The sequence below is a fragment of the Camelina sativa genome, chromosome 15 (assembly GCF_030686135.1).
Source record: "Camelina sativa cultivar CO46 ecotype springtype chromosome 15, ASM3068613v1".
Lineage (NCBI taxonomy): Eukaryota > Viridiplantae > Streptophyta > Magnoliopsida > Brassicales > Brassicaceae > Camelina > Camelina sativa.
In genome coordinates, this window is record NC_141894.1 from 15,927,987 (window position 1) to 15,988,576 (window position 60,590).

General features: G+C 35.4%; 9 protein-coding genes and 1 pseudogene across 18 annotated transcripts; 3 read left to right on the forward strand and 7 right to left on the reverse strand.

The window, feature by feature from the left end:
* Positions 1-5,341: 5,341 nt before the first annotated feature.
* LOC104746975 (uncharacterized) lies at positions 5,342-7,310 on the reverse strand. Of its 4 annotated transcripts, none has more exons than XM_087486647.1 (6): positions 6,946-7,310; positions 6,660-6,848; positions 6,368-6,573; positions 6,180-6,232; positions 5,788-5,898; positions 5,342-5,692 (listed from the first exon to the last, which is right to left on the reverse strand). In XM_087486647.1, exons 2-5 carry the CDS (start codon positions 6,734-6,736, stop codon positions 5,878-5,880), a joined length of 357 nt encoding a protein of 118 aa, XP_087342773.1. In that variant the 5' UTR covers positions 6,737-6,848; positions 6,946-7,310; the 3' UTR covers positions 5,342-5,692; positions 5,788-5,877. The 4 variants fall into 4 exon arrangements, with proteins under 4 accessions (XP_087342773.1, XP_087342772.1, XP_087342771.1 ...); XM_087486646.1 differs by having other exon boundaries at positions 6,093-6,232; positions 6,946-7,268; XM_087486645.1 differs by having other exon boundaries at positions 6,368-6,848.
* Positions 7,311-8,108: 798 nt separating this feature from the next.
* LOC104746977 (syntaxin-32) lies at positions 8,109-10,244 on the forward strand. Its single transcript, XM_010468539.3, has 5 exons — positions 8,109-8,604; positions 8,873-9,129; positions 9,233-9,405; positions 9,587-9,793; positions 9,903-10,244. The coding sequence occupies exons 1-5, from the start codon at positions 8,364-8,366 to the stop codon at positions 10,060-10,062; spliced, it is 1,038 nt and encodes a 345-aa protein (XP_010466841.1). The 5' UTR covers positions 8,109-8,363; the 3' UTR covers positions 10,063-10,244.
* A 219-nt stretch (positions 10,245-10,463) lies between these two features.
* Positions 10,464-13,274, reverse strand: LOC104746976 (3-hydroxyisobutyryl-CoA hydrolase-like protein 4, mitochondrial). Its single transcript, XM_010468538.3, has 10 exons — positions 12,986-13,274; positions 12,802-12,903; positions 12,534-12,586; positions 12,296-12,430; positions 12,116-12,212; positions 11,818-11,947; positions 11,537-11,715; positions 11,106-11,233; positions 10,927-11,028; positions 10,464-10,731 (listed from the first exon to the last, which is right to left on the reverse strand). The coding sequence occupies exons 1-10, from the start codon at positions 13,206-13,208 to the stop codon at positions 10,630-10,632; spliced, it is 1,251 nt and encodes a 416-aa protein (XP_010466840.1). The 5' UTR covers positions 13,209-13,274; the 3' UTR covers positions 10,464-10,629.
* Positions 13,275-14,632: 1,358 nt separating this feature from the next.
* On the forward strand, positions 14,633-15,904 carry LOC104748531 (uncharacterized). The gene has a single exon (XM_087489523.1). It carries the CDS (start codon positions 14,690-14,692, stop codon positions 15,698-15,700), a length of 1,011 nt encoding a protein of 336 aa, XP_087345649.1. The 5' UTR covers positions 14,633-14,689; the 3' UTR covers positions 15,701-15,904.
* A 482-nt stretch (positions 15,905-16,386) lies between these two features.
* LOC104746978 (putative glycylpeptide N-tetradecanoyltransferase 2) lies at positions 16,387-18,350 on the forward strand. The gene is made up of 2 exons (XM_010468540.3): positions 16,387-16,579; positions 16,915-18,350. The coding sequence occupies exon 2, from the start codon at positions 16,931-16,933 to the stop codon at positions 18,212-18,214; it is 1,284 nt and encodes a 427-aa protein (XP_010466842.1). The 5' UTR covers positions 16,387-16,579; positions 16,915-16,930; the 3' UTR covers positions 18,215-18,350.
* Positions 18,351-19,814: 1,464 nt separating this feature from the next.
* Positions 19,815-23,422, reverse strand: LOC104746979 (proline-rich receptor-like protein kinase PERK2; annotated as a pseudogene). The gene is made up of 8 exons (XR_015582381.1): positions 22,597-23,422; positions 21,845-22,333; positions 21,645-21,731; positions 21,478-21,548; positions 21,273-21,349; positions 21,034-21,181; positions 20,800-20,954; positions 19,815-20,325 (listed from the first exon to the last, which is right to left on the reverse strand). The product of XR_015582381.1 is annotated as a proline-rich receptor-like protein kinase PERK2 (transcript).
* A 1,393-nt stretch (positions 23,423-24,815) lies between these two features.
* LOC104746980 (karrikin insensitive 2 receptor CA) lies at positions 24,816-27,023 on the reverse strand. Its single transcript, XM_019236562.2, has 2 exons — positions 26,368-27,023; positions 24,816-25,460 (listed from the first exon to the last, which is right to left on the reverse strand). Exons 1-2 carry the CDS (start codon positions 26,754-26,756, stop codon positions 25,028-25,030), a joined length of 822 nt encoding a protein of 273 aa, XP_019092107.1. The 5' UTR covers positions 26,757-27,023; the 3' UTR covers positions 24,816-25,027.
* A 2,523-nt stretch (positions 27,024-29,546) lies between these two features.
* LOC104746981 (fe-S cluster assembly factor HCF101, chloroplastic) lies at positions 29,547-33,358 on the reverse strand. 6 transcript variants are annotated; one of them, XM_010468544.3, is made up of 14 exons: positions 32,979-33,358; positions 32,656-32,807; positions 32,478-32,528; positions 32,159-32,314; positions 31,741-31,884; positions 31,514-31,656; positions 31,360-31,429; positions 31,013-31,108; positions 30,816-30,905; positions 30,650-30,703; positions 30,351-30,474; positions 30,090-30,214; positions 29,850-29,972; positions 29,547-29,752 (listed from the first exon to the last, which is right to left on the reverse strand). In XM_010468544.3, exons 1-14 carry the CDS (start codon positions 33,202-33,204, stop codon positions 29,678-29,680), a joined length of 1,629 nt encoding a protein of 542 aa, XP_010466846.2. In that variant the 5' UTR covers positions 33,205-33,358; the 3' UTR covers positions 29,547-29,677. The 6 variants fall into 6 exon arrangements, with proteins under 6 accessions (XP_010466846.2, XP_010466847.2, XP_010466845.2 ...); XM_010468545.3 differs by having other exon boundaries at positions 32,656-32,711; positions 32,979-33,330; XM_010468543.3 differs by having other exon boundaries at positions 32,656-32,810; positions 32,979-33,297.
* A 2,963-nt stretch (positions 33,359-36,321) lies between these two features.
* Positions 36,322-38,933, reverse strand: LOC104746983 (VIN3-like protein 1). Its single transcript, XM_010468546.3, has 3 exons — positions 38,196-38,933; positions 37,813-38,105; positions 36,322-37,737 (listed from the first exon to the last, which is right to left on the reverse strand). Exons 1-3 carry the CDS (start codon positions 38,642-38,644, stop codon positions 36,656-36,658), a joined length of 1,824 nt encoding a protein of 607 aa, XP_010466848.2. The 5' UTR covers positions 38,645-38,933; the 3' UTR covers positions 36,322-36,655.
* Positions 38,934-40,159: 1,226 nt separating this feature from the next.
* On the reverse strand, positions 40,160-42,089 carry LOC104746984 (heavy metal-associated isoprenylated plant protein 27). The gene is made up of 3 exons (XM_010468547.2): positions 41,476-42,089; positions 41,012-41,087; positions 40,160-40,501 (listed from the first exon to the last, which is right to left on the reverse strand). Exons 1-3 carry the CDS (start codon positions 41,698-41,700, stop codon positions 40,377-40,379), a joined length of 426 nt encoding a protein of 141 aa, XP_010466849.1. The 5' UTR covers positions 41,701-42,089; the 3' UTR covers positions 40,160-40,376.
* Positions 42,090-60,590: the final 18,501 nt, after the last annotated feature.

Sequence of the window (60,590 nt, forward strand, 5' to 3'; positions counted from 1 at the left end):
CCCTCTTTTGGATGGAGAAGTATTTTTTCAACAAAAAGTTTAGTGGAAAAAGGTGCCCGATGGGCGGTGGGGTCAGGCCCTAACATTTCGGTCTGGCGGGATCCCTGGATTCCGGATCAGCATCCTCGACCTGCAAACGGTAGGGGACAACAACTACACCCAAATCTAATGGTAAATCATTTGATCAACCCAAGGACTAAGGAGTGGCATTTACCTATCCTTCAGGAATTTATGGATCCGGAGGATATCCACATTATTAAAAGTTTGCCTATTAGCAAATCCTTTAAGCAAGATCGATTGGTGTGGCATTATACACATTCTGGTCGATATTCGGTTAAGTCGGGTTATGAGATAGCTCAAGCTATGAAAGCTGAAGTTGAAATCGGCCCTAACTTTAATGTCCTGAAGGCTCAGGCTTGGGATCTTCCGGTACCACCTAAAATCAAACATTTCTTCTGGCAGATTGCATCTGGCTCCCTCCTGGTGACGGAGCGATTAGCTACCCGGGGAGTTAATTGTGATACGGTATGCAAGAGATGTGAACTAGCAGTAGAGTCTATTAATCAATCATACTTTGTTTGAGTGTCCTCGTTCTCGTCAGGTGTGGGAGAGGGTTTTTGATGGATTACACACGGAAAAGTTCCTTGTTGGCTCGGTCTACTCCAATCTAGATTTTATATATGGCAAAGGGTTAACCCCTATGGCTTTAGGAGTTACTCACAGTTCGATACCGTGGCTGGTCTGGTTCTTATGGAAGGATAGGAATAACAAAGTTTTCCAAGGGATACAATCAGAGCCACTAGATATTATTAATCAGGCTTTACGCAAACAGTTGTGGTGGCAGGAAGCCCAAATGGCGGTCAGGACCAGGCCCGCGTCGTTGGAACCTTTGCATATTCCGGAATTGTTAATTCGTTGTCAAGTTGATGGCTCGTGGAAATCTACGGAACCACATTCAGGTTTAGGTTGGTGGTGTGGAGATGGTGAGAGTAAGACTTTAGTCTTGGGTGCAAGATGTCAACGTCGCAGTGCGTCCCCACTTCATTCGGAGATGGAAGCATTACTTTGGGCGATGGAGTGTATTCTTTCCAGAGGAATTGATTGTTAGAGGTTCGAGATGGATTCTGCAGAGTTAGTATCAATGGTGCAAGCTCCGGAGGAGTGGCCGGCTTTCTCTACGCTTCTAGATGAGTTTTAGGTGCTTAGTGCCTCCTTGCCGCTTTTCACCCTTTCCAAAATCCCAAGGACGTCCAATGTGAAGGCTGATTGTTCAGCTCGTTCTTCTAGATTGTTATCGTCGGAAACGACTTTTGTAAACATCTATCCTCCAGTTTGGGCAACCAATCTCGGAGTTTTATTTTAATTAATGTTTGGTCGAAAAAAAAAAGAAAAAAAAAAGTTGTGTTTATATAATTTTTTTACGAGGAGAAGCCAGAACTGTCTTTTTATTTCATGTAAACACACCTTTATGTTTAGAGAATTATTTATTTTATTTTTTTTTGACAAAGTTTAGAGAATCTAATATAAGCTAATTTCTGGTGGACATTTTAATAATGTTCATAATCTTCTAAGTACAAGTTACAAGTGTATATAGGTTCTTCACATTACAAGATAAATATTGTGTGTTCAAAGAATGGTTCCAAACATTTTCAAAAAACTATCATTTTATGTTTTCTAATCGTGTAGAGTATAGAACGAATTTACTTCTCACATGATTTGTTTTCATCAATTACACTTCATCGATTTTATATATAGAGCAAACATGCATACTTAACATCATTTATTAAGGTTGGGACACAATAATTGGAAAAATATATAAATTTGGAAATAATTTGTGTTACTTTTTTAATGTCTCATGTTAAACTACAACAGAAACACAATAGGATGGACAAAAACAAGACGAAACAAAAGAATTACCAAAAAAAAATATAAAATAACCACAAAACAAGATGAAGCCAAAGAAATATCAACATATATAATCCATTAAATAACAGACATTGCCATAGTAAATTAAATGCATTTGATCTATATGAATTATTATAACTTTCAGAAGTTTTGGGTAATACAAGAGGGACAGGATATTAATATATATTCAAAAATTTATGTAGAGCTATTTATTTCAAATAACGGGTATGAGGCGTGAACGGTAATTCATAAAATAAAAAAAATATTTTCTAAACTATTTTCGATTGAATATCAAATAAGAATTTCGGATAACGAGATTTAAAAATTTGGATAACTAAATATATCTATATATATATATATATATATATATATTGTTCGTGAATCCCGCAGATTTGCAAGTTGATTGTGAGCTTTTCAGAAATAAACAAACATCAAACTGGGTTTAGAGGGACGGGTTTTTACGGGTAAAAATATTATATATGTTAGGGGATAACTATCGGGACATGGTTTATACTTAGTTTTGAAATCAACCCTAAGCTTTTAAAAGAATCAAATCGCACATAAAAATAGAGATTGCACTTGTTTTCTAAAAGAATCACACACAATAGAAAAGACAAGTAAAACAAAAGCTGAAGCTTTTAAAAGTGAGAAACTCTCTCTTTTTTAAAAAAAAAATCTATATATTTTTACAATGAAGGAAAACATGAGCTTATATAGGCTCAATTTACAAATCAATAACATATATAAAAATAAATAAAATTAATTACATAAATCAACCAAGAATAAATTTGAGGGGTTTTATCAATCATTACTGATGGAGATTGGTTTTTTGAATCTCGACACTTTCTTGATATGGCCATGAATTGATTGTCTTCTAGAAGCTTCTTTATAATTTGATCTTGATTTGTCTTTAGCCAATTCTTGATGAGGCATGAATAATTTTAGGATTGTATCACTTGTACAAGTGCGGACCAAGCGGTTCAAATGCTTCAAGTATATGTTAAATGGTGGACGCATATCAAATATTTATAGTATAAAATGTATTTGAACATTATAGTAATTATGAATTGTTTTATTTTGAATCTTATAATGTTAATTTTAAATAAATTAATTATAATTATATATATATAATTTATAATTATGATTATTGATGTTCATAACACATTTCAAAGGAACTTTCATACCTAGAGAAATGAAAATAATACTACATTATAAATAAAAAGTAAAATATGTTTGATTTAATTGGAATGCATAAAAAAAAGTGAACAACAGCAAAAAAAAAGAGATTGATATGCATAATTGGTATTCTCTAAATTTGAGTTCATCCACAGCTTCAACACATTTTCTCTTTATAATACACTATTCTTCTCACTTTCTAAATCAATTGAACTTGGTTATAGAGAAATTCTCTAATGATAATCATTTGATTATGTCTTTAACATAAAAGTGAACTTTAACATAAAAGAAAAATAAATTGGTTCGTGAGATAAAATATATACATTTCTGTGTGTAATGAAATATTTATTTGGCTTCTATATGTATGTGCTGAAGAATAAAGCAACATGTTTATCAAACCACAATACTATATTTTTATAGATCAGATAGATATTTTAGATTCAACTCATCTTTCGAAACCTTTGTTCAAAGTATGGAAATTCAGAACATACATATACGAAAGTACAATTTATTCAAAGTACAATTACTTCAAAAGGTAAAAAAGAGAAAAAGATAATAATACTAGCAATTGACCCGCGCTACGCGCGGTAGTTAGATTAAGCTGTATTTCGGGTTTTGTTGTGTATATTATTTTTTTGGTTACGTAAATTATCTTTGTTTTTGTATTTGATTTTCGTTGCTTATGTTATTTTGTTAGATATTTTTATAAAAATAGGTTTTGCAGTAAGTATAATTTAGTTTGCTGTTTATTTTTTAAAAAATTGAGATCATCTTGTGTGTTTTTGAATGGTTTTTAAAAAAAAATTATAATTAGAAGTTAACATTGTGTAGTTGAAGTTGTTGGTTTGGCTGTAGTTGTTAGTTGTGATTAATTTTTTTATTTTTTGTCATTATGTGGTTGGATTGTTATTTAATATTTTCATATGTATTTTGTAAACTGTTGGAGTAGTTTTTTTTGTCAATGTTTTAGTGTTTGGAGTGAAAAGGGTTGTAGACTTTATTAAGAAAAATAAATAAAATCAATCACTTACATTTCTTTTTTTTTTGGCTATTTTTCTTTGTTTCAGTCGGGCCCAATTTCTCTGTAAAGCTTATAATGTGTTGGTCATTATTTGTATGTTATTGAGTTGAGAATGGATTTGTTCTTTTTCAAAATTCGATGTCCTCGTGAATGGGTAGAAGAAGAGCAATGTTTGCGATCTAGAAGATAATATGAGTATTGAACTTATTTTTTTGCTGCTCATAATTGTTTTTTCACTCATCCCTTTCATAATCGTTTTCCCTTGAATATTCATTTTTTTTTTAGGTTTGCATATTTGGTTGATTCCCTCCTCGCTTCGCATCTGTAGGGGATATTTGATTATCTCCTGTTGATTTCGTTAAAGATAAATTTAAATTGGGTTGCAAATTTGATTATATGAAAATGTGTTGGTTTCCTAGATTTTTTTAAAAATATTATGAGTAAAATTATTATGTGAGATTTAAGATTTGTTTGTATAAAAAAAAATATAAAAGTAAAGTTTTTTTCGTTTATTCAAATTTGCATTTATTTTCTGTAAAATATGTTTCACCGGTGAAATATTTGAACTTGGAAAAAAATTTTAAGGTGGTGTAGAAAGTTTTGATATCTTTTTGTGTTTTTAAAAATCAAATTCACATATTTAATGTTTCACATTATTATCTTTATCACTATATCATTAAATAGATAAATCAATATTTTTTAAACTAATCGATTTAATTTAAATTAATCGTAAGTTTAAAAATGCAATGAGAAAAATAATAAAAGTGGTAAATAAATAAATAATTTTTTTTCTTGTTTGTGAAATGTAATTTATGTTGAATAAGTAGATATGTTATAAAAATAAATATTAAATACATTTTTGGATTTAATAGTTGATTAAATATTTATTTTTTAAAACTAATAACAAAAAACATTAGCTCATAATATTTTAATGACATATTTATGTAAATAATAATGAGAAATAAAGATATTTATTAAAAAATGTACATAAGTTATGTGAGGGTGACAGCTCCATTTTTTTTGTGAAAATGTTTCTCTATTAATATATAGAGGATTTGTGGTTATAAATTGCCAAACTTGTTGACTCTCTCTCCGTCTCTCCCTCTATCATCAATTTAAAACCCAATCTATTCATATCTCCTATACATTTATACTATATATATATATATAAGAGATATATATAATAAATAAGATGCATAGACTTGGTAGTATTCGGTTGTATGTAGTAGAGAATACAGATACAATTACAATGAGATCTTCTTATAATAATACCAAGTGACGTGCCACATTTGTCTCAGGAGTTTTGGAGGAATATTGAATCCCCCCTAACTCGTGGGCTTAGAGCCTTAGATCATCTCTTCTCTTACATGGTATTTTTATTACGCATACATGATTTTTTGTTGTACATTCTAGAATCCAAATAATGAATTCCTCTTACGGAGGGGACAAATTAAAAGATAGACTCACCCGACAAAATCTACTCTTACATGGTATCACAACTACTGTAGCAATGCCTCTTCGCCCTCGCCCTCATTATTAATTGCCCTTTCTTCGATTTTGTGTTCATCCACATCAGTGCGCACTTGCCTTCTGGAAAAGTAAGTAATCACAACATCATACTTTAATCATTTTTTGTGCAGTTAGACTGATGATAAAGACGGTGGTCAACGGTTAACAACACTTACGTTTCCTATTTTCCTTTGTCCTTTACTGTTCTCTGTCATTTGATGAAGTTTTAAGACCGTTCACAGACCGTCCTAACACGTTTAAAGCCGCTACACGCTGCATCTCTCTCGCTGCACCATGACCACCAACACATTCTTTATAGCATATACTTAATATGACATAACGTTACACACCCAATAAGCCTAGAGCAAAACTCTACTGTAAATTTTCATATCACAAACAAATGCTATCTTTCTTTTAAATCACGCATGTTGTTGGTCTTAAATATGCTGTGACTAATGTAGTCTATAGTTTTCATACCTACCTTACTCTGATTATGAGCCAAACAGTACCCTTTCTATTAGGTCTCATTTATTTCAGAAGATGTTGGTAGGAAAGAGAGAGCGGGTACCTTCCTCAAGAGAGAATTGAATAGACCTTTTTTCCAACTCAAAAGCATGCTTGCTAAGCTCAGAGGAGGGAAGTGACCAAAGCACCAACAGTATAAACATAGAAAAGTAATCCGAATTAGAGTGACATATATATCTATCTATCTATCTATCTTAATTATAGAAAAAGAATGGTGAAGGGGGTGCTTACTCTGTACATGATCGTTGCGATCAGATTCATTAAGCTTATTAAGAAGCGTTTGAAGATGATCGTAACGCTCTTCCCTGTCTAACCTATGGCTGGACGGTCCCTGTGGGGAAGAGCTAACCACAGCCACAGCTACAGCCACGGTTGGTGGTTCCTTAGGCGGAGTTTTCCTAGCAGCAGCAGCTTTGGAAGTGTCAACCTCGACTCTTCTGCGGACATATACGAGTCGCCCGCTTGCAGTATTAGTGACCGGAGATAATGGATTCACAGGAGAGTTCGTTGGAGGTTTCTTTACCCCAAGTGATATCGAATCCTGTTGGACGGGTGTGTTCTTGCTTTGTGAATCTTTTGATGGAGTCGTTGCTCCGCCATCGGAATCGAGAATTGCAGAATCACAAGGTTCCATATCGATGAAGACCTCCTCCTAAGTCCTAACTACTACTACCAATACTGTAAAAGCAAGAAGCTAAATAGGGACACCAAGCTGCGATTATTCATTCCCACAAACCCAGAAGATGAATTAAAAATTTGGAAACTGATGAATGAAGAAGAATCAGAGGGGTGGCTCCTGCGAATTTTACCTGGAGAATGGAGATGGAGATGGGGACGGATATTATATTATCAAATTGGAGGAGAAGACATTATATAGAACTTACACCAATTAAAGATAGAGTAGTGGGTCTTAAATTGAAAGATCGAGCATTGAAGGGGATGAATTAGAATAACAGAGAAAAACGGAGATGGAAGAGAGAGAAGACAGCGAAAGGGTGTGGAGGAGTAGAGAACATTAATTTCAAAGATATCTATTAGGTGAACCAGGATGAAAGAATGAGAAGAGCAGGGACGCTTCAGGTCCACAACGGAGGGACATTTTTTTGCTTTGACGACGGCGCTATTACGGCGTGGAGAGAGTTTTGTTCTGCCGGCTAAAAAAACATGGCTTAGTGGATAATGAATTGGGCTTTAGAAATAAATAGTAGCTGTTTAGTGGGTAATGTCCATGGGCTTATTTCAAAAATATGGACTTATTTAAAACAGATGTATGCTAAGGTGGCAGCACCAGTTGTGAGTAAACTACACTTTATATATATAGATTATTCTGTTTTCTTTTTAATGCTAAGTCAAAACAAAAATTTAGTGTATATAGAGTAATTATAAAGATATGAAATTTTACGAACTAGTGAGTGTGGCATGTCTGGTAAAAAAAAAGTACAAGGTTGTAGTGCCAAGATAGTATCCATGGTATTTCCATATCAATGTGGAAATCTATCTTAGGTAGAGGACCAATGGTTTGGTGTTTTTTGTGTTTTGTATAGTAGGGTAGTGAAATTTTGGATGTATTATATACATAATCAAAACTTGTATTATATCACCTCTTGTGTCCATTTTTTCTGTTGAAAGCTATGTATTTTTATTTTATAAATAAATGTATTTATTTACGTTATATAATATGTTAGTAATTCTAAAATAATGGTATTTAAAATTTTGTTTAAAACTGTCAAAAAATTTTAACCAATTATATTATTCAGAACATAATATATATTATGTTCAATTCAGACTATATGTTATTTTATAAAATATATTAATTGAATTTAAAAAAACCTTATAGAATCGTTTTATCGCCGGGTTTAGGTTCCACCGGATCAGCCTAACCGGATCAGTCGAATCGGAGTTTTAAAATTTTCGAAACATTTGATTTGGTAACGCATTTGAAACAAATAAAAATATTGGGCCAAAATTTGACATTTCAGAAACACAATGGACAAACAAACAAAAAAGGAGAAATATTATCATTGCCAACGCGTTGATCGGTTTAAGCTCTTCTCCTTCTGATTTTGGTTAAGGATTTTTTTTTTTTGGGTTTTTGTTCACGATTCCTCTTACAGGGTACCATTGCGTGACTCTGTATCAAATCATCCGATTCGAATCCATCAAATTCGTTTGAATCTCTAGCTATTGAGAGAGACCAGATCCGAAGCTTCTCTGAGGACGAAGAACAATGTCGGTGAGGCATGGGCAATCGTCGTATCGAGATCGGACGGCCGAGTTTCTCAAAATTTCGGAGAGCCTGAGGGGATCCATTGCTCCGGCGGCGAATAGTGCACCGTATGGTGGTAATAATTGGAACGATGGTGTGAGAAGAGAGGATCTGAATAAACGATCTGAGTTCAACAAGAGAGCTGGTCAGATTGGTATAGCTATTCATCAAACGTCGCAGAAACTGGCGAAGCTTGCCAAACGTAAGTTGTTCAATATGCCTTTAGCTTAGGGATCTTGTGAATCTGGATAAGTTAATCTCTGTAATGGCTTTAGCTTAGGGTGTTAGGAATGGTCCTTAAACGAATATAGCTGATCTGAATCGTAGCAGGAGATATGATTTTGCTTAGATTATGGTAGCAAAAGCTAGATTGAGACCACCATGGCTAGTAGTAGGAATGGCGTGAGAATTTCTCAAGAATACTTCAGAATGTTTTCAGTAACTTTGTGATTTTGTTTTTGCAAAATCAGTTGCAAAGAAGACATCAGTATTTGATGATCCGACACGGGAGATACAAGAGCTGACAGTAGTCGTCAAGCAAGAGATCTCTGCTCTAAATACTGCTCTGGTCGACCTTCAAGTGTTTCAGAGCTCTCAGAATGATGAAGGGAACAGCTCTAGAGACAGGGACAAAGCTAACTTCTCAGCAACTGTTGTTGACGATCTAAAGAATCGTCTGATGGATACTACCAAAGAGTTTAAGGATGTTCTTACCATGAGAACCGAGGTTCTTTCTTTGTTTCCTTGGATTTAAACGTGAATCTTACACCTTATTGCTAGTGTAATGATGCTATAGACTGAGCTATTTTTTTACTTGTCTGGTGTTGCAGAACATGAAGATCCATGAAAATCGAAGGCAACTCTTCTCTTCAAACGCTTCCAAAGAATCAACAAACCCATTCGTTCGCCAACGCCCTTTGGCTGCTAAGGCTGCTGCTAGTGAATCTGCTCCTCTTCCATGGGCAAATGGTGCTTCTTCATCGTCATCTCAGTTAGTCCCATGGTAAAGTACTATTAACCTAATATTACCTCTTGAAATCTGGCTAAGAATTTTGTCTAATGGGAGTCAAGAAAGTTGCTATATATTTACTAGAATATTAGCTGTGCTATGTCTGTCGTTGCTCAATTTAGAATTTGGCTTGTCAAGAAGAACACAAGACCATTTATAATCTCTACATTTACAGGAAGCAGGGAGAAGCCGAATCTTCACCATTGTTGCAACAGAGTCAACAACAACAACAGCAGCAGCAACAGATGGTCCCATTGCAGGACACATATATGCAGAGCCGAGCTGAAGCTCTACACAACGTCGAATCAACAATCCACGAGCTAGGCAGTATCTTCACACAACTAGCAACCATGGTTTCTCAGCAAGGGGAGATTGCTATCAGGTTCGTCTTCCTCATGAGGAAAACACCAAAACGTTTCAAATGTTATATGATTCATTTCACACATATTTTGGAAGGAAGTATAATATTATATGTTAATGGTTTTGTACAGGATCGATCAAAACATGGAAGATACATTAGCGAATGTGGAAGGAGCACAGAGCCAACTGGCCAGGTATCTCAACAGCATATCGTCAAACCGATGGCTGATGATGAAAATTTTCTTCGTACTCATTGCATTTCTCATGATTTTCCTCTTCTTCGTGGCGTAAAAAAAAATGATTTTAAAGAGTTTCAACATGGTTCTTTTTTTTTTTCTGTCGTATCTTATTGACATGTAAAGACTATAAGAGAAAAAGGGATCTTATGCTCTGTTCAGATTAATGGAGATAAAATATAATGTCACGTCCATGTAAAATTGCTTTTTAAGTTTTCCAAAACAATTTTTTTGTGATTCTGCTTCTCTTTTCACTGCCACTTCTCTTGCCTACCATTAGGTATGTATCTGATTCCATTTGTACTTTATTTATTACGTCATATATTTTTTATTTGGTTTGTATCATTTCCTATTGAATTATGAGTAATGAACTCTAGAGAAAAAATATCCCTTAGGAAATGTAGCTAGGATCATGTAAATGTATGAATTGATTGTAGCACTCTACTCTATGCTGTAAAGACTAAAGAGAGACGACTTTATTAGAAAATAATGATTTCTGTTGTAAGTTCATCAATTCGTCGACTTGAAAAAATGATAAATAGATGGGACAAGTTCTGCAGCACTATGATCCAACAATCCATTAGCTAAGCAAATTTATTCCGTGGTTTGGTAAGTCGCTTCGTCATACGTTTAGCTCTTCAAGTTCAGGACTTAATGGCTTAAAGAGAGAATCCACTTCTGTTTCATCTACCTCGTCTAAGCTTGCTGGTTTCCATTTCGGATTCTGCGAGAAAAAACCACTCATGAATGGTAGCTTATAGTAAGGGCAATACAGAGACAACAGAGGCCAAAAAAGTGACTGAGACATGTCTAGAATTATAAACTCTGATCGTCAAAGACGACTTCCCTAAAATGAGAAAGCACAAAATAATCATGACAGAATTAAACTGAATAATCTTTGAGTGGCAATGAACAAAACCTGGTCTTTGTCAATCAAGACTGCTCTAACACCTTCAGTGAAATCACCGCGCAAAGCAGATCTTAAAGCAATACGGTACTCAGTTTTCATCACACCATTAAGCTTCAAAGATGGACAGAAAAGTTAAGTATTACTTGTGAAAACTTGTAACGTAACTGGAAACAAAGAGTTGGACTCACCGTTGACATCCCGTTGTCAGTCTTTCCCTTGGCACAAACAACTTTCGAGAAGTACTTATGCGTTAGGTGAAGAGAAAACGGTGCCCCTTTTACAAGGCCTTCGAGTGCTTCATTAGCCCACTCTGCAACTGTACACAAACATTGTGTCCAAATTTCTCAGAGATCAGGATAGCAAATTCAATTTGATTATACTGTAAACAACAACAACTCAGAAAACATGTGAAAACAACTAAGGTTCAGCTAGAGAAGTTATTTAATAAGTGACCACTACTAAAGAGAGAGAGAAAGAAGTATTATTATCTTGAAGTGTAGTCGTTCTTATAAATACCAAACACGCACTAAGGGTTGGTATCCCTATATAAATAGCACTAGAGAGCATGGAACCAAATTAATCTTCATCGAAACCTTAAAAAGAGTGATGTGTATGTTACCTGATGCTTCAGTGCTCTGCTGGTAGTTCTTCAGCTCTTGGATTGTTTCCTTAACAGACTTACTTGCACTAAAAGCTGATTCTATCTGAGGCAAAAGCATTTTGAGGTGGGATTCAGATTCAGGATCACTGCTGTAATCTGATAAAGTTGATTGGATGTCTTGATGGGGATCCTTGGAACTGTATTACCAACACATATGCTTTCTGAGAGACGAAACAGAGCAATAATACCAAAAGCTTCTATATCTGAAATATTGCACAAAGTAGTCTGCAAGGGCCTACAGGTCAGCCGACAAAATGGCTTCTTTAAGTGAACCTAGCTTTCCAGATGGTACATAATGTGTGCCAAGACCCACAAACAGTGCATCTGAAGGTGTGGAAACCCTTCTCCCAGTCATACCAAGGTAAGCACCTGCAGAATTTGAAGGTTGAAAATGTTGCTGGTGAAGAATGACACAACATCATTTGTTATGCAATATGAAAACATACATCCTTGAACATAATGACCAGGTGACAACAAATCTGACTGAAAGAAAAACTTGGGAGGAACTATTAGGAATCGAGGAGATGAAGAACATACCAACAGATCCTCCGCCAGGGCTATGAGCTGCTATATATGAAAAACCAACATCTGGAAACAAACCGATTCCATTTTCTGGCATTGCAAGGACCGTCCTCTTAGAATGGATAACAAAACAATGATAGGAGGTAAGAAATGTTATCCGCGTAAAAGTAGAGAAGGAGGTTTTACTATGAGCACCTCTGTAATCACTCGGTAGCGCCCATGTCCAGAAAGACCAAGGCCAAAGCCCATTGTTATGCCATCCATTAAAGAAACATATGGTTTTTTGTATCCAGCAATCTTGCATATCAGTGAATACTCAGCTGTAAATACCTAAAATGAAGCAAAGTTAGAGTTGTTACCACATAAACAAGAAACATACATCATGGAGGGTAATCAAGCATGGAGTTAAAAAAAAAAAAGAGCACAAACAGACCTCTATCATATCTGACAATTGATTCTTAGTTGTAATCTGCTTCACATCACCACCTGCAGATAAACTAAGACCATTGTTAATAAAATTCTATCCAGTTAGATAAAGAGAACACCTTTGATGCAAGAAAATGAAACCCAAAAACCCCACAAAAAGCAAAACACAGCACACTTAGCTTTTGCTTTCTATATAAGATGCATTGTACTTCCTACAATCTTAGAAACCAGAATCCACATATCAACACAACAAGAAAAGAAGTTTATTTTTTTACCTGCACAAAAGGCCCTAGGTGTGCTGCCTTGGACGATAACACATTTGACTCTAGGATCAGATTCCCACTCATCAAGCAAACTCTTGTACTTTAAATCCATTTCTGCAAAAAAAATTTCGTTTCTTTAATGATTTGAACTTACTCATTTCATAAAAAAGCTTAAGTCTTTCTTAAAAACAGAGACCTAGATTCATGGCGTTGAGAGCTTTAGGTCGATCAAGAGTGATTAAAGCAACGCCATTTGGATAAACGTTTCCTTTCACGAACTCGTCGCTTCCACTAGCCATCGCAGTAGTGAACTCCCGGCGATGCGATAAAGAGAGCTTATAGCAACGAATAACAAAGGCTGGAGAGGATTTGGAGAAGAAAAAGATGCGAGCAGAAGCCACAGACAAAGTCTTGATCATCACTGTGATTTCCCAATTCCAAGTCTGTCGGAGAAACCAAACATCAGAGTAGAGATACAATGAAAAAAAAAAAAAAAACCCCTCACATTTTCCAAAAACATTTTTAAAACCCAAACATTTTTTTGAAAAGTGTCAAATAACCCCTAATATTATAATAAACCAAATAAAATATTATAATAATACAGGAAAGAAACTTAAATAGAACAATTAGTTTGGATTTTCTGTTTTCAAATTCGAGTTTTCCATTTTTCTTCCCAAAATTGAGTTTTTCTTTTCTTTTTTTTTTTTTTTTGCAATATGAAAATAATTCAGTTTATTTGCCATTGTAAATTATGTTATGTATAAGAAAAATCAGTTATGATTTTACAATATGAAAATTCAGTTTCTTCCAGAATATATAGGCTAGCACATTTTTTTTTGGTTCGAATTTGTTCTATTTTTTCATACTGAGTGCCCTGTAAAATATGACAGATGTTAAGTGACTTCTAATAACTTTTGATAAAACAAAGTACCTCATCAATAATTTTGATACAAAAATCTGTGTTTTGTGGTCTCAACGTTAGTGCACAAGAGAAAGACATATGTGGTTTTATCCTTCAAATTGATTTACATTAAGTAATTCTAAGGCCGGTATAAAACACTAACTAATGAAATGACGGTAAGAAGTTCACATAAATTTTACCAAAAGAAAAAAAGTTCGCATAAATTAAGTACACATAATACTAAAAATTTGCTTAAGTTATGAAAGACGAATATTATTTTTGTTGTTATTCTTTTCAAGTATGGATTTTGCGTTAGTTTAGAAACATGAGTTTATACATATAAATTGCTGATGGGGGTTTAATTTCTCAAATGTTTACGGATTCAAATCAATAAACCATATTGTATGGTATTAAATTAAGAAAAAATTATATAAGTTTATAAAATATTTGTATCTAACTTAGACCATTATAAATATATTATATACATATATATTATTCTCTATAGTTCAAAATGATTATGTATTAAAAACATTTGACAAACTTCATGTCATTTTGGAATCTAACTATAATAGAAAATATGGTGCTTTAAAAAAAAGGAAGTCAAGAGTCAAGTTTTTGTATTCGGAATATATTAAAATGATACTTATATTGAAATTTACAGTCAACATTTTTAGTTTCCAGAATAAAATATTTATCCACTACGAGTTAATACTATTCCTAATAATGAAATTCTTATCATTTTGAACATGAATTTATAATAAAATCATGCATTAAAACATTATTTTGGTGTTTTGACTATGACCAAAAAGATTATATTATTCTCCTATATACAGTAATAAATTTTACATCTTATCTCTTTCTTTTGACTGGCACCGTGTTAAAAACATTCTCTCTTTATCCCAATTCTATTTAAACAAACTCTAGCAACATATTTTTCACATATCCAACAAAGCACAAAAACTCATAAAGAGAGAGAGAGATCAAATTAAGAGAGTGACCATGGCAAGAAAAAAAATAAAACTTGCATGGATAGAGAATGACAACTCAAGAGTCATACGTTCGAAAAAAAGGAGGGAAGGGTTACTGAAAAAGATACACGAAGTAACCATATTGTGTGATGTTAAGGCGTGTATCATCATGTTCAGCCCTGAGGAGGATTATCCAATGGTGTGGCCATCTCTTAAGCAGGCTCGTGACCTCCTAGACGATTTCTTTGCCTTACCAGAGATCGAGAAGAAGAGAAAAGAGACGAGTCTCGAGTCATACCTGAAAGAGAAGACAAAGAAGGTCCAAGAGCAATTGATGAAAACCCATAAGAAGAACCAGAATTATGCGATTGATCAGATGATGTTGCAACTACATCGTGGTCGTAGTATTGCAGATCTTGACTTAAATGAGATCTATGCATTGATATCTTTCTCAAAGGATAAAGTCATACTGCATAGGAAGAGGCTACATTTCGTGCAACATTCTCCTCTTCGAGATCCACCAGTTCCTTTATTTGAAAGGAAATTTGAGGAGTTTGAGACCACTACGAATGATGTTTTTGCAAGAGGTCGTCAAGAAGATGAGAGAGCTTGGTATACTAATGAAGCAAGGAAAGAGATTAACATTAATGATGCAATATCGGGGAATCAAAGTTGCTACTTGATAGATCAGTGGTTTCCATTCCAAGGAAATGATATCAATGGATTGGAGATGGAGCCGATTGGAGCTCCTGTGATATCTTTCCATGGTTTGGTTGGGTCGGTTTCTCAACCACTGCAACATCATAACACCAACAACAATCCAACTATGGCTATGAGTCAACCCAACCAATGCCCATTTGATTTCATGAATCCTGAGTTTGGGGTCAAAGAGAAAGGAAGCATGGTTAACAATGGCGACTCACAATTTCAAAGAAGGAGCAACACTATAGAAATCAGTAATGGTATTCGTAGAGAGTCACCGCCTAAGGAAGCAACCGATGGGGAAGATAATGATGATGTGATGCCGATTGATATGAATTAAGGTTTGGTAAGAGATTAAAAATAATCATTTCTAGACTTATATAGGCGCTACTATATATGCTGGTATGAAAATTTTCAAGTTATGTTTGTTTATCTATTTTAGGAATGTGGACATTATGAAATAATTTTATTTCGTCATTCTAAAATTCTGTCTTTGTTTGTTTTTGTTTGGAATAATGGAAATTTAAATGATTTTTTCTTGTCATTTTACTTTATAATGATGTTCCAACTTTTATTATTATTTTTTTTGTCAAACAAGAATATTCATTCAATCAAAACGTTAAAAGAGTGAAGTTCATACAGTGATACAACATGATATATATGCAGCTAAAATAATACAATAGCAATAAAATAACATTAAATTAACATTTTAATAATTTATTTAGATTAATAATGTTTAATCACTTCATGATTATTGTTATAAAACATAATTTTAACATTTAAGTATAAACTGTTTTTTTATATTTATATTTATAAAATATATAATGATATTATAAACTGTTAATTAATTTAATCGGTTAACCCATTGACCCGAGAGGCAGTCCGGTTCGAAATCCGGTTCGGGTTTAAAAAGATTGGTTTTTGAGGAGGGAATTATGGCGGCAAATGTTTGAACAGGCGGGATGATGACACGTAGACTCGGCTCAATCTGACGGTAAGTCTTGAAAGAATCTCAAGGTCACAATCGTCTAAACACTTCTACGTTGTCCTCATCATCTTCAGGACTCGCCACTCTCTCTCTCTCTCTTTCTCTAGAAGTTTCGAATTTTGTGTTTTCTCTCAGTAGCCTCCGAGAGTAGTAGCTCAACTATTTTCCGGCGACCTACTTCCGGCGACCTACTTCCGGTTCTTGCTCTCTCTCTTCAACCCGACGCTTTTGGTAAGCAAAATTTGTCACTCTTGATCATACTATCCGCTGGACTCAGATTTCTAGGTTTTGTTATTGTTTCGGTTCATGGCTTTGTATCCATAGGGATCTTTGTGCCGTTTCATTTTATATGGAGATATCTAACTCGATCTGTAGATCCGGTACTCGATTTTGCAAAATCGGATAGAGATTTTGGGATAGCTAGGGTTACTAATTTTGTGCTTCATAGTGTATAGCGTTTTCGATTTTTTTTTTATTCATGGCTGTTTCCAGAGCTATTTTATGCCTGCTAGCTTAATAACGCTGCGTATTCATTGATTTGAGCAATCAACCTTTTTTTGTTGCAGACGAGAAACAATCACAATGTCAGATCCAAACCCAAATCCTGAGAAGGACGAACTAGGAGGTGCTGATGCCAAGAACTCACAAGTTCCATTACCCAAGGACGATACTGCAGTTAAAACCATTGTTGGAATGTTACTACAACCGCATACAAAGACCCAAAAGTTCTGGGAGACTCAACCTGTTGCGCAGCTTAAGGACGCTACTAGTTTGCCTGAAGGCCCAATAGAGCCCGCAACTTTGGTAGCTAAGGTCAGGCAAGAGCCGTATAACCTTCCTGGTCAATTCGAATGGACCATATGTGATTTGAGCTCTGATGATGGGTGTTCAGAGGTGTACAACTTTTTGAAAGCACACTATTCTGATTCTGCGTTAGTGGCTGATTACCCCAGAGAGTTTCTGAGGTGGGCAATGTGTCCACCTGGTTATTACCAGAGCTGGCATGTTGGAGTCCGTGTCAAGACCTCGAAGAAACTCGTTGCTTTCATCGGTGGTGTGCCAATGAGAATCAGGGTGCGTGATGAGGTTATTAAAATGGCAAAGGCCATTTTCTTGTGTGTTCACAAGAAGCTCAGGTTTAAGGGACTTGCTCCTGTCATGATCAAGGAGGTGACTAGAAGGGTTCGCTTGCAGAATATATGGCAAGGTGTTTATACCTCACGTGTTGATGTACTTTCTAAACCAGTGACCAGCTGCCGATACTGGGTCAGAATGTTGAACCCGCAGAGGTCACAGGATGAGGCAGTAAGGTTTAGTGAAAGAATGACAAGGAGCATGACCATCAAATTGTACAAGTTACCAGATGCACCCATCACTCCTGGGTTTAGGCAAATGGAACGACGTGATGTCCCTGCTGTTACAGAGTTGCTCAGGAACTACCTCTCCCAGTTTGAACTTGCGGCTGACTTTGATGAAGACGATGTCAAGCACTTGTTTCTCCCACGGGAAAATGTCATCTACAGTTACTTAGTTGTAAGCCCTGAAACTCATGACGTCACTGACTTCTGCAGCTTCTACACTTTCCCTGCAACGCTCACCAGTGACCATACGTCCGCAACAGTGAAGTATGCTTATTCTTACTACAATGTAGCGACAGTGACCTCGTTTCCCCAGCTGATGAATGATGCACTGATCGTCGCTAAGCAAAAAGGTTGTGATGTATTCTACGCGTCGGAGGCGATGCAGAATACGAGTTTCTTGAAAGAGTGTAGGTTTAAATCAGGAAATGGACTGAGGCACTACTATCTCTATAATTACCGTTTGAGAAGTGCACTGAAGCCATCAGAACTTGGGCTTGTTCTCTAGTACTGTTAAACCTCCTACAGCTCCCGAATGTGAACAACCGATGATCGCTAAACCAATGTGTAGCCTAAGTTTCCTCTTCTTAGATATCATTTGCAAGTAACATAAACAAAAGAGGAAAGTTTAAAGCCTTTCAACATGTTGCGTGTCTACAAATAACGTTACTGTGTTTTTCCTGCAACAGAACCACAGTACAAAGTACAAACCATGACCACAGCTTGTATCTATATAATATGCAGCGAAACATTAAAATCTTACAACAATATGTGACTACGACATGTATATGTTAGTCCTTCCTGTTGAGAGTTTTCGTACAACATGCACCACAGTGCAAGCAAGTTCCTTTGAAAAGCGACTCAAAAGAAAACAATTTTCTCTGAAACTAAGCTTCCAAACGAACATCTTAAAGGAAACAATATAATCTTGCAAACAAACACCTTTATTGTCTTAAGCTTGCAAACGAACACCTTTATGGAAACAATATAATCAATCACCTTAAAGGTTACCCATTTGCGGGAATTGGGGTTTATTTGCTAAGAGATCAAAATTTACTTTGGTCTTGCAGAAACTCACACAGAGATACCATAAGAAACCATTATATGTATGTGTGTGTAAGTGTAGTGTTTTGTAAATGTGTCTATAGTGATCAATCATCAATGTTACTATGTTAGCAATGTAGTCTTTCAAACTTCTCTTATCTCTCTTTAGTTTCCAAACGTTTATTGTTGCTTTGCACCTAGAACAAAGAAACCAAAACAGAGAAACAAGAGGAGATGGGAAACAGAGAATAATTGTGAAAGGTGTTGGACCTGAGATCAAGTGAGATGATCAAGAGGGTCCAAACCTGAAACAGTGAGAGATAAGGAGGCGAAAATAACACACTTCAGAGAAAGTTCTAACACAAGTTCAAAATACCTCTATTCGGTTGAAGAGTTCACTAGTTTGGAAATATGTCGTTCGACCCCAATACAAACAGGCCCAATAGTGATTACTATTAGAGTTTTGTATAATAATATAATTCAAACTCTATATTTTCTGTAGTTTAGGGAAAAATGAAAAAAATAATTTGCAAGTGTACAAAAATAATAATGCAAAATTATAAATGTAGTACTAAAAAAATTCAAACAAATTTCGATCATATTAAAGAGGGTTACATTACCCCATATTTGGACTCTTAATTATTTCTCTATAAACTACTAATGTTTTTTTAAAAAATTTCGTGTGGACCTTAACTTGGAGTTTACTAATCCGACAGAGTATGTAAATATATTTTGATTTCAAGGGATGTTGGGTTGTTATAAAACATCATATTTTTTAATTTATAAACTAATGTTGTTATTTCATGAACTATGTTTTCATTTGGAGTCTAATATGTGAAGAAGGTTTGCTTATGGATTTGTTTTTACTTCTTGGTGGGTTAACACATCATATTCCAATCAAGGATCTTGTTTGTGGAATCCTACCCAATTATCGAGATAGTTCTGAACTAAGGTAACTTCCAAGTTGATGACGATTTCGAGCCCTAAGCAGAAGCGCACATATAACCAGCTAATTTAGAGTTCAGTTTCCAAATATAACATTTCAACTTCAAACCTCAATCTTCTTTTTGGTTTTTTTTTCAAGAATCCAACCTCAATCTGAATATTAGTATTACAATTAACTTCTAGGGAAAGAAACCAAAGGAAAAACAAAATACAAAAATCAATATAAGATCGTAGTTCAGTTAGAGTTAATCTTAAGACATCTACCCAAATCTTTATAATTAAACAAAGAATTAAAAAAGAAAAAAAAAAAAAAAAAAAAAAACTCTGTAATTTCTTGTCTCACTAACCATAACCTTGACCGGGTCTTTTAGCATTGCCCATCTCCATTTCCCGTGTGGTCTGAATCTCGGTGCTCGACCAGGATGGATACAAATCATATTCACTGATTGGATTACTATACAAATCTTGAGTCTCAAGTCCCACTTTCCTAAACTTGTTCACGCCTTCATTGTCTTGGCTCGAGTCATAATCTGTGCTTCCTCCGGATGAGCCGTACACATTGCTGTGACCCGGTGTGATCCCTTGGTTCAGGTCTGACGGTGATATGTTTCCTTCCAGCACACGTGCAACCTGCTCGTTTTTTTTTTACACCAATCACTCATTCGATTAGCACTATAAACATTTTAAATGACTAATATATATTTTACAAAATGAAAAAAAAAAATGTAGCTAAAACATGTTGGCACATTGATCGATCAAGTGGTGCTGCTTAGATACATCAAAAGATTTAGCTAGGCAAAAAAAAAACAGAACTGAAATTAGTACAACCGAACGGACCCAAATAAACCATTCATTTTATGTGTTAGATTTTATTTTAATTTCATACTATAGACAAATATAATTATATATACAACATCTATAAATAATTGTTATTAAATTTAGGTATATTTATTTATTTATTTTTGATAGTTTTTGTATTGAAAGCCAAAAACAAAACAAAAAAATCTATTAATTCTAGGCGTATAGCTCAATATAAAATATTTGAAAACTGGAAAACCAAATGTCTACCCTAATTAAAAAAAATAAAAATGATTACTAAGTTACCTGGTCCATGCGAGGTCTACGGCGAGCTGTAGAGCGGACACAAGCTGCGGCACAAGCAACCATGCGAGCCATCTGTCATACTCATTATTCAGCTTTGTATCAACCACAGCCTCAAAGTTGCCTACCTCGGATACTTGGTTAAGCAAAGGTCGTGCCTGTTCAAATTATCCACACACATAGATATTGTAAAACTTAATGTGAATGTTGAGATTTATTGGCAGTTATATTAATTACCCAATCAACCAAGCTATTATCTGCATGGACATTGTTTGCATCAATAGGACGACGACCGGTTATTAGCTCCAAAAGCACAACACCAAATGAGAAGACGTCAGATTTTTCTGTGAGCTTTCCGCTTGAAGCATATTCTGGAGCCAAATACCTAATATCCAAAACCAAAAGGTTCAAAATATGTAAACATTCACACAAACTACGTAAATGTACGTATTTAGTAGCTTCGAGATTATATTTACCCAAAGGTTCCCATCACACGTATAGATACATGAGTGTTTGTATCAGAAGCAATCTTGGCAAGACCAAAATCAGCAACCTAAAAGATAGAAGAGAGACACAAAATACAAATATGCTTTCACCAAAAAATCATTCGAAGTTACATATTATGCCTTCATGCATGGATATATTAAAAAGGAGAACAAAAAAAAACAAGATAAACAATACCTTTGCTTCAAATTTGAAATCAATCAATATGTTTGACGCCTTGATATCACGGTGGATGATTTTAGGATTGCCTGCAAATACATATACATACATGCGTTGTGAATAATAAAACAAACATGGCCTTATTTTTTTAAAAGTTATACATATTGTTCATATCTTCGACTTACAATTTTCATGAAGATATGATAATCCTTTGGCAGAACCAATAGCAATCTTCAATCTTGAACTCCATTCCATTGGAGGCCGTCCCTTCCCTATCGCAAATTCAATTCCCAAAAAAAAAATAATTACTAATTGAACGGTTGAACCCAGTAAAGCATGCAGTAAACTGTACGTAGAAGAGTTTAGTTTCTTTTTTTTTTTTAACCATGGAGGTGAAACTCGAGAGTGTTGTTGGGAACAAACTCATAGACAAGCAATCTTTGAGCATCCGCAATGCAATAACCGACAAGAGCAACCAAATGTCTGTGGTGAACTCGGCTAATGATCCCGACCTCTGCCTGAAACCCTCTCTCCCCTTGAGCACTCCCTTCTTTCAACTGTTTCACAGCAACTTCTTTCCCATTGCGCAACATACCTTTGAACACGTATCCGAAACCGCCTTGTCCTAACAAATTGGCCTCAGAGAAGCCATTGGTGGCTCTAGACAGCTCCTCATAGTTGAAAGTGCCTTGATAGATGCCTAATGGAAGCCCTGGAGATTGTGGAGGAAGAACTGATTGATCCGAGTAGTTTGAGTCGTAGCCGCCGCTGCTACTGCTGCTCATGAAGTTTGGCCGACGTTGTGGTGCAGAGGGTGGCATCGGTGGTGGCGGTGATGTATTTTGATGCTGATGTCCACGGTAAGGGCCTCCAGCTGACAAACACAAGAACATCAAATCTGTATAAAACGGTTTCTCTATGTATCCACCATATACAAGTTTAAAGATGTTAAAACAAAATGTATTATAACTTAATTAATTTCTCAAAATGAATATTAATATACTTAATTTTCCTACATATTAGAAAATCAAATATACATGCAAAGAAAATGTAGATAAATCGTAGAAAATGAGGAACACAATTATTAGTTCTAGATTTGATTTATTGATTTAATGTAGTTTAGGTCTTTGTTTTTACCTAAGTGCGCAGGAGGTGCTTCTTCGTCTCTTCGTCGTTTCTTCTTACAAATGAAAAAAATCAAAGCCAATACCACAACAAGCATAGCAACTCCTCCGATGGCGATCCCAACCGCCACTCCCGTTGATAATCCAACGGAAGGGGAAGAAGGCGGCGGTGAAGATCCCCCGCCAGAGGGATTTGCTGGAGGTGGAGGGATGAGAGTTCCCGACTGAGGTGTTGTTGAGGGAGGCGGCGGAGATGGAAAAGATCTCGGCGGAGTTGAAGGAGTAGAGGGAGACGGAGGCGGAGGAGAAGAAGGTCTCAAGGGAGAAGGTGGAGGCGGAGAAGAAGGCGTAAAGGGAGGTGATGAAGGAATGGTTGGTGATGGAGGCAGAGGAGAAGGCGTCAAGGGAGGTGAAGGAATGGTGGGAGAAGGCGTCAAGGGAGGTGAAGGAATGGTGGGAGAAGGAGGCAGAGGAGAAGGCGTCAAGGGAGGTGAAGGAGTGGTAGGAGCCGGAGGCGGAGGAGAAGGCGTCAAGGGAGGTGGAGAAGGAATGGGTGTAGGAGGAGGCGGAGAAGGAACGACGGGAGGCGGAGTTATAGGAGGAACGACGGGAGGCTGAATTATAGGAGGAACGACGGGAGGCTGAAGTATAGGAGGAACGATGACGGGAGGAGGAACGGGAGGAAGTTGTGGTGGAGTTGACGGAGTGGAACCCGGAGACGGCGCAGATGACATCTCTCCACACAATCAAAATAAGAAAAGAGGTCAGAGATGTGATCTACTGCCACCAAGACCAAGAGTTTTGAGTTTTGATTGCTTCTTGTCGGAATTTGGACAATGGATGAGTCAATCTTTAAAAACAAAAATGTTTGGTCTAAATATATATACTTACGAAATGCTCAAAAAATTACTGTTGTTTGAATATTAAGAAATTGAAAAGAGGAGAATATACGTAATATGCACCAAAACGAAGGAAAGAAGGGGAGTGCACCAGCATAAATACTAAGGCCACCTATTACATTGACGTTTCTACTAATTTATTGTTACTATTTAACATCAAGTTACACCAAAATAATCTAGTAAAACTCAAACAAGCAATAAATAAGTATTTTTGTTAAATTATAATTTATCAAAAGGTTCTTAATAACACAGGCCATAATATCAAATGGGATTCGGTCTAATTTCCAGATAATGTTTTTGCTCTTTAGACCAAGTAATACTCGTTTAAGTTTATAAAAAAGATTATTATTGTATCAGAGTCAATGTACTCTCATTCTATTTATCTTAGTTTAAACTTTAAACCAACCCGCGAGCTTAATCTATTAAAAAAAATAAAAGGAAGTCAACGACGTAATTGCATTGATGATTTGTCAAGTTTGGTTTGGTCAAATCTTTTGTTTTTGTCAAATTGGTTCCACTTAATAATATTTGATTGAATGCAAATACCAAGACATTAAAGAATGCATCAATTTTTGTGGAGTTTTCAAGTGGTATTATACAAGAAGACCAAAATGATTTCGTAGTTCGTGGACAAAGGTTGCCAAAATGGCTAAAACACAACGTCCACTGTCAATTGTCTCTATAACCTTAATTATTCCATTACTCACCATTTGTTATTTTGCGATCATCTACACATATTTAAATTAATGAATTCAACGTCCAGAAAAGTCAATTGTTATTTTGTAATCATGTACTACAATTTTTAAATAGCAAACAATGAAACGACATTGCACGAATTGGCATTTGGTTTCTCGTTCGGTTATATTGGTATAACAAGTTACACAATTTACAAATTCTATTATCCTATTACAACTTCTTTTATCAAAGAAAAAAACCAAAAACAAATCTATTACTATCTAATTACAACATATTTTAAATAGTAATTTAAAAAATTTTCCATACAAAATTTAAATTAATATAATATATAATACTTTTTCTTAATATAATAGTAGAATTTTGGTATAGTCAGTTTAGCTGCACCATGGGATTCTTGCATTACTAGTCCCAACTATTTAACTAGACGACGTTATCTTTTCGTGAATATATATAAAGTCATGCTGGGAGGTTCGAAGGCATAATCAGAACTGTGTATAATGCATCAGAGTCATATTAGGAACCGATTCAGTTTAACTCTTAACTAAACCAAGTGATGCGCATTTTAGTAAGACCGATGAAATACTACCTACAACTTTCATCTCTTTAACTTTGATACCCAAAAAGAAAAAGAAAAAACTTTCACTTAAACTCCATATATTTTCTTTAAAACGATCTAGTAATGGCAATTACTTTGTGCTATCAATAAAATTACACATCCATCACGTTACATATTACTCAAACATATACTAATGGACACACACTTCAATATACTAGTAATACGATATTATACACAAGAAGAATATTTGATCAACCGACGCAAAGCTCATTATATAATTATATTTCAGAGCCTTAAAAATCGAGGAGACGCCTCATGACTCCAAGCAGCTCCAAATGTGATGTCATCTGTGGGAAATGCCCGATCGCGTCTTCGATGATCTCCACCGTCGATTTCCCTTTAATCTTCTCCTGCATGAAGTATGCGACGGAGACAGGCACAACGACGTCGTTTCCAGTCTGTATGACGTGGCAAGGCACTGACACTTGTCCCAAAAGCTCTCTCTCGTCGCTGCCAAACACTATCTTAGCTAAGGCAAGAGCCGTCTCGGGCTTCATCTTCTTAAGGCACTTTTCGAACCTTTGGACTGAGACAGAGTCTCTTGGGTCGACCACAATGGATGAGAAAGCAACCGCCCATGCCTCGTAGTTGGACTCAATGTTTGAGATGATCGTGTCGATGTCTTTTGACTCAAACCCTCCTTCGTAATCCTCACAGTTTATGTACCTTTATGCATTTCAATCTAGTAACGTTACTAAATTTGATCATCTATTTATATTCATTTGTACGTTGCATTAGACGTATATTTATAGTCAAACATTATCAACTGTTGCATTAATTACACTTCCTCACCTATAATTATAATAAATATCTAAAGTAATCAGTCAAAATATGATACTTCAAACAATTAATTCCCATTCAATAATTTTCTATATATAGGAAAATTAATAGATTGTTTCATATGATATTAATATATCATCATATGAGGTTTCTTATAATTATTTTTCGATGTGAGATAAGAGATGAATGTCTACTCTTAATAGTTAATACTAGTATTAAATTTCTTTATGTGAATATATATAAAGCACACATACACATGACATATTGATATGCATGTAGCATATATAAATGCATCTATGTATATATGCGTAGACTGCAGGGAAGATAGAAGTAGGACAAGATGTGATGATCATATGTCATATTCATCAAACAAGCTAAAAGCTGATCATGTCCACATGTTCAACACTTGGTAACAGTTACACTTACATATTACATATGTCATATAGATATCATCCACATAAAAGTCATTAAATATCGGCTAATATAGTATATTATCGTAAAGCATACTTCGTTTTTGTCTTTTCTCGTGAAACACATATTCACAAAACAATATTGTACGATCGATGAAAAGGTATATCACTTTAGATCTCTCTTTCGAGCGTAAATCATAATTCTTCATTTTTTTTACATATATATTCACATCATGATTAACCTCTTTTTTTTAACTATATCCAATATATATACAGACCCTAAATGATGATATAGCCTCATAACTGGATTACACACACGTCTTTGATTTTCACTTCGTAATTATAATTAAGTGGAAGTGTTAATCATTAAAAGCGAGCTTTACCTGGGAGAAGCACCGATAAGAAGAAGATTTGTAAATAAGTCGGGTCTTTTAATAGAAGCAGCACAACCGATCATCCCCGACATGGAATGGCCTACGAACACGACGGGGCCAAACTTCAACTCCTCCATAAGAGCAATGAGTTCGTCAGAGAAGGCATCAAAGGAGTTATACTTTGAAGGGTCATAAAGAGTTTGGTCTTTAACGGTTCCAGAGAAAAGCCAGTCAAAGACCAAAACTTTGAAAGATTCGGACAAGACTGGTATCATCTTGTCCCATATCGACTGATCGCCTCCAAAACCGTGTGCAAGGACCATCGATTTCTCGCCAGAACCGATGATCTTGGCGTTCATAGCGGATGCAAGGCTGGATATCTTCTGATTAACCACCATGGTTAAGAACAAGAGAATTTTGTTAGATGGGACAACTTTGATAAGTTGTGTGCGTATATATAAAGGGAGAGACGAGAGATGGATTAGGTATATGGTTCTTAATTGACATCCAACCACCGATTTTATTAGGCTCGCATTTTATGTACATCCAAACATTTATGGCCTTTTCAACAATGGCTGTTTTTGTATTCATTGTCCATCTACATAGCATCTTAGAGGAGAAAACAATATCCATCATAAATAAATATCTATGTGAAAACGAATCTCTACTTTTTGGTATAAAGAAGGTATATTTATTTGGACTCGAGATAAACATTATAAACTACTTTTGTTTGTACGTGTAAGTAAAGGCGTAAGCTAACTTGACGTATACACATATAATCATAAATCTTAATCATGTTTTAGTCAATGAAAATGAAGCACAACGGCGAATTTTAGTAAATTAATTGTTATAAATGTTTGCTAATCATAGGAGTACTCATATAAGAAAAACGTATAAGATGACCTTTCGCCTAACAATAATACAACATTTTTGCTTATGTCCCTAAGACTTCTTACGTAGGGTCAACATTTTTCGTTGTTGCTAATGTTCAAAATAAAGGATATGAAATAAAACGATACTAATTGATTTTGATTAAATGACTTAGTTTGTAAAACTCATATTAGTATAGCATATACAAGTGATCCTCTTTAGTGAGTGATTTGATATTTCAAAAGTAGTAGCTGTGCATGGAGTCAATCTCGCCACCAACCGGAAAAATTGGTTATTAAAAAATGTATAAAAACGGAGATATATAAAAAGTTGTGCTTATTTGACTTTTCTTGTAAGCATGCACTTGACTCAAATGACTTATGATCTCTCTCTCTCTCTTAAAAGATGAATGATAGTTGTTATTTGAATGCTTAACCTCTTTTAATCGTCTCCACTATAGTATCTAGTTGACACCTAATCCGCATGTAAAAACCATAAACTTGCATCAAGCTAATTTACCATCCATCGATATCTAACCTTATATATACCAACTTATCAGAACAATAATGAAAGATTCCCAACAGAAACTAACAATGAACAAGAGTCCAAACTCTAATCTAGTGATAGCAAATAAAAAAAAATCTAGCTTTTAAAATGTTAAAACCAAAAGGACAAAGGTCCCAAATATTGGTTCAAAGGTTAAACGAGAGATAGGTTTGGTCCAAAAGAAAAAAGACAAGAGGCACACAACCGCACATGAGGAATCTGGATCGAGGACCAGACCCCAAAAGTTTGGTTTTGTCCATACCTTGTCATTTTCTTCTTCCAGATTTGGCCCAATTATTATTCTACCATAAGTTCAGAAAAAATCATTTGAAATTTCCAATATATTTACCATTTACTGATTTGGTGTAAATACATAATGTATTTAGTTACCTCATGTTTTATTTGCATGTATAGATGTCAGTATGTCACGACTCTCACTTTTTTACATCTACAAAAATGAAATCACTCTATTTTTTCTGATAAACCACTATGTATAAAATTGATTTAATTTCATAATTCATTTCGTAGTAAAAAACGTCGTAGTAAAGGAATGGACTATACCTAAATTATAATTTTTGAATAGTAAAAGAAAAAAAGAAAACTTAATCGGTTATGTCCAACTTCTCCACAACCAACTTGAAGTTAGCTAACTAACATACTTATCTAACATAACAATTTCGGTTCTGCACAAGTACAAATTAAAAATCTGATATGATGAAGGAAAAAGCTTGGGGTTGTCGTGTAGTGATTTGTATAATGTGACCAACAAGAAGAAACTGCAAAAAAGGTGTACGACTAACTTTTCGTCCACCTCTTAAGCCCTCCCTTTACCTTCTCCGTTCAGACATCTTTCTTTTTACTTTACCCAAATTAGTCCATTTTTCACACTGTTAAGTCTCAATATATGTGTATATAAAAGGAAAGAAGAAAAAGGTAGTTCAGATTTTACTGTTTGTAATTTAGGTGAGTTACACTAAATGTTGAATTTGAGAAGCTCTTAAACTTTGTCCTCAGATATGTAAAATCTTAACATATCAAAAAAATTGGAAATTGATTAGAGTTAGACACATAGAATAGAAAGAGAGACAAACAAAAAAAAAAAAGAGAGAAGGGAAGAGAGGAGACTAGAGAGAGTACAACTACAAATTGCCTTTTGCTTTTAAAAGCCGGTGCCGGTTCCTACTCTCTTTCCCCGACATAAATGACTGTTATCCATACACAAAGCAATACACACACACACATGCAACACCACGTGTTTTGTTCCATTACAACTCCTATTACCAATCTCTAGATATGATGTTACTACTTTTGTAAACTCTTTTAGTTTCAGACTGGACAGTCAGAATCAGATCAAAGATTAGTAATGAAACAAAATATTTTCATCATGGTAGTTTTGTTTTTTCTTGTTTGTTTACTATGCAACAAAAAATAAAAAGCGGGGTTAAGTTAATTTGCATGTGTTATTGGTGAAGCGATCGAGTTCTTCCGCAGATGGTCCACTATCATGTGTTCGAAAGAGACCAAAATCAAAAGTTATCATCATTTAGTACGAAAATGATATATAACTTCTCTTATAGGATTACCCAATACGTCCGACATCCACACATTTGCCTTTATATGAAAAGGTTAAAAGGTTATCGCGTTTCCGATTGTAATGCTTTTTATGGTTTAGCTAATAATAGAGTATAGACAAAGCAAGTTCTATTGCAAAACCTGTGGGTATAAACTGTAGTTTATAGAAGGGAACAATTAATGAAAGCTTACAATAACCCTTTTTGCAAATTTTCATCATTATAATAAGATACATAACCATGCTCTCAAAGTAGTTTCCTTTATATGAATGAATATACAAATTTTTGTTCTTCGAGAGAGATCATAAAGGGGAAAACTATTGTTCTGAGTATCAGACTTCGACTGGAGATAATGGAGGAACATCTACTAGCCGTTCAATTGTTTCAAGCTGATCATATGGAGCAATCTGCAGAACAAACAAACCCAAGAACTCATAAAATACTCTCACATCTTTTAAGTAATCTTTGTGTTAGTATTGATTTCGAAGTTTTCATTATATATACCTGGCTAAACCCGTCGGGCCAGGTTATTGAGACAGCGTAATTTCCCATTGGTCGTATGTCCTCAGGTTCAATATCTTCTGCTACATCCCCAAATTGAACTTTTTGCTCTCCAGTCCATTCATCCTGTTTAAACAAAGATCCAAATATTGACACTTTGAATTCTTGTTTTGAGTTTAAAGACAGAAAGAAAAGGAAGCTTTAGGACGAAGTGGTCATTCTCGGACTGAATGTCTTCCATACCACGCTTTGAGCAGATCGATCATTTCTTCTGACAGTTGCAGGGTGGAGTAAGAACTCTTCGTCTGAATTTGGTACCTTCACTCTAATTGCCTTGAGGTATTTGTCGTATGTCACAGCCGTTGATACTGTTATGAACAAACAATACACATAAAAGAAAGAGTCTTTCACTTAACTCATGCATTTGATACTATAAGAGAAAGGAATTATTGGTGTATAACTTTAAAGTAGGAGGTTCAATGCGAATGAATGATTGGGTTTTACCTTGCTGGCGTATCTTGGCGCATTGTTGCACTACACATACACCAAGATCTTGGAACGTTCTGGCAACGTCACTTAGAGGATCCGACACTACTTCAGGAGTACCGCTATCCCCTGAAGCAGATAACTAACAAACGAACAGGAATAAAAGAGTTAGAACAACAAGTTCAGTAATATTACTGTTCAGTCACCTGATATAACGAAAGAATGAGATGAACATTCCAGGGACATCAAAATGGCTTTTTTTATTAACTAACGTCAAAAGAGTCTGCATCAATACATCATATATAAAACATGCATACCGTTGGTCTAATGGGCAGCTCAAAGAGGTGAGGTATGCCAAATTGCTTAACAACCTGCAGCCAGAGATGTACGTACTGTCAGAAATTATCTAAATGCGCATTTCGCTGTTGAAAGTTTCATTTTGGTTCACGCAAGTGAAACTAAGAGACGGCATAAGTCAGCTACCTCAGAACCTGAACCTTTCCCAAAAGGGTAATAACGTTTCCCATCAGCGTCAAAGTGGCTCATATTCTCCACAACAGCAACGCAAGGCACCTATTCCGTAAAACCATACAAGAATAAATCTCGGAAGTTCATATCTGTTTGTTGCAAAGTAAAGAAAAAAAGCAAGTTCACAAGCTTTTATATAAAGAAGAAAAAACCTTCAGTTTTGAGAACATTCGTACACCTTTCGCAACATCAATAAACGCCAACTTTTGAGGGGTGGTTACAATTACCGCTGCTGTCAATGGCGCAACCTGATAACATGAATATTAGCCTTAGCATCAGCACCACCAGAAGCAATTAATATTCATCATATTTCAGTTTCTAGCAAAGTTATTCAGATGTTACTTGCTAGGGAAAAAGCATTGGCATGCACATGTATATTTGCATACTTTCATTATGAATTGACTTAATGAGGCACTCAAAACAAAAGTAGTCATACATATGCTAGCGAACTCCAAGTAAAATACACATATGATTAATTGTATGATATTCAGAACCGAACCTGGCATAAGGTCAGTTGTATATCACCAGTTCCAGGAGGCATGTCGATAACAAGATAATCCAGCTCTCCCCTGCATCAAATTACCAATAAAGATTATGACTTTTTTTTCTTCTAAAATTAGATCAAGTCATGATCTTATTGTAAATGAACAAACCATTCAGCTGTTGTAAGGAGTTGGTTAATAACACCAGACACCATAGGACCTCTCATTATGGCACGCCCTTGTCCTGCAAATCCAAATGAGACTAGCTTTACCCCTATGTATTCTGTTGGAATGATGGTCTTCGTCTCTGGGTTCTATTGAACACATAAAAACTCGAAAAAATTAGTCCTTTGGTCTTACTACTGCTATCACAAGGTGAGTAGTCAGAGTATAATTACCATTTCCAGTATACGGCTCTCAGGATTGACCATGGTTGGTAGACTTGGACCATAGACATCAGCATCAAAGATGCCAACTCTAGCACCCATACCAGCTAATGTATAAGCAAGATTTACCGCTACTGTTGATTTTCCAACACCACCCTGAAATGTTCATCTAACAACAGCGTGTCATTAACTAAAGGAATGGAACTTAAGACAGATATGTGCAGATTAGTTTCTAAGTCTCAAAAGAAGAAAGACCAAATCTGTCTCATCCCTCATGTGAATATACACCATAACTACTTTGGTACATGAGCATGTAACATTCAAACTAGCATAGCATTCCATATTTACTAAGCTACGAGTACACACATCAGTACAAAAAAGAAACATCAAGAGCTACACAAATTGGAAATTTATTGGAAGATATTTGTACCTTGCAACTTGAAACAGCGATAATGTTTGAAATTCTTGATAAACCAAAGGGAAGCTGCCCTGCAAATACAGGTTTGGCTGGTTGTGCTGACATTGTCACATTGACCTTCTTCACCCATGGAAGTGCTGCAACTACCTCATTTGCCCTGTTCTCAAACTACAAAAGAATTTGTATTATGTCATATTATTATAAATCCAACAAAAACAACTAGGATATATACTAAAAACTGATTCATTATTTATACAACTAAGGATATAGCTCCAAAATCCTCCTAATTAGTAGTGTTATAAACGAATAAATGGACGGTTTTGTCATGTACCATGTCCTTGACTGGACATGCCGGTGTTGTGAGCTCCAAACGGAACGAAACCTACAACAGAAGACCATAAACATGCATGTTTCAGCCTTGAACAAACAATCGAAAAACAGAACAATTAGGTGAAGGATAAAAGTAGGTTTGGCCTTGAACAATTTAGTGAAGGAGAAAGCATAATTACCTCTCCCAAAGCTTCATCAATCCCCAAATCTTTCACAAAACCACAAGAAACAATATCTGTCCCAAAATCAGGATCAATGATCTGAGACAGGGCCTTCAACACATCTCTTTCTAATGTTTTGGCAACACTCTCACCAGTACTACTACTACTAGCTGCTGATAAACGCATAAGTTAATTTCTCAGAAAACATCTCACTTTATAAGTACTACACAACTACATAACTAACTAGCTCATTTAATGTAGTAGCTCAGACTCCACTCAATCAGACCATAACCTCTCGTGTGTATATATATATATATAGGAAAAGACACAAAATTTCTTACCCTGAGCGGAAACAGCTTTAGTTACGGAGAGATTCTGAGAGACCCGTTTGAGAATTCTTGTCCTGGTAGAAGACTGAGAATGGAGAAACAACTTGTGAGAAAGTAGCAATGTTGTAATGCAACAATTGCTTCTTCTTCTTCTGGACTGAAACACGAAAGAAGGATGATCTCCCAACGACTGAGGAGGATGCAGAAGATAAACTAGAGGAGGAGCTTTTACATACATGATTAGAGCTATTTCGATGTACAGGATGAGTTTTTTTTTAGACAGGCGAAGGAGATGATGTTTATGGATTCTAGACCACACGTGTAGTGTAGTGTAGTGTTTTTTTTTTTTTTTTTTTTTTTTTTTTTTTTTTTTTTTTTTTTATTATCATTGTAATTTGGTTAGGTTGATAACGACAATTATCATATTGGTTGGGCTTTTCTGAAATGGGCCTTCATTGCAAAAGAATAAATGATTTTTAGGGGTTTATTATTTAGTGGATTCTAATGGATTCAGAAATTTAAATAACAATTATGTGTTATTTATTTTTTTTTTTAATCAAAACTATTTGTTATATATATTATTAGTTTATGGAACCTCTTTTTTTACTACTAGTGAAAGATATCGAGTTGCCACTGTTTTTAAAGTTTTAAATATTTCTTAAGATTTAGAAAAAAATAAAGATAGAGAAAAAAAATGTTGTATTATTATTAAGTTTATTTATATATATACTACAAAGAGTTATACGTGTAGTGTGAATTTGAAATTAATATAATAAAATATGCATGTTATGAATAAATAAATATTAAAATGTTAAGCTATTTTTCAGATTGATTATTTTTCTATGTCATCCTTCCTCTGTTTCACAAAAACTATAATTTTAGAAGAAAAAATTGTTTCATAGCAAGTGTTATTCAATATTTCCAATGTATTTTTATGCTAAATTTCCTAATTTATCCCTAACCCAATGCTTATTTCATTAAATTAAATTATTAATCGCTTATTAAAATAGTGATAAACATGTATAATTCAAAAAAAATTTAATTTGTGTGAAATGTGTCAAAATGACAATCTTTATGAAAGAGAAAGAGTATTAAATAAATTAATCGGTTATATTGAATATTTATCTTTCAAGAATAATCTGATTTAACATCAAAATTATAAAATAATTAATCTTCAATCATAATTAAATGTCAAATGCAACATGAGACCATTTTTCTTTGGGTCAAAAATGATATGCTATAAAAAATGATCTGTGAATATGTATTTATAAGTATGTCACACTATTTTTGTGTTTATAAACATTATGGTTACTTCTAATACAACTTATAACAATTTTAATACATAACTTTAAATTAATAATTAAGATTTTGTGACATCATTAATATGTGGTAAATTTTGATTTGAGAACCTAACTTCATATGTCATATCTGATCATAAAGGTAGTATATTCAAACAAATGGTTAATATAGTGGGAAATTGTTGCACTAGTACATAATGAGTACAACTATTAATAACTCATGAGGAAAATTGTTTAAAATCTCTACCTCATCCATCAATAAACTCTCTAATCTGACTCAATATACTCGAAAATCCAATTAAAAGTTATGAGTTAATTCAATAATTTATTTAATTATTTTTTATTCAAAACCATGTGGTATTAGTTTTGTGGAACTTTTTTCTTCATGACTAGTGAAAGATATAGAGTTGTTATTGTCTTAAAAGTTTGCAATATTTCTTAAGATTAAGAAAAAAAAATAGAGATAGAAAGAAGAATGTTTTATTTTTATTAGATATCTTTGTATTTGGCTTTTTCTTTGTATTTGTATCCCTCATATATAGTAATACAATTCAATCTAATAAAAATAGAGAATAGTTTATTTAGTTTTGAAAAAAAACTTAAAGTAAATAAAAATAGATAATGATGTATTTAACTTTAACTAAAAGAAATGACACATGTCATGAGGAGAGATGTCACATGTTAACGTGTTTACTCTAAGTTTGGAGTATAAACTTTATATATAACTAACTTCATGTCTATATCTAAATGAATAATTAACTTTTCTCAACTAGAAAGGAAAACTAACAAAAATATATAGTTACATATGCTAATTTTATGTGTGCTTGATCATTTAGACTTTGACATATATCATTTTTGAAAAAAATTATTTAGGATGGAGATTTAACTAACCATTAAAATGAATGTTAAAAAGTCAAATTTCCTGTATAGAGAATAAATTAAATAAACAATCTTAAAAGCTAAATGTGATTAAAGAGAAACATAATATTTGGATATCACCAATGAGCAATAGCCAATAATATATAATTAACCTACATGTCTATATCTAAATGAATAATTAACTTTTCTCAACTAAATAACAAATATATATAGTTACATATGCTAATTTTATGTGTGCTTGATCATTTAGATTTTGACATATATCATTTTTGAAAAAAAAATCACTTAGCGTGTAAATTTAACTAACCATTAAAATGAATTTTAAAAAGTCAAATTTCCTACATGGACAATAAAATCAAATAAACAATCTTAAAAGCTAAGTGCGATTAGAGAGAAACATAATATTTGGATATCACCAATGAGCAATAGCCAATTTTATATAATTAACTTACATGTCTATATCTAAATGAATAATTAACTTTTCTCAACTAATTAACTAACAAAAATATATAGTTACATATGTTAATTTTATGTGTGCTTGATCATTTAGATTTTGACATATTATTTTTGAAAAAAAATATTTAGCATGGAAATTTAACTAACCATTTAAATGAATGTTAAAAAGTCGAATTTCCTACATAGAGAATAAAATCAAATAAACAATTTTAAAATTAGAGAGAAACATAAGATTTGGATATCACCAATGAGCAATAGCCAATAGGCAAAGAATCTATGAATTTTTTTTTTTTTATGTTTATTGTGTTTGATTTAAATTTGATGAGTATTTTGATGTGGTGTCCCAAAAAAATTATAGAAACATAATTTGAATAATATAGAAAAATAATCAGATTTGTATGCAAATTTTGTTTCTACTTAAATCTGAATAAATCTCGTAAGCTTTTTTTATGATTAGTTGACTAAGTATTTAAAACCATTCTTGAAGCATGTACTTTTCAGTTGGGATATGTAATCACTGATATACCATAGTTCTTAGTGTAATTAATTAGCAAAGAGTTTTTTTTCCATCACAAAGCTATTATCTATGGTCAAATTAAGAGAAGATGTAGCCATATGTAGGTATATCATTTTCATATACTATATAAATCGCTATTGAATTTTTAACATTTGCTTAATCCTAATCTTACAAAACTCAACATGACTATTTAGCAACCAGACAATACATAATAAACCTTGTCATAAATATAACCAAACAGGTCATTGGGACTAAAGTACACAGCAGAGTAAATAGTTCATTTAGTTTTATAGATATAAACAATGAACAAAGCAAAATACTTGCCATCAAGTGGTCTTTTTTTTTTTTCTTTTTTTTTAATGTCAAATCCTAAAACTAAAAAACCCAATCCAAACAGATTGCAATGTGGTCAATCCTGTGGTCCAAATTGATGATAAATATCCGAATCCACGTTAGAGAAATCATGGACTATTTTTGTTCTAATCATATTATTATTATTCGTACTAAGAAAGAATGTGGTTGAATGCGAGCGAAGCTGATTAGTGTGAGATTATTACTCCATTGTTAGGCCTTTTGGTGGAGACAACATCAGCAAATGCATCAAGAAGCTGCCCAGCAAGGCTGCTTGGATCATCCTCTAGAGTCTGCACAAATGTACTCACAACGGATTGCTCCTGAGCGGTTGAGCTCAGGCTGAACCATGTCAAGAACCTGACCCTGAATATTTTATCGATGTGGCCTTCGCGCTCCAACCACCTGATCACCTTCACACATTTCTCAAGAGTATCATCAATCGGCGAACTATCACATTCATGGTTCTCTGAGTCATTACTGGTAGAAATTGCTTTCCTCTTCCTGGTCATGAGGAAATCAAACTCAGGATCGTCACCACTCCCATCTGATATCACCATGCAGTTGTTGTTCGTCTTCCGTCTACCGTTAGAGACAACATCATCACAGTCATCACCATCAACCTCAGCAAGCGAATGTAATGGCACTCCATTGTCTTCACCTCCAGATGAATCAGGTGGAGGAGTTAGTTCCTCATTTAAGTCTGGCACTGAAACCATATTTAGATCAAACTCATGCGGCCGTCTACTAGATGGCAATTCTTCCTCTGGCTCACAGATTTTCTCAGTATCTACATCGTAAAACGCCTCAAGCAAGCCTTCCTCCTGAGCTTCAGCCAACTGCACATACTTGGAAAGTTGCGCAATCTGGAATCTTGAGGAAATGCTACTTTTCTCCTCTCTATCTGAAGGCTGATCATTACCTACTGAATCAGTTATTCTCTTTTCCTTACTACCCACTGATTGCAATATCTCAACGCTCTTCGTAAAGCATGTAGCATGGGAATGGCCATAGATACCAGCTTCTGTGTAAGAGACAACACGGAATGTGTACACTGTGCAAGGCTCAAGATCGGATATCACCATCCTTCTCTCAGTTCTACTGCAATCAACGAATAAATCATCCTTAAACTTCTCTCCTTTCTTGAAACACCATAACTTGTAACCCTTAACCTCATTTCCTATAGCACTAGGCAGCTCAATTAAACGAAAAGTCACTTGTGTTGGTGCAGTATCCTCAAAATGAAACCTGCACGCAGCAGGAATTGAATCTGCAAAAAAAAAACAACTTATATCATCATCTCTTCTTTCAGGTTCACTGCAATAAACATGTCTCTAATACAAACCTCTGACTGTACTGGCTGACAATTCCTCTGCCTTTTTAATTGCAGCGGTACAGAGCTCTTGTACCTCGACTGCAACAGGAAGTCTACTAACAATGCCCTTATCAGTTCTAGCAGCAAGTTCATCAAGAGGCCCGACTTCCTTTTCCAGCACAGTCTTAGCAGCTCCCACAATCTCATGCAGTTCACAAAACCGACTAGTCCCATTGAGAAGTCTGAAACTCAAATCTATCCTATAACACAGAACATCACGCCGTCGTGCTTCCTTAGCTGCTATAAGCTGCTTCTTCCAACATCTTCATAAAAAACACACACATTTGAGTTACATTACAGCAAATCAGAACTATTACATCCTCAAAAAGAAAGAATAAAGGAAGAGACTTTACCCAAGAATTTGAGAAACTTTGCCACAAGAGTAACAACAGAAACAACCATCAAGCTCAATCAGATTCCCAAGACTAGAAAGTCCAAGTTTTTGTTCTCTAAAAGCACACTCAATGTGACACGATAAGCCACAGAACTCAACATCATCTGATTTCTCAGGTTCACAAACTAACCAAAGACTAGGATCCTTGTTCTCATCGAAATTATGGCACACGCAACAAGAACACCTCTTGCAAAAGGATTCATCTTTATGCACATTAGCTCTACAAGACGCGTTCTTGCAGATCCATGATGATCTCAAACACCCACCAACATCTTCTTCTTCATGTTCTTGCTGTTGTTGTTGTTGTTTCTTGCTAAGCTGTTTCCCATTTGATTCGTGCTTCTTGTGTGATTTGTTGTTCTTCCTGTGTGATTGTGAGATCTTCGATTTCGTTGAAGATGAATCCATTCTTCTTTTTTTTTGTTCAGAGATTTTTAAAGTCTTTGTAGCTCTTCTTCATCGGGAAACCATGATTTTGTCGTCGTTGTTGGTTCAGTGTAGAAATTTCGGGACATGGTTCGGCGATTTGAGCAACCGGAGGAGTTTTTTTTTGATTATGTATCTGTAGATTTTGGCGTCGCCTGAGAAAACATAGCCGCGGCGGCTCAATTTGGGGGGTAAGAGAGAGACGAAGGAGGTTAAGTTTTTTTGGTGAATTCTAGGGTACACGTGTTCTTTTAAAATTAATTTTTTAATTATGATTGTAATAAATGACAATTATATCATATTGGGCTTTTTTCTCCAAGGGGCTTCTCAATTTTTATTTCTTTTAAGGTTTTTAATTTTTCTTTAATGGTTCTCGAAAAAAAAAAAAAAGATTTTTAGTAATTTTTTTTTTCAACCTTTTAAGTTGCTGATTATTTTGATCAAAAAAAGATTATGTTAAAATTAAAAGTTGATTAAAAAAAGATTTGAATTAACAGTAATTTTAATTTAAAATTAATCTCACTTGTCACCAAATATTGGCGAGGATTTTTTTTTCCTTAAATCGTGGAATTTGGTGAACCAAACAATTTTATTTTAAAAGGACCAATTTATCGATGTACCAGCTGCAACAACCAACTCAACGTACAAGTAGTTGAGTCCAACAAGTTTAATTAGTTGTGCTGATGATAAATGTGAACACTATTTTGAGTAAGGTTTGGGTGTTACAAGTGATTACTAAAAAACAGTACTCGGACGATTTTTTTACTTCTAAAAAAAAAGTCAATATGAAATCTGACATTGAATCCATAAAATAAATTGAGCTGATCCATTTCAAAGCTAGATTCGGTAAACGAGGCAAGGTATATCACCTATGGCATAGGACTAGGACTAGGACTAGGAGGGGGCTTCTTATGGTCCACACTCCGCACGTAATGACTTTGTGACTTCGATCGAGTCCAATATTTTAAAGATGTATGTAACTTATAAAAGCAAAATTCTAAGATAACATGTATTTACTAGTTAGTTTTTAAATCGTGGTCTTAATGAGATAGAAAAAAAACTACTTTTGTTGTTATTAGACTTTGAGGACTCTCAAAACTAGTAGCCATTATTAAAATTTAAGCATGTGCATGTATTTACTAGTATTTTATTGAGGACTGATTATTAACTTAGACAAAGATATTAGCATTACGTGACCACAACCAACTTGGTCTTAGACTTTAGTAGTATAATTAATTCATCATTTACAGAAATACACATATAAAAATACATATGACATAGAAGATACATAATAAACTTAATTGTTAGAAATCTCACATCAAATATAAAATGTGGCTTAAAGTTATATAAAATGATACAATCCATTTACTATCAATCCGAAGTTGAAAATTCATGCAATATTTGAGTCAATAATAGTTCGTCATTTTAATGAGATGTGTGTTAGGGATATGATTGTTTGTCGTCTTGATTGTAAAAAAAAACGAAACATCATCCTCATTAATTTATATAAATATGATTAATGAGAGATAGATTCAACATTACAACTAGAATGGATCCAAAAAAAAAGAGGGATAGAGATTAGAGGAGATAGATGCATGCATGTGTATGTACGCACATAACTAGATAATGATAATAATATAACATGAAGATGGAGATTGACATGAAAGGCCCCATGTGAATAGAAGAAGAGAAGACTAGAGATACAGTGATGATTTTAAGAAGAAGGCCAAAGCTGAGCATTCTTGACTTTACAAATACTCTCTAACACATCTACTGGCAGTATGTTCCCCTTCACCACCACCTTCTTGCTCTCAAGCTCCACTTTGTACCATGTCACTCCTGTGTTTATTAAAAGATATATCCATATTCAGTCTTTCAACAGTTTCATAAACATTTCTTGTTTAGAAAATATAAACATTTATATAAAAATAAAAATAAAGACCAAAAAGTTCTTTAATGTCAGAACTCTGCTATGTTTGAATTTCTGTTCTATTGTAGTGTACAATAATTTTTTTATTTTTTTAAATAGAGAGAAAATATTTTGTATGGTTTCAAAAAGCAACTATCATCTTACAAAACTACTTCTTAATTTAGCTTTTATTTTGTATGGTTTCACAACAATTCAGCTTCACTTTTTGGAATTAGGCATAGAAAATACGGAGTTTGTCCAAAAAAAAAGGCATAGAAAATACGGAACCATTTTGGTTCGTTGAACTTATAAAACAATCATATTGGCGACAAAGCAAAAAAATGAAGCTAGATGCTATTATTGAAAGGGAATTCATGTCATGTATTTGTAAATTTCCCATAAAAGAAGAGCCTATAGAGTTAAAGAAGATTTGGCATTACCGTCTAATTTAGAAATATGCTTCTCGACTTTCTTAGCACATCCGTAGCAATGCATTGACACCTTTAGCTCCACTATCTGCATACATCACCATCCATCACCATTCCCATACTATTTCATTTCAATTATTTTCAATAAAACTTGAAGTTCCTTTAAATCTTAGATGAATGTTATAATTAACTTATAATTTATAACCAACAAATACATTAATCTATATGATAATTTTGGGAGAACACACACAAAAAAAAAAAAAAAACTAAGGTGGAATAACAAGAAAAACGCACACTACCATAGACGAAAAAAGGAGCCCCCACACAACTTTTGAAGAGCTAATAAAACATATGTTTCACTGTTTCCCAAAAAATTGCGTTGTGATAAGCATTTTTACAAAGCTCAAGAAATTATCATACGTCATATTATCATTCTTTCGATATAATGTTGGGATGTGATTAGTGGGTTTGGTTACCTTAGGCTTAAGATGAAAGGCAAGAGTCTGACGATGATCAGCAGCTACAACATCTTTTAATCTCATGACCTTCCCAGATTTCTCTGTTGAAGAATCTATCAATGGCTTCTTCTCAAACTCTTCTTCTTCATCGTCTCCTAGAGTGTTTAGACAAAAACATGAACACTGATTTGTCGGAAGGAAAAGACAATCCCATACTCTCCCAATCTTCTGGAGCTTCCCCATTAGCTTAAAAAGAAATCAAGGGTTTTTTTTAGAGAGTGTGATATTTTGAGATGATGTTGGGAAGAAGACCAATAAAAAGGAGTTGGGTGAAAAAGGAGAGAATATGTGAGAGAAGTACTTGCTTGTATTACACACTTACACTGTCTAAAAGAGATGGGGGAGAGAGAGAGAGAGAGAGAGAAATAAGGTGTGAGAATAAGTCAAACATTGAAATGATATTGTGGAGACCGATGAATTTACAATTCATAAACTAAAATGTTAAATCTTTCATTAGATCTAATGTTACTTTTGTCATTATACTTCCTCTCTTTAATTTAGCTTAGAGTTTAGACCATTGTGGTGAACCAATCTTATTATAACTTTTGATAAGTATGGAGAGTGTAACCACTAATTAAGTTTCTTATCTTTTGTGTTACTTTTAAATTGCACAATGTCATTGTCAAACAATGGAGACGTATGTGAAATAACTATTTAGAAGCATCCAATTATATGCTATATAATATGATATGACAAGTGATAAAAGAAAGAAAGAAGACATAGGTCACATCTCACGTTCAACAACTCTCCAACATTGACACCAATTTTCTTATGTCATTGGAAATAAAACTAAATTCAATATTCATATAATTATGAGAGTGAATTAGTGAGCGAGGCATGTGATGCAAGCTAAGTTAGTGTGACTTGTAGATAAGCATCTTCTCTTTTGGCTTCACTCTCGCCGCTCCACTTCTCTATAATTTTTAATTTTCTTGTTTTGATTATCCCATCCCTTTGTCTTTATACATGATTCGGCTAGAAAACATTCAAAATCAGTAAACGTTTAGTCCTTGTGTTAAATCTATTTTTCTCTACTTCTAAATCTCTCATAGGCTCAAATCATAGTTAAGATAAACCTGAAAATATGAACTCCCGACCACAAAAATAGATGTGGATTATGAAACCAAAAACCATGAGTACCTATATATGAAGAACATGTGTGAATACCGGAAGAAGGAATTATATGCAAAGTGCCTAAGTGCTTTAGGATAATCACGTGAAAAGACAAATGCATAATTCTTCTTCTGCATGCTAAAACATGCTCTTTTATTTTCATGCTTAATTATCGAAGCTACATTAATTATGTTCCTACTTCATGTGCTTTTTATCTCAACTTTTTTTATATTTATTTTCTGCTATAATTATGAATTCTCATTAGCTGGTTACTTATATTTCATGTTAGAAAATGCATAAATAAATTTTATACTATTCTATGTACTACGAAGCTATAGAGAGACACACCCAACAAATTAAAAAGGAAAAACACAACTGACTAGAAAAGGCTGGAAACAAGTTAAATCAAACGTGTTATCAAACCATACAGTTGGTCTTCATTTTTTTTTTTTTTTTTTCACAGTTGGTCTTCATTTAAGCCAAAAAGTTTGAATTTAAATAAATCCATATAAATCTAGAATCAAAATCCCTGACTTTTCTTTCTTTTCTGAGCATATTAACTTCTACAGAATAATTTCACTTATTTTTCGAATTTTCTGCTACGTTAAAAATAAATTATGGACGTTGCAAAATATTTATAAATGTTGGCATCATTTCAATCTTATATTTTTTAGAACTACTTCTAGTTAGTAAAAAAACTTCACAGTACTCATTCTTATGTATGAAAGGCGTTGGCATCAGCACCGCCCCTCTATTATTGTACGCATGGCCTCATTGGTCCAACTCATTCTTTTTCATTTCAATCTTATATTTTTTAATTATATTTCTTTAGGATTTTTCAGTTGCATACATTTTGTTTTTCCTTTTCAGCTGCATACTTGCATGAATCGAGTGAACCTTATTTGGAGATGCCTGTAATTTTTTTTTTAAAACACATTACGAATCCAATTAGTCGCACAAAACAATATACAATTTTTTTTTTTGAATTTAATGTTAAATTATATTCAAAAGAAAAATAAACGTTTTACAAAATTTATATGGTAAAAACCTTTAAAACAGTTTGAAAAGAAAACATTTCAGTAGAATCTGGTTTTAAACCAAACTTGAATTGATGTACTTTGACCTCCTTGGGGAATGCTTAGCCGGTTGCGGACGTACTTGTCTATCTGCTTGATCAGGTGCTCAGCCGTCAGTGGATGTTCGCCGTGCCTTCTACCATTTCTTTCTCGCCAAAGGAGATAGATGGTAGTTTGAAAAGCATAACCCAGAATGAAGTGTAACGTTTTATCGAGAGCATTACCCGCAAGAAGGGAGAGAACATCTTTCCAATGACTCGTGTATTTGTCTGCAAGCAGCCGTTTCACTAGCCCTTCCCACACCAGCTGTGAATAAGAACATTGAAAGAACAGGTGATCTCTTGTTTCTAACGGGTGATTGCATAAGATACAGCTTGCATTAGCCTGTGGAGACCATTGTTGCAGTCTATTCCCTGTTGCGACTCTGTTTTTGAAAATCAGCCAAGTAAGAAAAGAATATTTAGGAGTGGCTTGTGAGAACCATATCACTTTGTATTCAGCGAGCTGAGGGCGAGATATATGGTGTGACCAAGTTTCATTGGTATTGAAGTTGTTCCGGTAAGTGTCATTTTTCCCCTTCCATAGCGGTACATCCTGTATCTCACGAGAGTGTTGAAGCTGCAGTTTCTCTATCTCATCCTCTACAGTGTTAAGTAAGCTGACCCTATGTCGCCGTCTCCGCTGCCGAGTCAGTACGTCTGCCACAGTGCTTGTCTTTGGGATTCCGAGGTCAATAAAACCTCTTTCCCCCAAGGCATCATATAAACATCCCAATGAACACCAGTTATTAAACCAAAAAGATGTTGATTCACCATTATACACTTCCATCTTGATGAACTGTTTAGCTAGACTTCTGTATTTCAACAGTTTCCGCCAAATCCATGAGCCACACGTTGTGTTATCCTTCTCTGCCCAAAAAGAACCACTTCGTATCAGCGACCTCTTCACCCAATCAACCCATAAGGAGCCTTTAGCCGAAGAAATCCTCCAAATAAGTTCATAAACAATAAACAATATACAAATTTTAATAGATAAATAAACTCATAAGTAATAAAAATAGTTAAAAACAGTAAAATAATGGTAAGAGAAAATCCTAGTACAAATTAAACTGAAAATAACATTTTGATATCATTTTTGTAATTGGTAATTGTTAAAACAGTACACTATACACACATACTACAACGATAAGAAGTTACCAATCAAATCCAACACTCTATTTGCTAAGTATAACTCTATCTATTCCTGTTTTTTTAATTTGTTTTTCTTTCACAAGTTGATGATTATTCTTTTTACATGTCCAATCATTTAAACATGCATGATGAAGTCTTGTTTAGAAGAAAAGCTCAGCTGCTAAACACAAATTGAGAAAAAAAACAAATGTAGATCAATAATAGAGAACATAATTAATTATTTAGGGATAATATTTTATTTTAAGCATATCGGAAACACGAGAAAATAGAGAGAAAGTTTAAGCCACATAGACATAGCTGCCTCGACCTCGATGATCTTTAAGTTCGGAGAAAGCCAACTCAAGCATACGGACATTTTAGTTAACAAAAACAAAACACACACACAAATGTTATGTTTTGGGGGCATAGGGGCAATACGCCTATATGATGTCGGACGTCCTAATCCAGGGACCAACGACTCTATAAGTGTACGTATGGTTTGAAAAAAAAAACTACAGTCTACTTTTTAATGTTCTGGATCGACATTAAAATTACTTATTGTACGTGGGGTTGAATGTAAATATTCTGAAAACACATATTAAATCGTCGAACTGAATTGTCACTACTTAAGTATAGTAATCACTGCATATGGACCATAATGAACACTATAGCTGAGTGACTACACTCAGTTACTACTTTACGGCCATCTAATGTCTCTTGCTTGTGTTCTGTCTCTTCTCTTACTTTTGGTTTACTGCTCTCTCGCAGAAAATTTCAATCAATGTATAATAGACTTGACTACGTAGGACTTACCACATTTCAGGTAGGTCCACTAAAGATGCAAGTTCGTAAACCAAATTATATAGAAATCTGGTAAACCAAATTTATATAGAAATCTAATATATCATTTCCAACAAACGTTTTATTATGCTCAATTGCTTGATCCAATTTACAATTACAACTAAACTAGGTAACAACCCGCACATAGCGCGGATAAATCAGTTCAAATAAAATTATTATTTGGGATTTGATATTTGTTTGCATAAAATAAAATATGTAAATAATTCTTTTTTTGTTTTATTCAAATTTATATTTATTTTAAATAAAAATATGTTTCACCCGTGAAATATTGGAAAGTAAATAATAGTTTTAACGTAGAGAAAATTCTTTTATGAAATTTATTTAATAAACAAGAATAATTATTAATTTTTAAAATAAAATTAATTTTTTTAAAGAAGTGTAATATAGTTTCAAATTAAATGACTACAAATAGTTTACTTTATTTAATAAATTTTTAGCTAAGTCTGTAATGGCATAGATGTAATTAGAATTAATTAATAGGATTTATTTGCTAAAATATGCTTCGGGCTCTTTGGCGACGACACATCAGCATTTTTTCAAGAGTGCTTCTCTATTAATATATAGGGGATAATTTATATCCGGTTTAAACGATTTACAAGTACACTAAAAAAATGTACACTAAAATAAATTAGTTTTATCAATGTAGTAGTTGTTTATTTTGTACTATGCATCAAAATCATGTAATATTATATACACCCTCTGAAGGAGAAGTTTCAGGTTGTGCATTGATTATCAGGGTTTGAACTGGGTTACTGTGAAGAACAAGTACCCTCTTCCCAGGATTGATGAGTTGTTGGATCAGTTGAGGGGTGCTACTTGGTTCTCTACGGTAGATTTGGCGTTGGGTTATCATCAGATACCGATAGATGAGGCAGATGTGAGGAAGACTGCTTTCAGGACGAGGTATGGGCATTATGAGTTTGTGGTGATGCCTTTCGGGTTGACTAACGCGCCAGCAGCGTTTATGAGATTGATGAACAGCGTGTTTCAGGAATTTCTGGACGTGTCTGTCATCATTTTCATTGACGATATCCTGGTATATTCTAAGAGTCCTGAGGAGCATGCAGTGCATTTGAGGGCAGTTCTGGAGAAGCTGCGGGAGCAGAAGTTGTTTGCAAAGTTGAGCAAGTGTAGTTTCTGGCAGCGTGAGATGGGTTTTCTGGGTCACATTGTTTCTGCAAAGGGGGTTTCTGTAGATCCGGAGAAGATTCAGGCTATCAGGGATTGGCCTAGACCGCAGAACGCCACAGAGATCAAGAGTTTCCTTGGTCTGGCAGGTTACTACAGGAGTTTGTGCAGGGTTTTGCAAGTAGAGCACGCCCTATGACTAAGTTGACAGGGAAGGATGTTCCTTTTGTGTGGTCACATGAGTGTGAGGAGGGCTTCAAAAGCCTTAAGGAGATGTTGACCACTACGCCGGTGTTGGCTTTGCATGAGCAGGAAGAATCCTATGTGGTTTATACTGATGCATCTAGAGTTGGTTTGGGGTGTGTGCTGATGCAACATGGGAAGGTGATTGCCTATGCTTCGCGGCAGTTGCGGAAGCATGAGGGCAACTATCCTACTCATGATTTGGATATGGCTGCTTTAGTTTTTGCCCTGAAGATTTGAAGATCATATCTTTATGGTGCAAAGGTACATGTGTTTACAGATCATAAGAGACAGAGGCGGTGGATGGAGCTTGTGGCAGATTATGATTTGGAGATAGCCTATCACCCTGGTAAGGCTAACACGATTGCAGATGCTCTGAGTCGGAAGAGGGTAGCTTCAGCTCAGGAGCAAGAGATGGAGTCTCTGGTAGGAGAGATCAGTGCTTTGAGCTTGTGTGTTGTTTCACAGAAACCGTTGGGTTTGGAAGCAGTTGATAGAACAGATCTTCTGAGTGGGGTGCGGTTGGCTCAGGAGAAAGATTTGGGGCTGGTGAATGCCTCAAAGGATGTGGATTCATAGTATCAGGTCTCAGATAATGGGACTATCTTGGTGCACGGTCGGATTTGTGTGCCCAAGGATGAGGAGTTGAGACAGGAGATCCTGAGAGAGGCTCATGCGAGCAGGTTTTCTATTCATCCAGGAGCGACTAAGAGTACCGTGATTTCAAGAGGTACTATCACTGGGTTGGGATGAAGAAGGATGTAGCTAGTTGGGTCTCGAGGTGCGATGTGTGTCAGCTAGTGAAGGCTGAGCATCAGGTTCCTGGCGGTTTACTGAAGAGTCTACCCATTCCTGAGTGGAAGTGGGATATGATCACTATGGATTTTGTGGTAGGATTGCCAGTGTCACGGACCTTTGATGCTATTTGGGTCATTGTGGACCGGTTGACTAAGTCAGCACATTTTCTAGCCATTAAGAAGACTGATGGAGCAGCGGTCTTGGCTAAGAAGTATGTGAGAGAGATAGTCAGATTGCATGGGGTGCCAGCGAGCATTGTGTCTGACAGGGATTCTAAGTTCACTTCGGTGTTCTGGAAGGCATTTCAGGCATAGATGGGCACTATGGTACATATGAGTACAACTTATCATCCCCAGATAGATGGACAGTCTGAGAGGACGATCCAGACGCTCAAGGATTTGCTGAGGATGTGTGTGTTGGATTGGGGTGGCCATTGGGCAGATCATCTGAACCTGGTAGAGTTTGATTACAACAACAGTTATCAGGCGAGTATTAAGAAGGCTCCTTATGAGGCTTTGTATGGGAGACCATATCGTACACTGTTATGCTGGACTCAGGTGGGGGAGAGGAGCATGTTTGGTGCTAGTTTTGTTCAGGAGACCTCAGAGAAGATTCGGGTTCTTTAGCTGAACATGAAGGAGGCTCAGGATAGGCAGAGGAGTTATGCTGATAGGAGGAGGAGAGATCTTGAGTTTTAGGTAGGGGACAAAGTGTATCTCCAGATGGCCATGTTGCGGGGTCGAAACAGTTCATTGTCAGAGACTAAGTTGAGTCCGAGGTACATGGATCCGTTCAGAGTGATTGAACGGGTGGGACCGGTAGCATATAGGCTGGAGTTGTCTGAGGTTATGCGTGTGTTCCACAAGGTGTTCCACATTTCTATGTTGCGGAAGTGTCTCCGTGAGGGGGAGCAGGTGTTGGCTAAGATTCCTAAGATTTTTCAGCCTAACATGACATTGGAGACGAGACCAGTGAGGGTTCTCGAGAGGAGGATCAAGGAACTTCGGAAAAAGAAGATTCCTTTGATGAGAGTCATGTGGGACTGTGATGGTGTTGAGGAGCAGACTTGGGAGCCTGAGGCGAAGATGAAGGAAAGGTTTAAGAAGTGGTATGAGAAGCAAGTCGTGACTTGAACCTGTCTAGATTGGTCCCATCTGTAATCCGTGGCTGGAGCGGGAATGGAGTATTCCAGCCCATCTCTCTTGTTTTACTCGGTCGCTTGGGGTGGTTGGTTGTGTGACTTAGTAACAAGATGAGGTGGTGCTCGGGGTACAAGTTTCCATGAGGTGGGGTTTTTGGAGGAAAGTTTCATGAAATAGAAGTTTCCAAAAGTGGAAAGTTTCCAAAAATAGAAAGTGCTAAATATGGAAAATTTTACGGGAGTTAGAATTTGTCCATTTTAGCGGTGAAGAGCCTTGGAGGGGCTTGTGTGGCCTTAGCGGCGGACTTTCGAGTCAGTGTGCCCGTGTGTGACGGTATTTTTAGACATTGTGTGGCCTTTGTGGCGGGCTGTTTAGCCGTGTGTGGCCTTTGTGGTGGGCTGTTTAGCCATTGTGTGGCCTTTGTGGCGGGCTGTTTAGCCAAAATTGTGTCCTTTGTGGTGGACTGTTTAGCCAGAGTGCCTGTTTAGGCGGTCCTTTGGGGCAGATGGTTTTTGTGACGGTCCTTCGGGACGAGTGGCCTTGGTGGTGGTCCTGTTTAGAACATTTGTTTGGCCTTGGTGGCGGTCATGTTTAGGACATTTGTTTGGCCTTTGTGGCGGCCCTTGTGGCATGTATATGATCCTTGTGTGGTCATGAGGTATTCCAGTGAGGGGATATGTGGTTGGTAGGACATTGAGATGTTTTACGCGAGCCACGGGAAAGAAACCTGGATAGGGATAGGACTCAGACGTGTTCAGAATTGTTTGCTCGCGAGTCTTGGGGGACTTAGGTTCTCCTGGTACTGCCATATTTTGAGACTTTGCGGCTTGGGAATATAGTTGGTATATTGACTTTGGATAACGATCCGGGGGCGCGCTGTAGGGTGGCAACCCGAGAGACGAGTTGGATTTTTCCTTATATATTATGGCATGCGGGCTTAGGCCCGATGAGGAGCCAACATTTGGCATGCAGACTTAGGTCTGATGAGGAGCCAATAAAAACTCAAGGCTTAGGCCTATGAGTAAAGGAAAGTCCAAAAGTCGAGAGCAAATAACGCCTGGAGCGTGAGTCTATCGCCTAGAGGTGACCTTCTGTAGATCGGTCGGAGGAGTGTCGGCCATGGAGACAGTTGCACGGGAGTCCTTGGCTGATGGTTGTTCGAGATTCGAGGAAGAATCTAGATTGGTGGGGGAGAATTGTAACATCCGTAAACCGAAATCCTGGTTTGGAGATTGCATCGGTCGATGCAGATGTTGCATCGGTCGATGCAGGTTCAAGTTTCTGCGTTTTGACTTAAGTTAAATGCTGCGTTTTGGGCAAAGGGAGAAGGAAACCCTTAAGTCGTGTTTTTGGTCTCATTCGACGGATTTGGCCGTTTTTGAGAGAAAACGAAAGAGAGAAAAGGTTCTTAAGTGTTTTTGGTGATTTCCGGAGATTTGAGGCTGTTCTTGTAGAGATCTGTAGCTGGGATCGTTGTAGAAGCTTCCTGGAAGTGTTTTTTTGCTTGCTTGAGGGTCAGATTCGTCTTGGCAAAGGTAAGTGCAGGACCATGGCTTATCTAAGCTAGAAAACTCTTTAATCTGCTTGTTGTGTGATGTTAGACTTGTTAGATCGTTACTTTGGACGTTAGGAAGCTTTCTTGTGGCTTGGGATCGAGTTTTGTGGCTGTAGGAACGAAGATCCGGCGGGAAGCTTTGGGGAAAACACGATGCTCGGCATTGCATCGCTCGATGCATATCTTGCGTCGGTCGATGCAATTGCGAGGACGGCGCGTAAAACTCTAGGGTTTTCGTGTTATGTCGAGCATGCGTCGGTCGATGCAGATTGGGTGTCGGTCGATGCATGTGTAACTTTCATCGGTCGATGCATGTGTAACTTGCATCGGTCGATGCAGCTTCCGTGTCGGTCAATGCATCCCCATGTGGTATCGATCGATGCATGTTGGTGTCGGTCGATGCAGAGTCCTGGTTTGTTATTGTTGATTGTTGATTGTTGTTTGATGGTTAGAGATGACTCTATTGCTTGTGTGTATAGCCTAGTAGATGAGAGGATTGCCTTACTGAGTGTTTATAAAATACTCATGCATTGCAATATGTGTTTTTGGTGCAGGTAAAGGCAAAGTGTGATCGTGGAATCAAGGCAATGAAGAGGAGGATGTTCTAGGGACTCGATTGGATGTTGTCTGGCATTGCTAGGTTGCTAGAGTTGAGTCATTAGAAACATTGCTAGGTTGCTGGTTTCATGTATTTTGATGATTGGTTATTGGATATGGTTTATGTTGTAATATTGGTTATTATTGGATATTTATTGGTATTGTTATTCTGTTGTTGGTTGCGATTGTGATTAGGTGGCTAGTGGATATGGGACCACTAGTTGTAGTTTACTTATTATATTATTATTATTATTTATTATTAAAAAAAAAGCTCGGTCCTTTCAGTTGTAGGCGTTCCCTCCTTTACGATCAAATCTATAGCTAAATCATATCCGGATAGATCGTTAGATATATGGTAGGCTCTGCCTCCTTCACGATCAAATAAAAGCTATGTCTTTTCCAGATAGACAGATCGTTATATATGGTAGGCTTTGCCTCCTTTACGATCATATATAAAGCTATATAATATTTGAATTGATTATTTGATATAGTAGGCTTCGTCCTTCCATCACGATCTAATAAAAGGTTATGTCCTTTCCGGAAAGATCGGTTTTGCCTTCTATACGATCAAATATAAGGCTATGTCATTTCCGGACTGATCGTTATACATATAGAGGTTCTGCCTCAGTAATGATCAAATAAAAAGCTTTGTCTTTTCTGGATTGATCATTATATATGATAGGCTCTGCCTACTCTATGATCAAAGAAAAATTATGTCTATTAAATTCTTATATATAAGGCTATAGCTCTTAATTTTATTTTCTGAATTTATATGTTTGTTTATTAATTTTACTTATTCGTAAAAAATAATTATATGTGTTATATAAGATTTAAAGACAATGAAATGTATTTATAATCAAAATTATATTTCTCTTATGAGAATATATTAAGCACATGTCAATATATTTTAGACAGTGCAAAAAATAATTGGAAGGTCTAGATGAGTTAGTCTCTCGACTTCCAAAGACATCAGATTCATAATTATCGATGTCTTGTGTTCTCTAAAGTCTCAAATAAACTCATGGAGTTTCAAAGACATTTTGTCTGCATAAAATTATTATATTTAGACAATAAATAAACATGGTATCGCATGTTCGACCATATTGGAGACACGCATGTATATATAATTGTATCATGCAAAAACAAAGATGGCAAAATACTCGTAAAATATGAAATTTACTAATGCTTGCTTTAAGCATAGCATAACTAATCAATCCATCATGATCTATAAATGATATTAAATATCATTGAAATTTATGAAAAGAAAAAGAAGCTTATTCAAGCATTGCATGCCTCCATTCACATTTTCTGAGGTAATATAATTTATATTATATTCGTATCAGTTTATTAAAATTAATTTTAAAATTCTATTTATTATTTATGGAGTCGATGTTGTATACCTCCTCCTTAACTTTGTGATAGGCTATGCCTCTAGAATCATATAATGTTGGTCCAATCACCATTCTTTCAGTTTAACAAGCTCATTTTATATATATGATGGTTTATTTCTTTTCTACTCCCTATATTAAACCTCGAATACAACCGATCTAAAAGTAAGATTCGGTGCAAGATTAATAGTCATGAAAAGTCATCATCTTGAGAGGGGATGATACTAGACCCACATCCTTATAAGGATCTAAGATAATACACATGACCGAAATTGGTATGTTGTTAATCCTTAAGTGGGATTCAATACGAGATGAATGAACTCCAAGAGTTATCATCTCGAGGAGGAGAATTAAAGAATCCCAAATTGACAATAAGTTGATAAACTTTGGTGAATTTGACACCCATAGCGATATAACTTTGGTGAAGTCATATCCCATAATTTATCACATATATGTCACATGTGATAAAGTATAACATCCATGATGTTCACTCTCAAAATAAGCTATAATGAATCGTTCATAGTGCAACTCCAAGAGATTGCAAAACGATTCATGGTGATGTAGTCTCTATGTTTTTACATGGAACATGCAACTTTGCATGTAAAATATATTATATATGAGGCCAACGGTTCGTAAGAAAAATTTATCCCATGTTATATATTCATGGTTGGAGATTAAATATTTCTCATTTTGAATATTATGGGTATGTGATATATATTGTAAATTCTCCTTTATACCGCATAAAAGTATCATCCAAAGAGGATGAAATATATAGATGCGGGAGATGAGTCTCCGCTCTAATAATATAGAGCCATCTTATGAGAGATGTGCGTATTGCAAGATTTGCATATCATCAAGTTGGATGATAAAAGTTCCCCTTCATCATGGGAGAATCATCAAATAGCTTTGGATCTTTGAACAAATGAATCTAATGAATATGAACTTGAAAGTTTAAAAGTTCAACAGATCACTATTCAAAATATATATTGCAAATCAAAATCAAAAAAACGGATGGATGAGATTTCATATAATTATTGATCCTCACATAAATGAATATGAACTTGTAGTTCTGAGAAATCTCACATCCCAGTTAGAAATGCTCCAATAAAATATGTCTCTGACGGATGACATACTAAGTCTATGATACATAAGAAACATGATAGACTACTTTGGTTCCTAAGATAGATAAAATCTTTGAAAAGAAAAATGAGCAAACTAAAAAGAAGATTATACTCTCAAAAGAGAAGCAAATGAACTCCTAAAGAAGAGTAGATAGACTCTTTAAGAAGAGCTAATAGACTCTTAAAGAGGAGCACATAGAATCATAAAGAGGAGCAAGATACTTCTCTAGAGGAGTAGAGAAACCTATTGATATGGTTAATAATGAAATCAGGTACCTGTATAAAATCATTTATATAAAAATGATTAAGGAGATCTTGATTAACCATGTCATTACGAGAAATATGGAACAGAATGCATAATGTCGACAATAAAAATATTATATCGCGCAATGTGATTAATGAGGATCATAAATCTCTGCTCTGTGAGCATATAGAGATATATTTTGGCCAATAAAGAGGTAATCAAGTATATATTAAACTCATATGAAAGACAAGTAACTTTTGGACTAGTGGTCCAAGCATCAAAAAGGTATAATGATTTATAACAAAATGGTGTGTCGCGCCATGTTTTGTTAAAATACGTTATCAAAACAAAATGAATGCTATATGAATGACTTGAAGTATGCCTCATGGGATGCTTGAAGAGCTAATCCTGAAAGATATATGATATCATAATTATGTTCTCGAGAACTCATTGATGATCATCAAAACCCTTAAAGGTTTGAAAAAAAAAAAGATCTTGGAAACATATTTCGAAATAGATGTTATAATAATCACTTCTAATAGAAGTAAAAAAAAATATATATATATATAGTCATATAAAATCATATATAAATGCTGACGAGCATTTATATATTTTATGAATTGTGCATAGCATTTTCTACTAATCTCTTTGCAGCATATAACTCATTCTCTATGAGTAGATTTTGAGATGAGTTAAAACATATATTCTATTACAAATGTATGATTAACTTGGGTTTATTATATTTTTGAACCCCCAAGTTTGGTTTAGTTGGTTTTGCAGATAGAAGATTTATATCGGATCAATACAAAGATATATCGCAAAACAACAACTTCACGATGTTTCAGTGATACTTTGGCCATCGCTTCTTCGAGTCATGCCAAATAGTTGTGCTTCATATGCCATATCAAGAATCCCTAATGGCTCAGATGATGTTCGAACATCAACCAATAGTTACCCGCCTAAGACTGAAGCCTCGTAACATATTGACAAAGAACTTCAAACAGAGGGTTTGATCGACATCAACTAGTTAATGCTTGTTGAGACCCATTAGCAGGAAGCAACCAAGATAGTCACCAAAGCCAACAACACTGTTTGAAGACTCTATTGCATATGTCGCCCAATTCAAAGGAAGTCACACCAAGAGCAACAAAACAAGACATATTCCTCTCTTACGGCCAATAATTTGATAAGAATAAGGAAGTTGATAGCCAGTACATCAGCTCAAGTAACAATGTAGCAGATGTACTTACAAAGGTGCTTCCTGCTACTTCATTCAGATCAAAATGCATCTATTGAAGATGATACTTTCAGGGGGAGAATATGATGATTCGCATGGCTGCACTCTTTTTCCCTTATCATGGTTTTTATCCCACTGGGTTTTTCCATGACAAGGTTTTTAACGAGGCAGCAAATAACACACAAAAGATCGACCTCAAATGAGAATGTCAATGATGAAGAGAACAAGACTCGTATGTTCCAGGTGGAGATTGCATCACTATTCGTTGAAAACTACGAAGCATATTTACAAAAGCATTTCCTACTTCAACATTGAGAAAGCATATTCATAGTATTGGAATGTGGCATCTACGAGATCTGTGAAGTTTTTTTGACGGGGAGTTTACACTACTGTACTCTTTTTCCCTTGTCATGGTTTTTATCCTATTTGGGTTTTTCCATGATGAAGTTTTTAATGAGGCAGTATATAACTCATCACTGGTGATGGATACTTAAGGGAGAATGTTATAAAATTGTGTGAGTATACATCACCACAAGTGTCCCTCCTTCATGCAATCCATCACAACAAGTGTCCCTCCTCATGCAATGCATGTGACACTTGTTTACTTGACTCACCACTTGTCACCAACCTCTCTATGCTTGTCTTTGTCTCCTCCTTCTATAAATAGGAGTTATGTAGAAGAGAAAAATATATAGTGAGAAGTCTTATTATCTCTCTAAGTTTCTCTCAAGTTTTTCTCTCTCAAATCCATACACTCATCTTCTAGATCTCTTCTCCTTTTGATTCTCCTCATAATAAAGTACTTGTTACCTCCAAGCTTATAATATAGTTCATAATAAAAACAATATTTTTAAACTAATTGATTTAATTTAAACTAATCCTAAGTTTAAAAATGCAATGAGAAAATGATAAAAGTGATAAATAAATAAATAATATTTTTTTTGTTTCTGAAATGTAATTTACTTTTAATAAGTAAATAGGTTATGAAAATAATAATTAAATATATTTTCAGATCTAATAATTGATTAAATCTTTCATTTTTAAAAACTAATAGAAAAAAACATTAGCTCATAATATTTCAGTGGCATATTTATATAAATAACAATTAGACGTAAGAACATTTATTAAAAATATACATGAATTCTGTGAGCGCGACACCTCAGTCTTTTTTTGTGAGAGTGTTTTTCTATTAATATATTGGATATTATGCGACATTCTCTTGTAATTCGTTATTTTAGTACTAAAAAGGAAACAAGAACGTAATAACATGGGAAACCTGCAGCCTTATTTGGCTTTGTCTGGTACTGTGTGTGTGGTCGAATTTGAGGAACGTTTAAGAACTTCAAGATGCATCCACCGCCCCGACCCCTTTGTTGGTTTCTAATTTATCGAACATTAATTTGACCATATCGGAGAAAATTACTAGAAGTAAATCCATCTATACTAAATGATATGGCACAATTTGAAGTTTATTCTAAATATAATTTATTCTACACGTTGCAATTTGCAAATAACAAAGTTAGATCATAGGTAGAGAAACAAACACATCTCTATGTTACTTTAGATATTAAAAAAAAACCCAAAGATTTTCTGGCTTCACGATTTTTGAGAATTAAAAATATACAAAGCTCTAACCCGTCCTAGTTTTAACATTACAATCGGTTTATTAGATATTGGATCCGATTGATAACGTATAGAAAGCTGTACAAAAAGCCGTAAGCTGGAACTGTAAGCTTTTAGTGAATAGTATAAAACTGTAAAAAAAGCTGTACATAAAAGTTGTATGAAAAAACTGAGAGTAAAATTTTTAATAAAGCTTTTGGTAAAGTTTTTGTGATTGGTAAATATTAAAACTATATATTTGTAAAGCTTTTAAAAACAGTTACCAATCAAACCCGTTTTTGGCTTCAAATATTGGTTACATATAACTTTGTGATATTTATGATTCTCTCGTATATGTTTGTAAGGATTTGAGTGGATTTTGAATCTTCTGTTCATTTGTGTTGAATTTAATGAATAGTGTATGGGTTGGTAAACTATGCGTTTACGATTCCATTAGATTTACATGTTTTTTAGAATGCACCATTGGAAATGGCTTCACTTGTTAAGGATGATATTCGAGGAACTGTTTTTCCGTGGAACATTAGTTTGTAATTTTGTTTTGTTTCTTAATTATTTATAGGAGATTCGTCTCCTTTGTTCCACCAAAAAAACATATATGGACAATTAGATGCATAACCAAGAGAAGGAAGAAAGGTATCTTTAGATATGATCGCAGGCTCAAGGAAAATTCAGAAGTAACTAACTTATCCAAGAAGCCTGGAGAGTTGATGATCATGAAGAAGTGGAAGAAAAGATCAGGTGTTGTCAAACAGAGATCATCCTATGGTCCAAAGCTCATTACCTCCACAGCCGACAACTGATTGAAGACCTTAAAGGGCGATTAGAGGTGGCAATGACAAGAACAACTCTGAACCAAGGGGAAATCTCTTCCATTAATAATGCCAAAGCCCCGGGGCCTGATGGTTTCTCTGCAAGTTTCTTTTAAACCAACTGGGATACGGTGGGAGCGAATATCACTCTTGAGGTCCAATCATTCTTCTCCTCTACCAACCTACAATTGTCCATAAATAAGACCCACATCGGACTTATCCCAAAAATCCAAAGTCCTCAGAAAATGGCGGATTGCCGACCAATTGCCCTGTGCACCGTCTTCTACAAGATTATCTCCAAACTGCTATCTAGAAGACTCCAACCAATCCTGCAAAACATAATCTCTGAGAACCAATCAGTTTTCGTCCCAAATAGAGCAATTTTAGACAATGTTCTGATTACACATGAGGTCCTTCATTATCTAAAGACCTCAGCAGCCACAAAAAGATTATATATGGCTGTAAAAACTGATATGAGTAAAGCCTACGATCGGCTAGAATGGGACTTCCTTGAAACGGTTATGCAAGATATGGGTTTCCATCAAAAGTGGATAAGGTGGATTATGCAATATGTCTCAACAGTCTCTTACTATTTCCTCTTGAATGGAGCGGAACAAGGTTTGGTCCAACCTCAAAGAGGTATCCACCAGGGTGACCCGTTATCCCCTTACCTGTCCATTCTCTGCAGTGAGGTCCTTTCAGGCCTCTGCCTTAGAGCACAATAGGATGGGCGACTCCCTGGAGTCAGGATAGCACTAGAGTGCCCTAGAATCAACAACCTCCTTTTTGCAGATGACACTATGTTTTTCTGTCAATCAGATGCTCGAAGCTGTGCAACCCTTCTTAATATTCTCCAGAAATATGAGAATGCATCCGGACAAATGATTAATAAGGCAAATTTTGCATTCACTTTCTCCTCCAAAATAGGGGAGGAATCAAAAGCGGAGGCACAACAAATTCTAGGTATTCAAAAGGTGGGAGGTTTAGGGAAATTCCTAGGATTACCTGAGATGTTTGGAAGGAAGAAAAGGGATCTGTTTAACCAAATAATAGACCGTATCAGGCAACGTTCCCGAAGCTTTTCCTCCAAATGTCTCTCCTCAGCCGGCAAGACCACCATGCTCAAATCTGTCCTCTCGGCTATGTCCACCTATACCATGTCCTTCTTTAAGCTGCCTAATTCTTTATGTAAAAGAATTTAATCCGCCCTGACTCGTTTCTGGTGGGACTCCTCTGATGGCAAAAAGAAAATGTCATGGATCGCTTGGTCTAAGTTGACAAAATCAAAGAGAGATGGGGGACTAGGGTTTAAAGACATTACCAACTTTAACAATGCCCTTCTCGTAAAAGTGAGCTGGAGGATCCTGAATAAACCAGAGTCTCTATTAGCAAGAACCCTACTGGGTAAATACTGCAAGTCCTCTAATTTCCTCACTTGTCCAGTTGTCTCAACAGCTTCCCACGGCTGGAGGGGAATTTTCATCGGGAGAGACCTCCTCAAGTCAAACTTGGGTAAAGCCAATTGTTCGGGAGCGAATACTTCTGTTTTGTCTGATCCTTGGATCTCCCTGACTTCACCAGTGACACCTATGGGCCCACCACCAAGAGAATCACAACATATGCGAGTTCAGCACCTTATCTGCCCTGTCTCGAAGAATTGGGATCATGAGAAGGTTCGACAAACCATACCTCATTATGAAGATGCAATCCTTCTCCTTAGGCCTAGTAAATTAAATGCCCCGGATCGTTACCTCTGGTTGGCTACAAAGTCAGGCGAGTACACTGCCAAATCAGGTTATCATGAGGCCTCCAACGAAACCAGACGCCAATCCACTCCGGATGTGACTCTAAGGGATTTTAATTGGCTCAATGGCGTGTGGGACTTACGATGCTCCCCAAAAGTTAAATTCCTTCTCTGGAAAGGCCTAAACAATGCTCTGCCCATCAAGAACAATCTCCAGGAACAAAATATTAATCCAGAGGCTCGTTGCCCCCACTGCAACGATCAGGAATCATGCCTTCATCTATTCTTCAACTGTCCTTTTGCCATACAAGTGTGGAACCTGGTACCATTCAAAGATTCACCAAACTTAGATCTGCTTACTAATATGCGACAAGGGATTGAAGCAACTAACAAACTGTTGTGTTTACCCCTGACGAGAATAAACCAAGGACCACTCTTACCGTGGATCTTGTGGAGACTTTGGACCACCAGGAACAAAAATATCTTTGAATAGAAATCGCTAAGCGGATCGGAAACCATAAACATCACCATTCAACATGCGCGTGAATGGCAGTTAGCCCAAGATCTACCTCCGCAGACCTCTACTCAAAAGCAGATATATCCAAATCCAGTTCGCAGATCAGACACGATCCAATGTTTCTCTGATGCAGCGTGGCGAGCAGATTCGCTTGAAACGGGATTGGGTTGGATCTTCTTCGACTGTCTTTCGAATCCGGAGAAACAAGGCCAATCAGTGGCAAAAAAACGTGAGCTCCCCTCTTTTGGCAGAAGCCCTGGCTCTCTTCTCTGCTATCCAACACGCCCTAGATCTCGGGATCAAAAACATTTTTTTGCTTCAGATTCGCAACAGCTGATAAAAGCATTCAACTCAGAGCCCTTCTCAAAGGAACTCTACGGGATTCATCATGACATCCTGTTTTTGTCTTTAGATTTCGATGTCTGTAACTTTCATTTTGTCAAGAGAGAAAACAATAGAAGAGCCGACGAGGTAGCTAAATCGGCTCTACTCTCCCTCCCGGTTTGTACCACATGAATTATTAATTGAAATAGCTAGTTTGACAAAAAAAAAGGAAAATTAGATGCATAATGCATTAACTCTAGTCTTTTAGGTACAATAAGATAGAAATATTAGATTTTTGGAAACATTTTTTCTTCTTTAATTCATTTTTTCTTCTGTAAGCATAAGCTAACAGTGACTATGTTTCTTTGATTAACCTCCATCCTA

Excerpts from the sequence above, each read along its gene's own strand:
- LOC104746975 (XM_087486644.1), bottom strand. The coding sequence starts at position 6,770 with ATGGAACCTTGTGATTCTGCAATTCTCGATTCCGATGGCGGAGCAACG. Across the intron at positions 6,233-6,367 it reads TCGCAACGATCATGTACAGA|CAAGCATGCTTTTGAGTTGG; the intron begins GTAAGCACCCCC and ends CTCTGAGCTTAG.
- LOC104746977 (XM_010468539.3), top strand. The coding sequence starts at position 8,364 with ATGTCGGTGAGGCATGGGCAATCGTCGTATCGAGATCGGACGGCCGAG. Across the intron at positions 8,605-8,872 it reads ACTGGCGAAGCTTGCCAAAC|TTGCAAAGAAGACATCAGTA; the intron begins GTAAGTTGTTCA and ends TTGCAAAATCAG. Across the intron at positions 9,130-9,232 it reads TTCTTACCATGAGAACCGAG|AACATGAAGATCCATGAAAA; the intron begins GTTCTTTCTTTG and ends CTGGTGTTGCAG.
- LOC104746976 (XM_010468538.3), bottom strand. The coding sequence starts at position 13,208 with ATGATCAAGACTTTGTCTGTGGCTTCTGCTCGCATCTTTTTCTTCTCC. Across the intron at positions 12,587-12,801 it reads ACCTAGGGCCTTTTGTGCAG|GTGGTGATGTGAAGCAGATT; the intron begins GTAAAAAAATAA and ends GTTTATCTGCAG. Across the intron at positions 11,234-11,536 it reads GCAGAGCACTGAAGCATCAG|TTGCAGAGTGGGCTAATGAA; the intron begins GTAACATACACA and ends GTTTGTGTACAG.
- LOC104748531 (XM_087489523.1), top strand. The coding sequence starts at position 14,690 with ATGGCAAGAAAAAAAATAAAACTTGCATGGATAGAGAATGACAACTCA.
- LOC104746978 (XM_010468540.3), top strand. The coding sequence starts at position 16,931 with ATGTCAGATCCAAACCCAAATCCTGAGAAGGACGAACTAGGAGGTGCT.
- LOC104746980 (XM_019236562.2), bottom strand. The coding sequence starts at position 26,756 with ATGGTGGTTAATCAGAAGATATCCAGCCTTGCATCCGCTATGAACGCC. Across the intron at positions 25,461-26,367 it reads CTTATCGGTGCTTCTCCCAG|GTACATAAACTGTGAGGATT; the intron begins GTAAAGCTCGCT and ends AAATGCATAAAG.
- LOC104746981 (XM_010468543.3), bottom strand. The coding sequence starts at position 33,204 with ATGTATGTAAAAGCTCCTCCTCTAGTTTATCTTCTGCATCCTCCTCAG. Across the intron at positions 32,315-32,477 it reads CATGTCCAGTCAAGGACATG|TTTGAGAACAGGGCAAATGA; the intron begins GTACATGACAAA and ends ATTCTTTTGTAG. Across the intron at positions 31,109-31,359 it reads TACAACTGACCTTATGCCAG|GTTGCGCCATTGACAGCAGC; the intron begins GTTCGGTTCTGA and ends TCATGTTATCAG.
- LOC104746983 (XM_010468546.3), bottom strand. The coding sequence starts at position 38,644 with ATGGATTCATCTTCAACGAAATCGAAGATCTCACAATCACACAGGAAG. Across the intron at positions 38,106-38,195 it reads AAAGTTTCTCAAATTCTTGG|ATGTTGGAAGAAGCAGCTTA; the intron begins GTAAAGTCTCTT and ends TTTTTTATGAAG. Across the intron at positions 37,738-37,812 it reads GTCAGCCAGTACAGTCAGAG|ATTCAATTCCTGCTGCGTGC; the intron begins GTTTGTATTAGA and ends TTTTTTTTGCAG.
- LOC104746984 (XM_010468547.2), bottom strand. The coding sequence starts at position 41,700 with ATGGGGAAGCTCCAGAAGATTGGGAGAGTATGGGATTGTCTTTTCCTT. Across the intron at positions 41,088-41,475 it reads CCTTTCATCTTAAGCCTAAG|ATAGTGGAGCTAAAGGTGTC; the intron begins GTAACCAAACCC and ends TGATGTATGCAG. Across the intron at positions 40,502-41,011 it reads GCATATTTCTAAATTAGACG|GAGTGACATGGTACAAAGTG; the intron begins GTAATGCCAAAT and ends TAATAAACACAG.